Source organism: Etheostoma cragini, chromosome 17, assembly GCF_013103735.1.
Source record: "Etheostoma cragini isolate CJK2018 chromosome 17, CSU_Ecrag_1.0, whole genome shotgun sequence".
Taxonomy (NCBI): domain Eukaryota; kingdom Metazoa; phylum Chordata; class Actinopteri; order Perciformes; family Percidae; genus Etheostoma; species Etheostoma cragini.
Window position 1 is genome coordinate 12,994,869 of NC_048423.1, and position 62,461 is coordinate 13,057,329.

The 62,461-nt window shown below is 39.0% G+C and overlaps 7 protein-coding genes across 15 annotated transcripts in view; 4 read left to right on the top strand and 3 right to left on the bottom strand.

Moving 5' to 3' along the window:
- The window catches only part of elovl5 (ELOVL fatty acid elongase 5), a 9,669-nt gene extending 6,344 nt beyond the window's left edge, over positions 1–3,325 (bottom strand). Inside the window, exon 1 of one of the 2 annotated variants that reach the window (XM_034898015.1) lies at positions 619–664. The gene's annotated coding sequence lies outside the window, so the exon portion shown is untranslated. Of the gene's footprint in view, positions 1–618; positions 665–3,105 lie in introns of those variants that run through there. The other variant, XM_034898016.1, reaches the window with a different exon arrangement.
- Positions 3,326–10,619: 7,294 nt separating this feature from the next.
- Positions 10,620–19,246, bottom strand: gclc (glutamate-cysteine ligase, catalytic subunit). The gene is made up of 16 exons (XM_034897967.1): positions 18,563–19,246; positions 17,364–17,476; positions 15,168–15,350; positions 14,651–14,764; positions 14,428–14,486; positions 14,152–14,288; positions 13,970–14,044; positions 13,628–13,744; positions 13,065–13,203; positions 12,828–12,940; positions 12,643–12,735; positions 12,438–12,542; positions 12,228–12,309; positions 12,031–12,140; positions 11,472–11,592; positions 10,620–11,343 (listed from the first exon to the last, which is right to left on the bottom strand). Exons 1-16 carry the CDS (start codon positions 18,710–18,712, stop codon positions 11,162–11,164), a joined length of 1,893 nt encoding a protein of 630 aa, XP_034753858.1. The 5' UTR covers positions 18,713–19,246; the 3' UTR covers positions 10,620–11,161.
- A 1,544-nt stretch (positions 19,247–20,790) lies between these two features.
- On the bottom strand, positions 20,791–24,884 carry klhl31 (kelch-like family member 31). 2 transcript variants are annotated; one of them, XM_034897965.1, is made up of 3 exons: positions 24,781–24,884; positions 22,626–23,831; positions 20,791–22,529 (listed from the first exon to the last, which is right to left on the bottom strand). In XM_034897965.1, exons 2-3 carry the CDS (start codon positions 23,798–23,800, stop codon positions 21,797–21,799), a joined length of 1,908 nt encoding a protein of 635 aa, XP_034753856.1. In that variant the 5' UTR covers positions 23,801–23,831; positions 24,781–24,884; the 3' UTR covers positions 20,791–21,796. The 2 variants fall into 2 exon arrangements, with proteins under 2 accessions (XP_034753856.1, XP_034753857.1); XM_034897966.1 differs by having other exon boundaries at positions 22,626–23,828; positions 24,781–24,877.
- Positions 24,885–25,852: 968 nt separating this feature from the next.
- eloal (elongin A, like) lies at positions 25,853–31,446 on the top strand. Its single transcript, XM_034897960.1, has 11 exons — positions 25,853–26,017; positions 26,905–26,961; positions 27,062–27,174; positions 27,270–28,212; positions 28,285–28,393; positions 28,472–28,639; positions 28,726–28,823; positions 29,784–29,964; positions 30,160–30,271; positions 30,803–30,909; positions 31,109–31,446. Exons 1-11 carry the CDS (start codon positions 25,940–25,942, stop codon positions 31,168–31,170), a joined length of 2,028 nt encoding a protein of 675 aa, XP_034753851.1. The 5' UTR covers positions 25,853–25,939; the 3' UTR covers positions 31,171–31,446.
- A 2,374-nt stretch (positions 31,447–33,820) lies between these two features.
- lrrc1 (leucine rich repeat containing 1) lies at positions 33,821–55,964 on the top strand. Its single transcript, XM_034897968.1, has 14 exons — positions 33,821–34,436; positions 40,570–40,687; positions 41,349–41,427; positions 42,854–42,943; positions 46,882–46,938; positions 47,149–47,212; positions 48,000–48,074; positions 48,513–48,657; positions 48,862–48,980; positions 50,163–50,246; positions 51,979–52,094; positions 52,956–53,128; positions 54,196–54,335; positions 54,888–55,964. The coding sequence occupies exons 1-14, from the start codon at positions 34,278–34,280 to the stop codon at positions 55,044–55,046; spliced, it is 1,578 nt and encodes a 525-aa protein (XP_034753859.1). The 5' UTR covers positions 33,821–34,277; the 3' UTR covers positions 55,047–55,964.
- Positions 55,965–56,262: 298 nt separating this feature from the next.
- Positions 56,263–60,118, top strand: LOC117960227. Of its 3 annotated transcripts, XM_034897974.1 has the most exons (7): positions 56,263–57,427; positions 57,724–57,963; positions 58,133–58,222; positions 58,289–58,366; positions 58,864–59,139; positions 59,290–59,340; positions 59,681–60,118. In XM_034897974.1, the coding sequence occupies exons 1-7, from the start codon at positions 57,017–57,019 to the stop codon at positions 59,825–59,827; spliced, it is 1,293 nt and encodes a 430-aa protein (XP_034753865.1). In that variant the 5' UTR covers positions 56,263–57,016; the 3' UTR covers positions 59,828–60,118. The 3 variants fall into 3 exon arrangements, with proteins under 3 accessions (XP_034753865.1, XP_034753864.1, XP_034753866.1); XM_034897973.1 differs by having other exon boundaries at positions 58,133–58,366; XM_034897975.1 differs by lacking the exon at positions 58,289–58,366.
- A 1,916-nt stretch (positions 60,119–62,034) lies between these two features.
- Positions 62,035–62,461, top strand: part of mlip (muscular LMNA-interacting protein) — a 22,622-nt gene continuing 22,195 nt past the window's right edge. For all 5 annotated transcript variants that reach the window (XM_034897944.1, XM_034897945.1, XM_034897946.1 and 2 more), the window contains exon 1: positions 62,035–62,265. In XM_034897944.1, the coding sequence (XP_034753835.1) occupies positions 62,236–62,265 (30 nt within the window). In that variant the 5' untranslated portion in view covers positions 62,035–62,235. The remainder of the gene's footprint in view (positions 62,266–62,461) is intronic.

Below are 62,461 nucleotides of genomic sequence, written 5' to 3' on the forward strand. Positions count from 1 at the left end.
AAATGAAAAACAAAATTCAATTTAAAGCAGTGTGAGTTTTTTTTGGTAACACACTGGCAGGACAGTGCAGCTTTAAGTATGAAAAGCTTAATTAATCCGCCTGAAAGAAGCCTTGACGGTTTAGTGATGATAACAACAACAGTCTTTTGGTATTATCTCTAAGTTGTGTTTAAATAACAAAATGTAACTCAAAGTCAATGTTGATACATGCCTATGTATGTTTGTTGTATGTTTGTGCGCCATGTCCCAATAACTAACCCTTTACCCTTTACATCCCTGAGGTTATAAGATATTGTGGTTCTCATATGGATCATGTGGAACTTTGTCATTGGTTAAAGGTAAAAGACAGCTATACAGGTTAACAGAATACCTTTGGACTTTACAGAAAGAAATTGGATACCATCTATCAAATTTAGGTAAAGCATCTCAGTTCAATCTGAATGCAGCTCTTATTCAAAGTTATATGATACTGAAATATGACAAATAGAACTGAGTGACTTTAGAACCAGTGACTTTGTTTACATGTATTTTCATGTATTGTAATCCATATAAAGAAGTAGTCACTTTAATCCTGTAAATAGCCATCATTTAATATAATAATTTTAATAATTTCAGTTGCACAAGCTAAGAAAAACTTTCTGGTGTAGGAGCTGGAAGGGAGATCTCTCTCTCTCTCTTTTTGTGTGTTTGTGTGAAAAAGGGCATGTCCTAAAGCCCCTTTTGATGTATATGTGTGTATGTGCTTGGTAATAAGTGTATGTTCTAAAAGAATTCCTTGTAAACATGGTGCAATATATGTCTCAGATAACAAAGGAACTTATGTACAAAGTGATCTAATGTAAAATGATCTGCTGCCAAGGCAACACAGCATACCACGGATAGTTGAATTTTTCCCACATAAAAAAGGCTTATTCCGGTCAACCTTAGTACAGTAATATCAGTGCTCTTATTATCAGAGATGCATTAGGCTGCACCAAAACATGATTATCTGCAAGGCCTTAATCAGAGCCGGATGAGCCACAACAGGAGACAGGATACTAGCCAGTCAGTGAGTCTGTGCTAACTAAATGCTGGAGCCTTGCAAAATACGTCCCATCATCCAAAGGAAATATTAATGACTCTGCATTTGTACTTCAGTCCAAATGATTGGTTTAATCACTCCAGCAGATGATGGTTTATTTAAACAGACTAATATAGACGATTGTAAGAGGATGGGCAATATGATAGCATACGTATACAACAATATAAATACCATAGATTTCTTAATACTAAGGTAGATTTCCCTTTAAAGTTTTTACAGTACAAGTGCTTTTACACATAAAATCACTGAATTATGTCACACAAATTTTAAAACCTCTTGCTCAAAGAGCAAAACTAGACCCCAAATCTCTAACACCATAAGCTATTTGTCAGCCTTTCACTCAGTTTTCAATTGCATAAAACATCTTATTTCAAAACACTACACACAATTCTCTACCTAAGACACAAAAATCTAACAGGAAGTGACCTGCTTTCAACACAACCAATCAAAATGCTACACTTATTCACCAGGTCACACACACTGCTCACATGTGCTGACACTAATTGCTTACCTGATCACTAACCAATCACTAATTCAGTACAGGCCTATAAATAGGTCAAAGGTCAAGTAACCTGTTAAGGTGAAGAGACAGAAGAGGAGTAGGAGGGAGAGGCAGGGGATGACGATGAGAACAAGAAAGATTTGGAAGGGGAGGAGGAAGAGGATGAGAATAAAAAAGAGAGGGAAGGAGAGCCATCTCTGATGAGATCAGACCTACACGTATTGATCACTGGTGATCCCCCCACACCTACCCCATTCAAACATCTGGCCTATTCCACACACACGCGCACACACACACACACACACACACACACCGTGAATGAATGCTACTGTATACAACACTGTACTACTGTTACAACAGTAATGATATGCCAAATAAATATTTTCGGTTTCAACATTGCATGGTTGTTTACACTGTACTTCTTAACCCCTCTCAGAAAATTGCTTTCCCTGTAGAACATTGTATGAAAATGTAGCTAGCTTTAGATTTAGAACAACAGTGTGTACACGGTATATCCAAAAATATGGAAAAAAAGTGTTTGCCATTTGATGCAAATGTTTCATTTTGAGATGTGTTCATGGCATTTTGAAGGCAGTGTTGAGATGAGACATTCTGTGTGCGCACTTTTAAGAATCAAGGAGATAAACTTTTGAAGCGTGTAGCTATTATAAAAAAAATTGTGAAATGTACAATTGTATTAGTCCATTGTGATCAATGTTGCAAATCAATCACCATGACTTCTTCATTGACATACTGTATTTTTGCATGATTTTTGAATCAATGTGATGAAGTACCTGAATTTGTAAGTTATTGTTATTTCACTGGATTAACCAAAAACATAAATTCATTAGTTTATCAATATTTTTTACAATAGATTTTTCATATTGTATCAAGATAAATGTTGATATTGCGATATAAAATTACACATGTGTGGGATTGTGCGTATTGCTTACCCCTTGTGTATTAGACAGATAAATAACAGATTAATAGATACAGAAAAGCAACATGGAAAGTTTTCAAGTTATCAACTATTAACACAGTTCAGCCCTCGGCTGTCTGTCTGACATGGCTATATAGCACATGTGATGCAGTATCGCGAACAAATGACAAAATAAATGAAACTATTGTAGAATCTGCGTCTTATACCGCTCACTTACACCACAATATTGTACACTTGTAATTTTCCGTCGGGGTCACACGTGTAATCTAAACTACACTCACACACGCACACACAGACACACACACACACACACACTGTAGCTGCACAGCATGAAACAGCAGCCCGGTCTCCAAATATAACAAAAAGAGCGGTTGTATCATTACATCATGCTTAAAAAAAAAAAAAAACTTTAAAAATGTATCACATAATGTGGATCGCATCCTCAGATACATTAACATACAGTAGCCTAGAGGTCAACGCTTCAGCATCACCCAAACTCATCGATTATACAGTAGCTACAGACGACATGTGCCCTGCAACATTTTCCTTTTCCTTTTTAAATGATAGACTATAAAGCCTCACCATAAAGTCCCCCGGCGGTCCGGTCGCGTTAGATGTTGAATGTGGATGAAGAGATGCAGCTGTGTACCGCGGACTGCTTACAGGCGGGAGAGAGAAGCGACTGTGTAACCTTGGCTGGCTGGCTGGCCGGTCTGAGCACAATGTGCAGCCTTGTCGCTCAAATAGTGGGAGGAACACGCAGATTAGCCCTTTGCACTGCAGGAGGGTAACAGCCAGGAGGTGATCCGGTGTGTACTATGAGGGGCCGTTAAGGCCATATATCAAGAATGTATGCACATAATCCACTTTCACCTGCACACACGCACAAAGAGCATGCACATACACCAGTTACTCCTCGCACACGCACGCACACGCACGCAAACACACACAAACACACACACACACACACACACACACACACACACACACACACACACACACACACAAAAAGCATGCAAAAATTTGCTTTTTCTCACACATAAAAAGTATGCACATACTCCACTTTTTCTTACATACACAAAAACCAGGCACACACTCCACTTTTCTCACAAAAACTTGTACGAATGTAATGTAAAAAGGCTTCTGCAAGCTAAAAAGTAGTTTTTGCACGCTAATATGCCAATGCCTATTCAGTTTTAGCTGGTAGAGCAGCCATCTTCTCGGTGGCAAGGACTGATATTCCCTCAGCATGGTGCGGAAACATACATACAGTGCCTGTAAGGAATTTACACCTTCTCTATTTTACAGGCTTGTCACCTATGTAGAAAACAGACAGAAAAGCAGAAACCATTATTGCATGGTTGTTGGATTCTCTATAGAGTCTCTCTATACTCAAGCAATCGAGAGCTTTTCTCTGTATTTCCACATCACACTGTGCTATACACTAATTCTGCAATGCAGTGGAGTAGGCCTGAGGTACAATATTTGCTTCCAAAATGTAGTGGAATAGAAGTATGAAGTAGTATTAATGGAAACACTCCAAATCATGCTGAAGTACAGTATGACTACTTGAGCAATAACATACATTATCTACAAGGGATCTTCTCTGTTCAAAGAAACAAGTAGCATAGTACTGCAATACCAGATTTTCAGGATCACAATTCCAGGGGCCTAATTGGGCGAGTCAAGAAACCAAATGAGATTCATAATAACGCGACAGGAAGACATGGAAGAAGATCCCGGGAAGCCACGTGTGAGTACCATTACTGATTGTGAATAATGTTATTTGTTTAATGCTAACTGTGAAAACCGTTGGCGTCTTGAACAGTAAAGTGGCCTAATGTTAGCTGTCCAGCCGAAGTGAGAGTAAGTTAATGAACGTTAACGTTAATAGTTTTAAAGTTTGTTATAATTATGTTTGTTCATAACATGTTTGTTCACTTATGATGGCTTGCTAACTGTTAGCCTCATATTTTTTAATTAATTTGTAAGCCTTTTATTTGTTTAATGAAAAGTAATGTTTTAGCTAGCTATCTTTGGTGAGCCCAACTAGTTGTATCATATTAATATATTAATGACTATACTAATTTATTAGAGCCAGCACGTAAAACATCAAAAGATATAAAATCCTGTCCTTAGTGTTGGTCTTCACTATCTTCAGTGTAGCTAACTTATGTGAAATGGTTAATGTTCATTGTTATAACGTTACCTGGGACACTTCATCATCACAGGTATTTCACAGTTATTTTTCAACACAATGCCATGACGTCTATGTACTTACATGAATTAATGCTTCTGAGAAGTAATAAATGCATATTTTTAAGTGTTACCAATATTTTAGTTAGCCCAGCAGCACTCTATATCCTTGATGTTACACTTCCAGGATTGCTCCTCTGGCCCAGGAAATTCTGCCGGATGCATGTATTTTCAGCTTTCTTTGTGTTGGAATTTTAAATTTGGTAAATTAAGGAGAACTATTTTTGACTGCTCCTCAGATCTCTGTAGGGTAAATTTAGACAGCTAGCTAGACTATCTATCCAATCAGAGTTTTCTCATGCACAACTGTTTTGCGAGAAGAAGGAAGACCACTCAATCAAAAGGTAGTGCTGTTACCTTCTTCACAACGTGGGTTTTAATATTGATGTAATACATTTAATATCTATTGTTTTCTTGCATGTATCTCATCTGTCACTTTCTCTCCCAGGAATCATTGAGGCTGTTGAAAGTGTTCAATTATGTAAAGAACAGAAATGGCAGACAACAAAATAATTAAAACTGTTATTCTCCTGTTTTTCTGTGGGCCTGTTTGAAATGCCAAGATTAAAAACATTTTGACTAATTTGCTTGGCTTGTTGGTGGGTGGGTGGTGACATTTGTTTAATATTTTAATGTTTTCAATGAAATTAATTAAAACACATTTTGTTTACCTGGTAATGAGCAAGTATCCCAATGCACTATTGCCCAACAAGCAACTCTAAGCAACCAACTTGAAATGCAATAATGTCTTAAAACTGTAGTGTGTAGTTTCTGTTGCCACCATGAGGAATTCTAAGTAACGTTGTTGTTGTGTTAACTTTAATGCGTTTGTACCTGCTGCTCCTGTTCACTCTGCTGTGTTTGAGGAATTTATCCAGTTTTGTTAACGTTGCTTACTGAGGTAGTGCAACACATGAAACCTACCAACTGTCCTTTAGACATTGTCCCCGCCAAGATGGTGAAGGAGGTTTTTAATTGCAACATTGGGTCGAGTCTTATAACTTAAAAAAATTCTTGTCTTAGTTTAGGTTCTGCCCCAGCTGCCTTTAAACATGCTGTGGTCAGGCCCTTACTTAAGAAGCCTCATCTTGACCCCACAGTGTTGTCCAATTTCTAACTAGTCTCTCATCTGTCTTTTCTTCCTAAGTGTTTTCATAAACTTACAAGCCTTTTTGCAACAAAACTCTGTTTCACTGTTTGAAAAATTTCAATCTGGTTTCAGATCACGTCACAGCACTGTTGAGAGTACATAATGATATTGTCTTGTCTGTAGATGCCGGGAATCCTTAGTGCTCACAGCAGCGTTTGATACAGTGGACCATGCAATCCTCCTCTCTTGCCTTGATCATTGCGTAGGCATCTAAGGCTTGGCACATCAATGGTTTAGCTCTTATTTGGCAAATAAAGAGCTTCTCTGTCATGATTGGTAACCTCTCCTCGTCAGCTGCTCCTCTCTCTTGTGGGGTACCCCTGGGTTCAATTCTTGGCCCCATCCTGTTTTCCTTATATATGTTGCATTTAGGGGTTATTATAGGAAAGCACAACCTATCATTTCTTTGTTATGCAGGTGATTTGCAAACGTATTTGCCCATGAAATCAAATGAGAGTGTTGAACTGGACTCCCTGCTTAGATGTATTAATGTTAATAAGTTATGGTTTTCACAAAACATTCTTAATTTTAACAAAACTAAAACTGAGTGAATCAGCTTTAGTACTTCAGGCACGCCAAATAGTCCAGCTTTTAGTTTAGGACCTCTGGCTTATTTTACAAGCAGGTCATCAATGTTGTTAAAATTAGCTTTTTCCAACTCTGTCTCCCGGCTGAAGTTAAGCCATTTTTTTAAAAGGCACGATCTTGGTTGAGATTGGATTACTGTAATGCTCTTTATGTTGGTCTGAATTAAACCATCTCACATCTTCAACTTGTGCAAAATACGTTTTTTATACAATAGATCTAGAAGTACACACATCCCTCCCTTTAGACGGCCTGACCCCTGAGTATTTGTCTGAGATTTTAACCCTGCGTGAGCACAACCGGTCGTTGTGGTCTTCAAACCAACTTGTTTTAAAAGTCCAATGGTCAAGGTATAAATGGTGGGGTGATCCAATGTAGCCTTGAACAAAGATAAAAACTCTACTACTAAGATATGGTACTTTCCATCTCCACACCTTCCGATTTCTTTCATTTTCAAACTTGTCCTCAGCTTCCACCAACGTTGATCTGCATTTAATACAACTTTTTCCCTCTGAAGCCACAAAAGGTTTCATATAACTCTTTACAGATATGCAGTAGAACTCTCCAAAACCTGAAAACAGATTTTGATGTGTAAAATCAGTAGAGTTCCCCCTTAAGGTTTTTATAAGATACATGCTATTGACAGGTTGCTCAACATGCTACTAGACTGGCATGTATTGTACGGTTTCTAGGAAAAGTCCAGTGTACATATTGCATCAACTCCGATCAGATCACTGAGAGCCTAATTTCACAGAAGACATGTCACAGCAGAAAAGCACAATGGAAATAATAAAATGACTCATGGCTGAATTCAATTTAGTTTCTTCAGCTTCAGGGTCCTGGTATTGTGCAGGCTAATTAACTGTCCCTGGCATACACACTTGTTTCGATCAGAGCCATAAACTATTGACCTGGATCTGATCTTCCCTTTCTCTCCAAGATCCTTGAGACGGTAGACGCAAATCAGTTATGGAATTTTCTACATAGCAATAGCTTACTTGATGACTTTCAGTCAGGATTTAGAAAGCATCATAGCACAGAGACGGCGCTGGTAAAAATGACTAATGACGTTCTAACTGCTGCAGACAAAGGACTTGTCTTTGTACTTGTTTTACTAGATCTTAGTGTTGCATTTGAGACTATTGACCTTACCATCCTGTTACAGAGACTGGAACATTTAGTTTGCATTAAAGGAATTGCACTAAGTTGGTTTGAGTCATATTTATATTCGACCACTCTCAATTTGTTAATATTAACGGTAAATGCTCCAAGTACGCTAAAGTTAGCCATGGCCTTCTACAAGGCTCAGTACTTGGACCAATTCTATTCTACTTATACAGTGGGGTTAAACGTTTGGGCACCCCAGGTAAAATCTTTTATTAATATGCATAAAGAAGCCAAGAAAAGATGGAAAAATCTCCAAAAGGCAACAAATTACAGATTAGACATTCGTATAATATGTAGCAAAAAGTTATATTTTATTTACATCATTTACACTTTCAAAATAACCAAAAACAAAAAAATGGCATCTGCAAAAGTTTGGGCACCCTGCAGAGTTTATAGCATGGAAAGCTGAGACCTGACAGCGTCATGGATTGTTCTCAATCATCGTTTAGAAAGACCAGGGGATGTCAATCTTAAGGTTTTAAATGCCCAGACTCATCTGACCTCGCCCCAACAGTCAGCAACATGGGTTCTTCTAAGCAGTTGTCTAGAAAACTGGAACTGAAAATAGTTGACGCTCACAAAGCAGGAGAAAGCTATAAGAACGTAGCAAAGCGTTTTAGATGCCAACATCCTCTGTTTGGAATGTAATTAAGAAATAGCAGTCATCAGGAACAGTGGAAGTGAAAGCAAGATCTGGAAGACCAAGAAAAATATCAGACAGAACAGCTCGCAGGATTGTGAGAAAAGCAAATCAAAACCCACGTTTGACTGCCAATCCATCCAGAAAGACCTGGCAAATACTGGAGCTGTGGTACACCATTCCACTATAAAAAGATACTTGTACAAATATGGTCTTCATGGAAGACTCATAAGAAGAAAACCTCTTCTACGTCCTCACCACAAAAATCGGCTATTGAAGTTTGCAAACGAACACATAGACAAGCCTGATACATTGTGGAAACAAGTTCTGTGGACCGATGAAGTTAAAACAGAACTTTTTGGCCGGAATGACCAAAAGTACGTTTGGAGAAGAAAGGGCACAGAATTGAATGAAAATAACCTCTGTCCAACTGTTAAGCATGGGGGGGATCAATCAAGCTTCAGGGTTGTATTGTAGCCAGTGGCACAGGGAACCTTAAAGAGACTACTAATAACACATGCACTTTCTATTACAAGTCAAAATGTCTGCTGTGAAAAAAAAACTAATTCTCCTCAGGATTAGTGGGGACAGATGGCTGTAACATTCACTGACCTGCTGCATATTTATAACTTTAAAGTGTTTGCACATCAAGTGTCTCTAATACCTTGTTTTTTTATTTGACTTGGTATTTGTGAACTATTTTACGGTAATTTCGCTGTTCTCATATTACCATACTTTTGTTTAAATATCTCTGCAGAATTTTTAAACATTTATCATCAAAGCATTTTTGTGTTGAAGTACAACTATTGAACTATTTAAACACACTAATGCATACATGTCCCATTCTAATGAGGAGGCTGTAACAATCACTATCTGGTCCAAGAGGTCATATTGAGGCAATGCTCTTTCCCTTATTTGTCACTGCAGATCAGTGTTATGTATAGCTGTGGTTTAATACCACCACCTTGTGGATGAAAATGTTCAGATAGGGATTTCAATTGTGACTGTACAAGAAAAGGTCAAGAACATATTTAGCCTTCCTGTCTGCTCTCAGTCATTCTTGGCTTTCCAACCAGCTGCATTTTCTGCGTGTGCCTTGTTGTGGCATCATGACTTTCTCTGAGAGGAAGGAAGTTAAGACACATGCTTAGTGTAGAGTACCTTCCTTTTAGGTGTGGTTGAGAGGAGTATGTGTGTGTGTGTGTGTGTGTGTGTGTGTGTGTCCACTATGAGGATTAGTTGGAAATAAAAGGAGGGGTTGTGTACATAAAATGGCGCACAGGACGACAGACAGGACAACAAAGTTTGTGCCTGATATGCAAGCTATGTGTTATCTGTAATGTGTGTAAATGTCCAGTGATGTTTAGTGATGACGTTTTTGAAATTGGATGCAACTATAGGCAAGATCACAGTGCCAAAGCCATTAATAGTGAAATAGAAGTGTTACTAAGGTTGGTGATGAAAGGACTACTTGCAGTGCTACTTAGTAAACTGCTGTAGCTGGCAAGCTAATGGCTAAACACACTAGCAAGCCAGGCACATTCAATCCACATTCTGATTCTTTAGTTTCCCCTGCTGTAATAGTTTTGAGTACTAACAACAATTGTATGGAGCAAAATGGAAGACCTCACATTGGTTTTTGCCTGAGGCCAACAAATCACTAAAACCACCCCTGCTCAAAGCATTACTGCAGCTTGTGTACTGTTCTTTACTACAAAACCTGTTAAAAAAAAGATGCTGTGATGGATTTAATAGAATAACTTATGTGTTTAGTGATAGAAGCTGTATTTAAGATAATGGAAAGGTGACATAGTGGTAAGATTGTGGAGAGACACACTTCAACCAATTTTAGCTGTATTGCTTTGTCAGACCCTGACCTTCAACCTCTCTTCAGGGAGGTCAGGACTGGCAGAGGCATGCCATACACACCTACGTATCTCAACAAATGTTCGACATTTGTGCCGAAAACAGGAAACATTTGGTTTATTTAACAGGTCCTTTATTCAGGACACAAGTAAATTCTTACGGAGAACAGACACTGTGTCGGCTCCTGGTTGCTGTCCACCATTCAAGTAACGTGAATTTTCACATTGCAGAAGTATCATTCAAAATGTTAATGTAGCTAGTTGGACAGATTTCAAGACTTTTTTTTTTTTAAGGCTGATCAAGTTTGATGTGGATGATTTTGTGGTGGCTAAATTAAATCCACTTCCTATAGGTCAATTAAATAAAAAGCATTACATAAAACACAATTAATACAAACATATAATATACACTGGAATTGTAAGAAGACTGACACCTGTTGTGCAGATTTATTTTGAAGCAGCATCACATTGCAAAAAATGGTTCACCTTTTCCAACTGAATGCAACACTACCTCTAAGGTCCCACTACCATGTCGGCAGAGCAAAGCAAACATTTCTTTTAAAATGCAAAAGAGAAAATAAAAATAAAAAATCACTACAAAAAGTTAAGGAAGCTCAAACCAAGAACATAAAAATGCCCATGATGTTTTAAAGAGCAGAAGTACAGTATTTATAGAACACAAGATTAAAAGTACAATAAGACTACTGTACAACTCTTTGCTACATTTCTCACACAGACACCTTTTATTTCCAGAGAAAAATAAATACACATCTGATTTCTATTACACAACCATTTGCATGTCTTAACCCTATTAAAAAAATTCTGTAATCATAAAAATCTGATACAGTATATATACACACACATACATGCTGTTTTGTATTCTCTTAAAATTGGACCGTTTTAGGTACTGAGCCACACATTTGGTCTTTCTTTACATGCGAGTTTGTATAACCTGGTGCATTTCTGCAGCGCTTCTCATTTAAACCGGTTAACTGGGTTTCCAATGAGCTCCGGGCATTGCTCTTCACCTTTCGCAATCTTGTCACACTTCCTGAACAGGTCGTAGTTGATCTTGTCAGTTAACACACTGTCCTGCTTATACTGCGGGTGCTTGGCAACAAATTCCCTCATCCACTTGGCCATGGTCATCAGTTCGCCTGTTTCAGATCAGAAAAATTAGTAATTGCACTCAGAGTTGAAGCTGCATAAAAAAAAAGAATAAAAAAAATAAAGAATCTGCTTTTGGCTTATAAAAACAAAGTTTTGCCCTTTAATGCAAATTTACCTGAGGCACGTTTCTTGATGAGCTTCAGATAATTCAAAATGGTGCACCTGGTGTCCACATCCACTTCCATGTTTTCAAGATAGCAGTTAAGGATTGGTATAAGCCCTTGAAATACTCCTTCCTGGTGATAAAAAAACACAAGAATACAGCAGTAATTGTTAGAGGGCTTAAAACAAGACTGGGAGTCGTCAGCCATGCTAGAGGCTCGGTGAGACTTTACTAATGCCGAGCCGTGATTTGAAATAAATACAATCACGCAATGTAGACAAAAAGGGAGGAACAGGAAAACCTCCCGTTATTCCTCCTTAAGTTTAGTGTGTTACAATTGTTAATTAGCACTAAACATAAAGTACAGCTGAGGCTACTTGAAAGTTGTTAGAATTATTCCTGAGGGGAACCTGAATGTTTGTAGCCCAACCACCAACCTAAGACCTATCACGTGTCAACGTCATGGTGGAGCTGGAGCAAAGGTCAATACGATTCATCCTCTGGGTACCATGGATGTGTATTTATAAAATAGTTGTTGAGATATTGTCATCAAGTGTAAGCCAATAATTACCTTTCCGTTGATGATTGTGTCGATACTCATAAGCGTGTATTCCTCGTTAGCACCATCAGTCTCCAAGCCGTTCTCAGCGGAGGCTGTGCCATCAAGGACAGGGTTGCAGCCTATTGGTGCAACACACAAATGGATCAGCTACTCCAATCTGAGGGTTTTAGCACTGAACCTAAGTTGTACTTTTTGTTCTAACCCACCTTTAAAGATGTCCTTTCGGAAGTAAAACATGCCCTCCTGGACAGAGTTTCTCTTCTGAGCAACCTTCATGTTTTCGTCAACCTAAAGAAAGACAAGGGCCTACTGTATCGGAGAACTGTGTGCAAAGTATATTATTATGTGCTACTTCCGGAATCTACTTCCTCTTTACATTTTATAAAAACACTGTAGAAATGTTGAGTTGTTTTTACCTTCGACAATGGGATCAGAAAGTCCAGTTTGTAAGACAAGATCACTCTGGTGAGCAGGACGACAAAGACCACATACGCAGCGTTTTCAAAGTCAGTTAGCTGCACCTGAAAGATAAAACCATCATGTGTCTGTCTGTATTTGAAAGGTCATGCCATTGAATATAATACACACATTCCAACCAACAGCCTGGTCGGTTGTATTTACCTCCATGGGGCGGAACTCAACTCTCCAGCCGATATCGGAGTTGGGAGGTGGAGGTTTGAACCTCATCGTCTGCCAGTTGGTCGACTGAAGATTCTGCAGGGAGACAAGTTTGAATAAATACTCTGTTACACTGGCGGTAAGCCTGTATTGTGTTTTGACACATGGTTGGCTTTCTTCTAAATCACCTCGAAGTGATCCGACTCGTTTTCATCATCCAAGTGGATTTTCTCCTCAAAGACGGAGAGTGGATCTCTTATGAAGAGGTGTGCTATGTGCTGGGCCAGCAGCTTGTCAATTCCTGCACACACCAAGCTGATTTTTCACTTCTTTACAGCACAAGCATCTATTAGAGGAATCTGACTGTGAAGTTGAATATTTCCATTGATGACAGTATGTTAGACACATTGCTTCCTCCACAGTACCTGCATCGAGCAGCTGCTTGTAGATCTCCTCGTCTATCGTCAAATCAATGTCATTGTACTTCTCACCACAGCTAGACAGGTAGCTGTCGATTGAATCGTATCTTGACTTGAAGATCCGGTATTTGTTGTTTTTCAAAGGCTTTGAAGGGAAAAGTAATTTTCATACATTATACTCAAAATAAATACCTAAAAAAAAATGTAATAATTTTACTGTGACATCTATATGATATGCTTTTGTCTTTTGCTTGAGAAAAGGTTTAAAGATGCAGCAAGTAGAAATAGATTGCATGGCTCTGGTCTCTGTTGGTATTCATCTAAGTAAACCCATACCAAGCTCCAGTAATACAGAGGCAACAGTAGCATTTCCTACATTGGACAAAATAACAAAAACCTAATCAAATGTAAAAAAGGTTGACCCACACATGTATACTATAGTGTCAACAATGAAAAGTGACAGACAGAAATAATGAGGTTGAACTGAACAAAAACACATTCACAAAATACTGACTTGACTGAAGCGTGTCTTTTTGCACGCTAATTAATTATCGGATCTGCTTGCTCACCTTGAGCCCACGTTCCTCCTGCGTCCTGTCGTCCACCGAGGCAGATATAACTTCCCAGCGACAATCATTATCGGACACAAAGCCTCTGTAGAAGGGTGAGGCCGCACTCAACGCCATCTGGAAAGAGAGTTTCAGTTGTGTTTTATGAAGTTATGGGGACAAGAAACAAAGACACACAATATTGCATTTCTGATTTATTTAGATTGTAGAAAAACAAGGTGACTGAGTAGATATTTTTATTTGATTGAGTTAATTAATTATTAGTTACATAAGATTCCTGATGAAGAAGAGGCCAGGTAAATAGTCTAAATATTTGACAGGAAGCTTCATATATCGACTCACCACTATGGGGCAGAATGTTGCCAGTTGGTCGTAAAGGTATCTTGCCTCATTAATGCTACACGCTTGGAATGTCACCTGCAAAGGCAGGAAGAAAAGGGGCTGAAGTACATTTATAAGTCACTTATTGGGATTGTAAAGTTTCACCATAGGCAACAAAGACTCGGACTCCGTTCATTCAGTACCTGCAGGCAGCAGTTGCCCATGCCAAAGCCCATGGCGTCCATGTAGATGTGATCAGGCAGAGCCGCCCTCGCTGCTTCACCATCATCCTCGGGAAACTCCTCCACAAACGGAGATGGGGTGCACTTGTCTTTGAAGACTGAAACACAAGAAGGAATAGTCATATAGAGTACATAAATATTGTTTACATGTATATTGTTGGTGATGTTTTGATGATAAAAACTACCATAACCACTTTATATAGTACTGTTCCTACCTGTTGTGTCATTCGCACTTACTTGGCACATTAATCACGACTTTCTCTCCTCTTCTGTGACGTATGTTTCTGGTAAGGGTGCTGACGCACACACAGACAGACACAATTCTAGTCAATCTTTCATAGCTGTACACTATAGCATAACTGATTCTGGATTTTATATATATATATATAAATAAATAAATAAATAAATATTTACTGACTACAGTCCACAGACTGTAAAAAACTAGAATAATGAAGCCTACCTGAATCTTGGGTGTCTGTTGATGGCTTCGTCTGGGAAAAACAGTGACTTCGACACTCCCTTTTCAACAGGGGTCGGCCGGTGCTCTGGTTTGGTGAAACCTGGGCAACCTAACCTAAATATAAGAATCCAAACATACACGCCTATTAAAAGGGCTGCAACTAACAATTATTGTTCTTATTAGCGAATCATTAAAAACCTCACAGTGGAGAAGCTTAAATCAGCATTTTTGCTAGAAAATGTATTCATGATCAGATTTGTTGCCAATTTCTGAAGATTGCTCAACTCATTAACTAATCGTTGCAGCTCTGAAATATAATTAAAAATTTACATTCTTGTTGTGCATTGTTTTAAGCACAAGCAAACACTGTTTTAAAGTTAAAAAGCACCTCATGATCAATATTGTAAACTTATAGAATCCATCTTTTTTTGATGAATAAAATATTTTGCACACAATTGCAAAAGACTGCATATCAAACTATGGACACGGTCCTGGGTTCAAATGCAAAGCAAAGCACCTTGGAAACGAGGTGATGGTGCAGAGGGTTTCATTGTGGTTCAGGACCGATGAGGCCTCTCGTCGTCTCTTCCCCATGTTGCCCTCCACGGTGTTGAACTCTGACATGGTGCCGCCGTACGGCTGCCCTGGGGTTCCTTCAATCATGTAGCTGCCATACTCTGGTCTCCAAAGTGTGGGGTGGCTGCACAAATATGAAAAGTGTTGTCATAACTTTCTACTCAAATAGGTCAGCGACAAAGGGTGCCATTGAGAAAACGCCCCTGATCTCGGTGTCCCGATGACCTTTCTGATTGGATAAACTGAGCGCTCTCCCTTTATCGTATGTCAGCCGTAATCTTGGCACGGCAAACAAACGCGACGTATTTGTGCTCCGGAGCGTGCTCTTTGGTGTGTGCGACAGAGGGGCAGTAATGAGGAATGCACGGGCTCTACTATTCCCACTGCCACTGGTATTTCCCCTGGTTGAAGTTGGCTCCACGGATTCAGACCGACGTCATGGGCAGCTAGCAAACATAACACACAGCGAGCTTGTACAAACACATTTACGTCGCCTGCAGAGAATTCTGTTTTTAAAGAAGAAATGTTACAACTGTTTGGACATGCAAATGGTATTTCCACAAGGAGGAGCTCAGGTTGTTATGTGCTTAGGCCAAATATCCTCACATCCCCTATACAGTACATTTCGTAGCATTTATCTGGAGCACTTTTATAAAAGGATCCACTTGATGTTTTTTTTACCATCTCAACATTGATGCGGAAAAAAGAGACACCCAGACACTGCTGAGAAAATAGGTTCACTTTGTCTTGATTTCATTAAAAAGACTATTTCCCTTAAATCCACAAAAAATACATCTAAGCTCAAAAGGGACATCTTATTTTTTTGAAATCCTTCAAAATAAACTCAAATCCTTTTATCTCTGAGATATTTCCAGATCAGAGAGGATGTTAACATGCACACAATATAAAATTCCTGCTGTTCACAATGAGGAAAAGCAAATCCAATTCCATTAGGTTTCAAGAACGTTATGCGGGCTACATGCTGTGTACAAGATAGAAACGTATGTAGGGGTAAAAATCTAAATGACGGCTATACCAAACTGATGAACCACTTATCCTTCTCTGGGACACAGAGTGCACCAACACTATCAAAAGCAAAAAGGACTTTCTGTTCTATTAGGATAAATATGTAACCTTTTAAAATAGAGGAAAATAACAAATGATCTTTTGTTTAAAGGTTCCATTTTTGTCTTAATAGACCAGAGACTCATTTCTACAAAATAAGAGACTTGTTGGTTCCAAACATCTTCCATTTTTGGACTAAACACTAACACGAGGAAAAACACTGCTCATCACATAAAAAACAGGTTGCTGACATTTCAAGGTGTCCTAGCTAGCTGATCAGAGTTCTGTTTACTTTGATTTTGGGTTGAGCTATGAAAATGACATGCCAGAGGGATTTGTCGTATTGTGGATGTTGCAGTGGGAGTGAGCCACTAAAATAAAATGCAGAAAGCAACACAACCAGACAACATCCACAGAAATAAAGAAAAATCCCTGAAAAACAATATAGATTATGCAGCAACGGAAATACTTTAGCCAAACAACCCTTAACTGAACAGCTGCAGTGTGTGAGGTTCATAAAAAAAAAAATCATACTAGTGTATATTTGTCCGTCATCAACTGTCCCTGTGGTTTTGCAATCAAAGAGGATCAAAACAATCCAGAGAAGAGGTTGCAAAGAAAAAACCTTTGAAAGTGTGACTGATGACACCTGATGATTAAACCTCTATATCGAGTGCAGGCTTGCCTCTACATTTTGTGAAGATTTATCATATCAGGCCAAGGTTTTACTATCGCCCGTCAATAGCCCTCTGTGAGCCAAAACAAACCATTAATGTAACAACAGCACTGCCACTTGACATTTGAGGTGTGGCATTTACTTAAATGTCATTCAGATTAAGAATGTAAGTGTTGCTATAACTGAGTTTGATGATCTTCCAGACAGAAAACTTTCACTTGAACCATGCACGTCTTCAAAATACCATGCGTATTTGGTGGAAGGAAACACAGTTGAAGCCATAAACCAAACAAAAACAAAATTATCTAAGTAATTTATGGTCTTCCTCGTTTTAAAACTAAACAGTATGGAGACATCTACATGTTTTAATATGTTGTCTGTGGCGGGCCTACTTACTTGGGGTTTATCTTTTCACCCTGGTCTTGGAGAGTTTCCAGAACATCTCCGCCGTTCAGGACGAGCCTGACCTTTTCATCCTTGTCATCCAACTCCACCAACATGTACTCAACCTTAAATAAGAAAAACAGGACACATCAGTCAAACACTCAAACACTGCTTTACAACCACGGCTTTATTCATTGAACATATTCTTTTAACCTCTACACCAAGTTTTTAATTCAACAGCACAAAATGGACGTGTTAAAGATCAGAGTGGGACGCCCTCACATCCATTCCAATTCATCAGTTATGTTTCCTTGACTTTGACTCTGCTGCCCTGTAAGCCCCTGTCTGAAAGAGGGATTAATCTAGAACAACAGCATTCCACATTGTTCGAAATCAAAACACTTTGTTCAAGCTATGACACATTGAAGTTTTGTGGACTGGTGGCAGGCAAATACTTGTGTTACGTTCTGATTCAAAGACAAAAGCCTCTGGTTGCAGCAAAAGAGCCCACAAGCTGTATGTTAACAAATAGGACAGTACAACAGGCTTTGTGTTAATGTTTACTTAACAGGGAGTGTCTTCTTGGATTAGCAGTAGTACTATATGGATTGTTATTATTATTATTAGACAGTCACTAGGAGACTGAATAATTGGTAATACTAAAAATTAACTTTTATATGCAGCTGTTATTTTTATTTGATAGGACTGCTAGGCGGGAAGGGGGAAAGAGAAGGGGAAAGACATGGAGGAAATCGTCACAGGTCGGATTCGAACCCTGGACCTTTGCATCGAGGAATAAGTATGTGGGCACCTGCTCTACCCACTGAACCACCACGAAAGCGGTTTGCTTTTAACTAGTTAATAACTATTAACAACTGTGCTGACACTAACACTCGGAAATGCAACCATTAACAACTATTACCTTTTCAAACAACTTACATGGAGATAATAAAGTTAACTGTTATAGTGGAAAATGTCATGGCAGCACCTTCTGTAAACGCAAATAACGCAATAATTTCTTACAAAGTTACACAACATTGGAAGTTGCAGATTCATTCGAATTCTTCTGCATTTACTGTAAAAACACAAAAGGTTTTCTTTCAATAAAAGGCCATTATTGCATCATGCACAATCCTCATGACAGACAAATCTAAGGCATTAGCAGACAGCAGAAGCATTTTCCACATGTTGGATCATTTTCGGTTTCTTACCTCATCGCCCCATTTCAACACGTCTCTCTGACGTTCCTTCACCTTGTTGTAGATGTTGAGAAACTGAATGATGCCGTGCTTTCGGATGTGGTCGGCATACTTTCTGGTTTCTTCCCAGTTCAGTGGAGACCCCTGTGACAGTAAACCCATCGCACAGACAGGCTGGAAGTGTGATCTGACGGCTGGTGTCTTATATGAACTTGCAGGCCGAGCGTTAGCTAGCTAGCTAGTTTTCCCAACTCGCACGGAGCTAGCATGAAGTCTTGGTCCAAACAAACGGCAGAGCCTGGATCCTTAAAGTGCTTTCCGAGAGGTCCGAAAGGCTGAACCAGAGTCTCTTGGTGCTGTTACGCGGCGTGCCCTGTCGGTAACCTTAGCAGGGCATCTAGAAGAAACAGGCCCCTGTTCATCACTTGATAATGTCTTGTTAGCTCGGTGAAGCACACCTGAGGGCTGATATAGCTGTTCTCCCGGAAAAAAACCCGACGAGTTGACGTTCCTTAGCTAGTTTTGGTTGGCCTGGGCTAGGTTAATGTGCAGCTCTGTGATGGGATGACAGCGAGTTGAACTCGGCTAGTTAGGTCGTTGTCTGCTTCTCTCTCAGTGGGATGTTGTACATATGTACGCCCTCCTGGTTTCACACACGTGATGTCGTCAGGCGGAGCGGACTGACGCAACAATGACTCAGCATTCTTCCCACTGACCTGTAGCAGACGGTTGCCTGTAGCAATGCTACGTTTGTGTACGATCGGGAATAGCGATTTACAGACAAGTGAGGCAGAAATCACCAGAAAATGTGGTCAGCAGTGGTTGTACCGTCTGTTTTTGGGAACATGTATGTAAAATAAGGCTAAGTCCTCATAGACACATTTGAAAATTGGATAATAATAAACAATAATGGACACTAAATTCTGTAAATTCCTAATCAGTGTTGGGGGAGGGGGGGGACTCACAGTTTCTAAAAGAACATTAAAAAATTAATTAATTAATTAATGTGTCCTAAATTAAGATGTTCATAGTCCATAGTTTTTTTTACACCTGAGCATTTCGTTCGTGCTTTTTGTTCCTTTTTGATTTGTTTTCTTTTGCAAGCCCTTTTCTGAAAGACAAAAGGAAACACAGGACAAAGCGTTATTTTTACTACAACAACCACCACAAAGCTATTTGGGTCCCCTGTATTATCATTTCCAAACCACAGTAATAAAATGAATGAGTCATGATTACTAGGCTACTGAAGAATGGGAAGTATCAGCTAATCCGGAGTACCTGGATGCAACATAAAAGCGCAATAGTAATAATGACACAGCACTCGAATGTATTGAGAGGGTGTGTACTGCACATTCATGGCTTAAACAAGTTATTCAGTAGTTAATGCAAGTTCATTAACCTCTGCCTCGAATGAGGATGTGGTTTAACTATCAAAAATCTTTCTGGTTTCCATTAGACTGAGTAAGAAAGTGCTATATGTTACCTTACTAATCTTTCTAAAGGTGTAGCCCACAGAAAGAACAAAAACACAAATAAACAAATCTCTCATCAGGTAAGGGTGCATTACAGATCTGCTTTATGAAAATTCCCTACATTTTACAAAAGGCTTAAAAAATAACGTTTACAGTTAGAATTGGCATGAAACCGGTGGTGAATTTGAAAGGCTTCATTTTTTGGGGATTAATGAACTTGAAGAGACACCACAAAAATGTATTGTGCATAATGTTATGGTAATTAATGTATTCATCTGGCTCATATAACATTCTAAAAGCCCTATTTCCTCGCTCCCATAGTGTAAAGTATTTTTACTAGGGTAAATGAGCAGAAGCTCAAATCTTTGTGGTTTTACAGTTATAATGCTTAACTACAAAGAAGAGGCAGACCTAAAAGCTACAATTAGCTGTAGGAATGTATTTTTGTAAATACTTAAATATGCGTGAAGCCATATAATACACACATCTCTTGGCTAGACATAAACAGATTTCATACTCTTTGACACCACTGAGGATTAAAGACAAAAAAGTACATACCTCATGATTTAATTGGGAAATGTAGCCCTCCAATATTAGTCTTGTGTTCCTACTGGTCCTCAATCCTGCAGTAGACGATAATTTATGGTGCTTAGAAAAAATATGAATAAGTGTCACATAAGTAGGCTTTACTACGTTTAGAAATTTTAGCTATGAACAACAACAAAAAAGGAAAAAGATTTTGAATAAATGACGATGGCTCAGGGTAGCTTACACTTCATCTTTTTAATTTAAAAACAAACAAACAAAAAATTAAAAATACATGAGCAGTCAGGGAATTCGTGACTTCCAGGAAAGCTCAGGCTGACATCGTTCCCAACTTACATTTTTCTTTTTACAAAATAGTTTATTGCTGTCACATCTTAACCCATTCAACCCTCATCATCCCAACATTTTCCCAACAGAATCCATTTCTTTGCACTGCTAGTGTTTATGACAATCACACATCATACAACACAAACCACTGAGTACTGTATGTGAGACAGAGAAACTGCAGCCCTTCTAGGTAATGTGTTTAAATTCCAGTACCTACACCGGTAGGTAGCTGATGCTGACACTAATTCCAGCTCATTGTCTTGTTCAAGTATCTGAAAATCACAGTAGCTATACTTTTCATAATTAAATGTCACAAAATCCTTTAATCCTTTAACAATAAGGACTGGGTTGCAAACAAACAACACATTATTGTTAATTTATTTTGCACTAGGTAAAAAAGACAATACTGTTACAGATTAATCCTAATAACAGCAGTGATTTTGCATTTTTAAACCTTTTATTTGAGTTTTAAATATTAAAAATGTATAACATTAAGCCTAAATTTGCTATAGAAATATAACTAATGAAATAATTCCAACTAAATTGGCCCCAAAGGTACGTTTCTGTCTAAAACTAATACAATCGGTTATTCCTATGTCCAGTTTGTCTCTATCATAAGCATTATCTGACCTTAATGATGCCAATTATACTGATGATTAAACTATAAATAGCTAAAGGCTTCCATTTCCTTCTGATGAATGCTAAAGAAATCCAACAAAAATGTGTTTCTATGTAAATTTGTAATCCTTGCATTTTATACTTTTTTTTCATCTGGAGAAAGTTGGGGACCATTCAAACATCATCTTAGCCCCCCAAAAAGGACTAACGGTAGAGTTTAGAAGTATGATTTATGCAATAGAAAGCTTTAGACATGTAAACTACGTTATTGTTGTCTAAACTTTTATATACTGACTGGTGCAGAAGACACTGAACTAGCTCTGGACTCTCGTGTTTTCCGCGTGGGTATGGTGACAACACAGCATGAAATGCCGACTGTAGCTTCTGGCAGTTCATCATCCTCAGTCCATTCATTGAGATCAGGGTTGAAAACCTGAATGCATTTCTTGTACTTCTTCTCGCCTTCGTTCCAGCCTCCGAGGAGATAGATCTTGTTGTTCAAAATGGAAATACCAGCCGTGCTCACCCCTGTGCGGAGAGGCGTGCAGTAGCTCCACTGCCCACTGTGAGGGTTGTAAGACTCTACGGCGAGGACGTCCACCCTCTCCCCACGACCTCCCAACTGACTGCCACCGATGACGTACGCTCTCTCTCCCACGGTGGCCGCGCAGTGCCATCCTCGAGGTGTGCTCAGGCTGCTTTTATCCTGCCAGGTGTCAGTGGAGGGGTCATAGGCACACACAGCCCTGGAATAGGTGTTGTTGATGTAACCTCCGGATACAAGGATCTTGCCATCGATGAGGGAGCTGCCGTGACAGCAGCGAGGCACCTCCATGGGAGCTTTCATCTGCCACTGGTTGGAGGAGGGCACATAGCACTCCACAGAGGCCTGAACACCATCGCCGTTTCGCCCTCCGATGGCAAACAGGAGGCCATTGAAAATGTTGAGGCTGAAGTGTGTGCGCCTCTGGATCATGTTGCTCATGTGAATCCAACTGTTGAAGCGTGGGTCGTATCTAAAGAGTGTGTGAGAGGGATTTACAGTTATGTTCCAACTCTTTACAAACTTAACTGACAAATTAAAAAGATCAAACGGGACAATTAGTCCTTACCTGCAGAAGTTGCTAACGGCATGTTTAGCCTGGTTTCTTGCATCATTCTGATCCTCACCCCCTGCCACATACAGGAAGCCATCCAAGACTGCCACACACTGATTGAAGCTCTTTGCTGGCATTTCAGTCAACTTATTCCACACATTATCTTCATCCCTGTAAAGAACGTCTTTGCTGAGAGATTTCTCTGTCAAAGCAGGTCGACCACCAACTGTTAATATCACCTTGAGGCCACCGCGCACCTTGGTTCTGCGTGACTGGAGGATGTTTTGTTGGTATGGCAGCAGATGGTAATTCATGGCATCAACAAGGAGACGGTGGCACTCAGGGTCTTGCATCATTCTGGGCGCAGTCTGGACATGATTCACCAGGTCTTGGGCGGAGATAGTGCCGAAGCGGATGAGAGTTAGGAGATCTGCCGCATACTTCAACCTCTTCTCGTCAAAGTCCAACCACTTCATGGCAATCTGGAAGGCTGTGACCTCGGAAGGAAGATGCAGGGAATCATCTGACAGGAAATCACTGATCTGCTCATAGGTGAGCTTCAGGAACTGCTCCATCTCAGAAAACTCTATGAAGTTCTCCCGCATGAACTTCTGAGCCGCCTCCTTGGTTTCTTTGAGGTCATAGGCATCAGCGATGTTGGCCACATACATGCAGTTCTCCACGCTGAGCTCCTGCATGAGGAAATCACTGCACATCTTCACTAAGGTACCAATCTGCAGCAGTATGGCTGCAGCAATAGTGCTCCCGATGCTGTACAGCGACAGGGTCAGCTTTCCTGAGTATGCGTATGTAATGGCTGTTGCAAGGCCGACGGGTGAGAGATCGTTCAGGTCGATCTTCTGTAAGCACAAATCCTTCTTTAAGATGTTTCGAATGTACTCGCTGCAGGAGGCCATGACAACCTTGTGGACATCAAATGACTTTGACTTGGTGGAGACTGTTAGATCGCAGAGGAAACTGTCCTGCCTCATGGTGCTCAAACCCTCCAAGAGATTTGGGGCATAAGCAGAATCATTAACTTCGGTTGAAATGCAGCTGAAGCCGTTTCCTCCTTCCAACAGAGAGTTAAGTCCATTGATCTTGTTGATTGGACTGTCCTCGACCATTATGGTCATTTCATTGATGTCTGTTTTATTCTTTTTCATCGCCTTATTCTTTTTGGGTGCCATGACTGTAGCAGAAGAACACAGCCCAGAACTTCTGAAAATGTACAAAAAAACATGTCAGAAAAGGGCAAGATGATGCACAGAAATGAAAAAATAGATACATTGTGACAAGAGCAACTTGTGACAGGTATGCTTGTAAAGAACTGTTCTAGATTCAATCTGGTCCATCAAAGTTTTAGTGATTTAGCTGGAAATAGAAGGGAGTTAGGGGAGTGCACATTCACAAGATTGGTCCCTAAAATAGCCTACAATGTTTAAACTTAATTTTGAAATGATATCATGTGCATGCTGTCTTCAGTCAGTTGCCCTTGTATCATGTCTATGTACTGTTCCTTTGCCCTGAACTAAGCAATAATGTTACTGTACACTGAACGTATTGTATCCAAAGGAAAAGGTTTCTTATTTTGTGGAGTAAGTGTAATTTATTCAGACTAGACACCTTTGAAAACATGCTTGCTACAAGCTGATGCTGGAGCGAGTGAGTGTGTCAACATGCCCCTCTTTGCATCTGTCACAATTTATCAGCATGTCCAGGAATAGCAACGCTGGACGGCTCACCCATTACGTTCCTTTTATAGACTTTGAGACATGAGCACCAGGCCTCATGTCCTCTGTCAGTTTAAGTTCAAATTAGGACAGATTCATTTTTTGTCTTTCTCTATTTTCTTTAATTGTTGTAAGCTTGTCCTAAATAAGTCTGCAATGAACACAATACACAAGACAATAAAAGTTTCATTAAAAGCAACTCCTCACACTATTTACCCAGAACCCAAGAAAACCTGAAGCTAACTGTCACCATGGCTATGTGTAAAAACTAATTTTACAAAAAGGTCGAGAGCTTTTGGCAACTTATCTGCCTTTTAAATCCCAAGGAAGTGAGAACAAAAACATTTTCTGAAATGACGCTGAAGCATTAACTGCACCAAATTACCTTTTCATTAATAAAATGGCAAATCAATCAAGCACGAGAAAGCTCGACTTACCTGAGAATTGAAGCTGATGCTGGTGAAGGAGGAACTTGTGCCTCCAGTTACTGGAGCAGGAGAGAGCGAGCAGCAGTCACCCAGGCTGAAAGAGACATGGAGTTAACTCCTCCTCTAGGGGAGTGTCAATCAAAAAATTGTGCAATGCATGTGGCAGAGGAGAGGGACTATTACACCCCCTCCCCAACATATGTGTCCCACAATAGCCTCCAATCAACTGATGTCAACAAACTGTGGGGCCTCAACCTATACCCTCAATGGGATATCATATGAAGAGTTTCATTTGCATTTTGTTTAGAAAAAAATGGAGATTATATTTTAGTAAAGGAAGACACAACTTCTTAACTAAACTATGTTTAGATTTTAGTTTTACATTAGTCAAGTAAAACAAATGGAAGCAAAAATGAAAATGGTTAATTAATTCATTGCTAAATCTTATAGGCAATCTGAATGGAAATCAGCCAGCATCAATTTAGTAAAATAATGAAATAGAAAATGTAAAGAAGACACTTGAAGTCCACTTTATTGTGTGATGTCCTGGGTTTACCAGAATGAGTCCTCCAGCTGTGTGCAGAGGATATACAAAAGTCAAAGGGGGCAAACTGAAAAAAGGTCAATTCCGCAGATTGACAAAGCGTAAGAGTGACCCCACCAGCTACTGTATGTCATACTGGATGGTTAGTTTCTTGGCTGATGTGTTTCTTGATGAAACCTAAAAGGTGTTTAATTGTTAAAATTGTCTCAAAATTTGTTATCAACAGTGTACTAAGAGTCATGATCATATGCATTTCTTTAGAGAAATTCTTGGAAGAGAGCAGGTTTTTATTTATTTATTTCTGCTTTGAAAGATGATAGGCTACATCTCTCTTTTGGTTTAATATGCACATCCAAAGAGCCACTAGTTGCCCTAGAGGGACATGCAGATTTTAAGACACTTTAAGAAAGTTTTCTTTAATAGGCTATTTTAACTTTCTTCTCTATAGCAACAATGTGTTCATAAATAATAATGTCTTTTTTTTTGGTCATGTATACAGCTACACACAAGCTTAATTGTTTTATCATTTGTAAACCATTTCTGTCACCGGCTCCGCCCATTATATTAGTGCCATCAACGTCCGCGCGCTGCCGGTGTGTAAACGCTTGCACGTGAATCACCGTGATGGCCAGCAGCTCTGATGTGGTGAAGAAAGTCAAGCGGTTCAAATTTCAGCTGACGGACACAGCAGAGTCTGCTACGGTAGATACAGAGATTATTATTTCATTGCACAATAACCAGACCAGAGCTAAAAGAGAAGCGTTTTTGCTTTTAGGGAGAAAATCGTTTGCAATAGTCTATGTGCCAATACTCCTAATATTCAATACAATTGCTCCAGAAACATTAGTAGTGGTTCTTAAGTTTTTTTTTGTTTGTTTTTTTTTTTTTTTTTTTAAAAGCCCTACTTTATTTGTTGGCTAAACAAATTAAATTATAGCAAATCCACAGTGTCATCTCCGTCAAAATGTTTGAGCAATAAAACATACTCTCTACTTGATTTTGCCCGTCTTGATCCTTCCAAGCTTCAGACCGGATGACTGAGAGCTGTTTCAGTCAGTGGCATGGTTGCTGCTGCCACACAGCATTTTAAGTACTCCACTGTGGGGGTCAGGCTGTTTTAAATGGGGAGGTTCCTTGCTGCTAAAATTGGCAACTCCTCCAGTTGTTCAACGTATGGCTGCTGTCCATCATCAAAGTAGGCCGGGGCGCTCTGCAGGCCTGTTTTGAGTTGGTTTCACTCATAGATGCACTTATAAATTGACAAATGTTTAAATTGGGCTAAAGTTAAATGTGAATAAATAGCCTACCTAAAATCCAACCTTAAAACAGTGTGATAGGTCTAGTGAGTCTTTACAACAACCAGCAGCTTCATATATTTATAGTTGAGAGTAAAAGGAGCAGCCTAGTTGGGTGTGTGAGGTTCCATACATAGATTCAGCTCTAAATGCACAATCAGCAACTGTGGTGATCCAAAACCAGGACTACCATATTTGGCATGTCAGGTTTTGCTTGATTTGTGTTATCCTAAACATGCATGCAAACCACGTTCAAGCACACTAACCTGAATGTGTTAATTAATCCTTTTCTAGGTTGTGAAGATTTTGCAGAAACTCAAGGATCTAGATATCACATTAGACGTTCTTTCTGTGAGTCTCTGTAGTAAAGAATGTATTTTGTGTTGATACATTTGCTTTTGAATTTCTGATGATAAATTCAATTTTCTTGACTCGTCTGCATATAAATTAGGAAACTGGAATTGGCAAAACGGTTAACTCCTTGCGCAGACATGAACAGGCTGGAGAATTGGCCAAGTCACTAGTTAGGGGTTGGAAGAGATTGGTCCCTAAGGAATCCACAAGGTGATGTATATTTTTACATTTATTTTGTTTTACATAACGGTGTACTGTTATATTTGTGTTTTAAGATCTTAATCTTGAGTGTTTCCTTGATGCAGCTACAATCAGGATGCATCAGAGAGTGTGTCTGTTAAAGACAAACAGGATAAACAAAACTTGCCAAATAATGGAAGTTCGACCATGGACGATTCAAACAACAACGGCTCAGCGTCTCACGGAAAGAGCAATTCTACAGACGAGTTCCTCTTCAAAACCGGGAGTGGCAGAGCCTATTCAGAGAAACGATTTGAAGAACAGAAAAAACACAAGTACCAGAACGACAAACAAGAAAAAAGTCAACAAGAAAACCAGGATATCTGTAAGAATGTCTCGAAAAAGAACATTGAAATGGACCAAGAGGATCAAAGGAACAGCTCATTTATCTCCATGAAGAAGAAAGGTGACGAGAGTAACAGAAAATTAGGAGACACAGATACTTTTCTTGGAAACAAAAACTCAGGGGACTCTCATCAGAAATCCTGCTCTTTTTCTATGAAACAATTGAAAAACAGCTCTGATAATGGAAGAATTGGGTCGGTAAGAGAGTCAAATAGGAAACTAAAAGAATCATTAAAAGAAGGCAAAGAATCTCCTTTGTATAAATCTGGTGACAAACACTCAAAAATGTTGAAGCGGGCCAATGTCAAAGATAACCAATCTTCAGAAATATCGAGGAGCCCAGAGCCCCAAAACAAAAAAAGTAAAAGAACAACTAAAGAGAAGCATGTCACTATAAAATCCAAACAAGAGTCTGAAAAAAATAAAAAGGCCAAATTAAAGCACAAAGACAAGCGAGGTGGATCCCAGGGGAGCCCAGAGGAGCCCTCCTTGTCTTTTGAATCGTGCTTGAACTACGACTTTAACGTTTTTAAGAGAAAAGAAAAATCAGGAGCGAAGAAACCTCCCAAAACAATCAAGACTGTAAAAGAAGAAGTAACAAAGTATCCTGACATTAAACCTTTCAGGTCTCCTGTGATGTCTACAAACGTTACCTCTCCAACAAGGGTATGTTCGACAATGCTTTAAACATGCAGGCCACAGTCGCTTAAATTTGACCAATAATCCTTCATATTTCAGAAGTTTAAGGAGGCGGTATTGGAACTGATTCCGTTTACTATTCCTTTACCTGCTGTTCTGCCTGAATGTGAAAAGCCATTCAGTGTTGAGTACTTTGAGAGGAAAGGTACTGTATTCATAACAAATACAGATTTATTTATAGATTGCTGATTTTGTTCTTGACAATCCTTCTTTTGTCTTAAAGTTGAGAAGGAGCCCGATTTCTGTGACGTCTCTGAGGAGTCGGCAGTGTTCACTGGTCAACGACTTAACAAAAAGATGCAAGTGTACTCCGGTGCCAAGACCGTCTTCCTCCCAACCATGATGAGCCTTCACCAGCAGTGTATCCGCACACTCCAGAATAATATTAACTGTGAGTTAAAGTCCAACAAAAACTTTTTTGCTGATCAGTCTGTCAGTTTGTTGGATTCATATTTACATGCAGAGATTTCTTCTCAGTGCTTTATGAAACTGGCGGAGTCCCTTTTGAAATCCTCGAGCCGGTGCTGGAGAGATGTACACCGGAGCAGCTGCTACGCATTGAAGAATACAACCCAGTAAGAATGTGAACATGACTAAATTTAAAGGAAGCACATGCTTAGGGGCCACTTTATTAGCTACATCTGCCTAGCATTGCACTGGGTCCCCCTTTTTTTTGTCTAACTATATTTTCATAAAGGAAAATAACCGGGGTCTTTAAAACCCAAGGGATTTAGTCCTTTGGGAGTAAAGTATGAATGTAATTAATGCATCTTCCTATTAGACGTCTTGTGTACAAAGTTGACATTTTAATGAACGTTGATGGCAAGTCTTATGTAGAATGTTGAGTGGAACAGTAACTTAAAGCGACAATTTAATAAATATATTTTCTCTTACCTGTAGTGCTATTTATCAATCTTTTTTTTTTTTTTTGGGGGTTGAATTGCCCAGTGTTGGAGATTTCATGGCCATAAATATGTTCATCTTCTCTTGCCTTTATTTAATGGATTTAGGTGGCACTCGACTTGGTGCTCAAAGTGCCCAAAAAGTACAATAAAAAACTGAATGTCTCTTTCCAGAAATCATTACCTAGTTACTTAAGATAATTCCCACACCTGGTTGTGAGCGGTTTCATGTAGGAACTATTTTCTTTCAATTTTTTTGCACTTTGTACACTGCGAGCAAAGTGTCATCTTTTTCCATTATATTTAAAATAACGGAAACTTTACTAAATCTCAGCTACTCACACCAAAAAAAAGTGGATTGATAAATAGCAATACTAGTAAGAGGACAAATTTGTATTTTTAATTTTGAGGTTATTGGTCTCTTCAACCTCTGACTCTGTAGTCACACTTTATGTGGTGAGATATGAAGGCTGAAGGCTGTTAATGTGGCCGCTGAGTGTATGTCAATTTTATTATAAATTCTTTATAGGTTTAGTAAAACTAAACCTTGTAGACCTTGGGTAGATCAGAATTTAGTTTGAGCGCACAGGTGTGTGTTTTTTTTGTTACCCTTGTTATTGTTTGTTTCCAAAGATTTACATTGGAGAGACGGACCACCTATGGGGAAAACATTGTCAGAGGGACTTCAAAGACTCCAAACTTCAGGAGTATGAATCCTGGAAAGAGATGTACGTCAGGCTGTCTGAGGAGAGGGAAAGGAAACTCAAAAGACTGACAAAAACCATCGTCTCGGCACATTCAAGCAAACCCAAAGGTGTGTGTGCTGTCCACTGAAACTTGAAGAATAATCTTTACTCTTTTTGTGTTGACCACTGTCGAAAACCCACTGTCAAAAAAAACTCATCAGAACAGTTGAACATGACAAATGCAGTATTTTACTGTACTTTAGAAAAGTACAGCTTAGTCCTAATGTTCTTTACACTGTGACACCATTATTTTATTTTTTTAGGTCGGCAGGTGAAGATGGCCTTTATCCACACTGTTGCCAAGCCACCGAGGGATGTGCGAATTCAGCAGGAAATTCATGGAACTGCTGTACAGCAGCCTCCACTCAGGTGCAGGTGGGTTTCATCATCTAAATATACCGAAATATCTACACAGTTTTTTGTGTTTGTGATTTTGTACATTTTTCTAAATTGTTCATGAATAATCATTTTCACTATATTGTATCCTTAATTAAAAGGTTACACATCCATATATTATAAGAGCCAAACTGGGGCATTGTTGCACATTTTCCTTAAAACATGAACACCTAGTAAGCCTTATGCATGCTCCTCTTAAGCATTAAAGCCCTTAACTACAAAGGGATCACTCAACAACAGCAGCTTAGCCGGGTCATAACCTGCCGAAGACCTTGTAATAATGCTTGTTGGGGGAGGTTGGCCAAACAGGAAATGGATAACTTGTTTTTCTCTGGTTAGAGACGGCCTTAGGTCCCTTTTGTTGGCAACTGTCATAACATAGGATGTTATTCTCTCTAACTGTCGTGTAGGTGGAGACTCATTTTGGAATTTATGTGTTATTATAATTGTTTTGTTAATAATTCTGTTGATTTGAATTATGCACTGTACTGTTATTTCTTTATATATCAGCGTCAAGGTTCAGGACAACAGACCAAGACAGAGTTGCAATGAGCCCAGCAGATCCAGCAGCACCAGTTCAGGGACAACCAATACACAAGACCCTCGCAAAAAAACAAGTGAGCTGACCAGAGTATTGTAGAAGCAATGTTATGTTTGCTACAACTTTACAAACCGGTCCAACTGTGTTTTTGGTCTAGTAATGTTTATCACAGGTCATAGCTATACATATAGATTTAACTTGTGTAAACCTCATGGTTGACCTTTTTATTTTCCTTTATCCCCCATTCCACCCCTCCACCCCCGTTGTTCACACAGGAGTTGCTCCAATGATGGCAAAGTCCTTAAAGGCATTTAAGAAACAGCTGGGACGCAGATAGATGCTCTTATATGATCTTGATATTTGCAGTGTGTGGATGTGGGGAAAGTGCACTCTATCATTCATTAACTTTGGACTGTTCACCTTAGATTACTCTGTTGTTTGTCTAAATATGCAGACATTTGCCATGATCTTTTCTCTATAACTGTGAATTGTCTTTACTATTAAAGAGAAAATGAAAAAAAGAAAATTTGATGTGAGTTGACATTTTGTCTTTAAGTGTGTTTGCTCTAAACAAGTTCATTCTGTTGAGCATTTGACGGGGTGTGGCTCCCTCTAGAGGATATAGAGAAGGGTATTTATATAAAAAAATTGTCTCGATAAATGTCAATGATTTAAAACTAGTGTATTTTGACAATATTCTCTTACTTCTTAAAACACTAAACTCAACAAATAAAAAGTGAACCAATGACAATATTGTAAATAATAAAGGATAATTGTATTTTGAGTTTTTCATATCAAATGGTTTATGTACATTTTGTTCTCATCAATCTGGTTTTAAGCCCAAAAAACTCTAAGGTGTTGTCAAATTATTCCACAAAATGAAGAGAATGCAAGTCCTCTTACTGTGATTCCCATGAGGTTGTCTTTTAAGGGACAAGGCATCTGCTGTCTGTCCTTTCTCAAGGACCAACTATCCCGAGGCGTTCCCTGGTCAGGTTGGAGATATAACCCCTCCACCTAGTAATGGGTCTTCTCCAAGGCCTCCTACCAGCTGGATGTGCCTGGAACACCTCTCGAGGGAGGCGCCCAGGGGGGCATTCTTACCAGATGCCCAAACCCCCTCAACTGGCTCCTTTTGACACGAAGGAGCAGCAGCTCTACTCCGAGCTCCTCTCGGGTGACTGAGCTTCTCACCCTCTCTCTAAGGAAGACGCCAGCCACCCTCCTGAGGAAGCCCATTTTGGCTGCTTGTACCCTCAAGGACCCTTCCTGTCTATATATATATATATTTTTTTTTTTTATTCAACAACAATTTGAGACATGCTGCAGCCTTCAGCCTTGAGACTGCATCATCAATCCATCTTCATGTTTTATTTATTTGTATGCCGTGAGCTGCTATTTCTCATGGGGCTTGTTAATGTGTCTTACTGCTGAAGGTTTGTAATGTTGACTTTAAAGAGGCTTATTTCTTGTGATGTACAGTAACTGAAGTTTAGAAAAGGATTGATGGTTGCGAGTGAGCAAGTGTGTTTTCTCATGGATCTGTTTATATCTGTTTACAGGGCAACAGAGACATACTTATTGATCTTTTAAAAAGTGATTATATTAATTGCTAATACTCCAAATGTCTAATAGAAGTAGAGAGCTATTGGCTAAGGTCCAAGCTAAAGCCCTACTAACCTTGGAAAAAGTGCCAAAATTACAGCATGACAGCCTTCCAGGAAAACGCGCACTGGAAGTGTTGCCATCTCTGCCCATACAGCCGACAAATTCATATGATGCTAGAGAGGAAAGGATGTCTCATCCCTCATTCCTCTCCCCTTCCAGGATTTCCTTGTGTCTCTCTTCTGCTTCCTCGGTAGGATGCGAGGAAGGGAGGCAATTAAAGAGAAATGAGAAGGTCCTGGGGAGTCACAATAACAAGGATGGATTACCAACTTGGCAACGCTATAGCAATAACCCAGGGGCCCCACAAGCCCTTTGGTCAACATGTAGCAATTGGTTTGTGGTATTGCTGTTTGGTGGTAACTTTGTTCGGATATATATAATAGCATTACTTAAGCGCAATAATAACAGACATGGCAAGGGATTTAATGTGGGTCCTGCTTCATGTGATCTTGAGAACATGACTTAATAAAGGGGTCAGTTCTAATCTAGGTATAAGACCATTTCAGCAGATTTTAATGTTGTAGCTAGCTGATGTGGAGCTGAAATTAAAAACGTTATACTGTTCGATAGTTATTTTCTAATCATATTAAGTAGGCTATAGCCTATCTATCATGTAAAATCTATTATTGTAATTCCAATAAAACATTTTGCTGTGAAATGAAGTGGCCTGGAATAAAGGATAAAACGGAAATACTCAAGTATAGTACAATTACCTCAAAATGTATGTAAGTACGCTACAGTAGCTACTTGAGTAAATCAATGTTGGTAGGCTAATCACTGGGTGTTTTTGCTTTTACCTAAAGCCAGAAAATGTAACTTGCTGAACAATGGCCACTGTGACAAAAGTGACAATCAAGGGATAGTGGTTAAGAGAAGAGTCATTAAGTAGACTAGACTCGGTGAACTAACTCAGTAATGTCAGCTACTGCGCCTAAAGTTAGCTAACATTAGCCACTGTCTACTTCATACGTACATTTTAACTAACTAACCCCTGACCAATGGGCTGTCCTGAGGTCAAACCTCAACCATCAATGCACATGCAGAAAAGATTGGGCAACCACAGCCACAATATGATAGGCTTGGTCAGTCTCAGTTCCAAATATGCTGCTAGAACATATTTTAAATCAAGTTTATAAGTAGGCCTTGTTTTAAACATCTTTTAATACACACTTGACGTTCAGAGTTTTTATTGTGGGTGTCCTCCCCCTCAGCCAGACCCCCTCGGGTCTGTCGTCGGTCCTATGTGCCCCATCATGGCGGCCCTGTGCGGGATGGGACTATCCAGAGGAGGGACCGGAGGGAGGAGCAGACAGGAACGGTGACGTAGGATTGGAATGAGGGAGTGAATGTTCCGGGTCAGAAATTGGACGGGAGAGGAAATTAACTCCGGGACGAGACGAAAAAAACAAGAATGCTAACGTTACCCCCCTTCCACACGGAGATGTAGTCTGTGTTTTATACGCTAAAAAGAGGGGCTTCGGCGGAGGTCGATGTGAGACGAGGAACCAAGCGGAGAAAAAAACAGGTGCCTGCAAACTCACCAAAGTGAGACAACGACGGAGAATAATTCCCGTGTTCGTCGCCGAACGTTAGCTCGGCAACACGATTTACTTGCACTTGGAGTTTTGGTTTCTACTTGCCTGTGAGTTTCGCGTCACTTGTGTTTGACGGTATATTAGTGCAGGGCTGTCCCGCCGTAGCAATCTGTTGCATCCCCTGTCAACCCCGCTGTTTGTTTATCGCACGGGTACAAGATTTATTCCCACCTCCCCCGTGATGTTTCACTGTATACCCCTGTGGCGGTGCAACCGTCATGTTGAGATGATCGATAAACGCCACTGCTCCCTGTTGTATGTGCCCGATGAGATTTATCGCTACGCACGGAGTTTGGAGGAGCTGTTGCTGGATGCCAACCAACTCCGAGACTTGCCCAAGGTAAGCAGAAAACCACTTCCGCTCACTCATTTTAATGGCAGGTTCGGAGACGGGGTAGCTTATTTTTGGTAACGTCCCTCCAGTTAAAGTGGTTCTGAGACAGAGCTGCTTACTGAGCTGATCAGGCGTCCCGTGAGAGTCTGGTGGGAGTCGGGGCAAAAAATTTCACAAGATCAGCAAGGCACGCACCATGTGTCAGTGGACATTTCCTTTGAACTACACCTCCCACCGCAGGTTAACTCAACGCATACATGCCACAGTCTGAGTTTTGGTCATAAAACATTTTGTTTGAGTCCCAGACGTCTTAAGCATTCAGAGCTTACTGCAAAGCCATGACATGGTGTCGGATATATCAAACCTGTTTGGGCATGTGATCCCAGGCTGAGGTCAGAGATGCTTTCTACATGACAGAAAGCCATAGCTGTGTGCAGAGAGCATAACATGTCTGACTCTTTCAGGGAGTTCAACAATGACAAAATCCAAAGTCACAATCTTTATGACTCTGTACCCTGATACATCTTAAAGAGGTATGAGTAATGGCGCTCTTGTCTTGAGTATTTGTTCAATGGTAGAGGTGAGCTAAATGATACAAATTAAGAGAAATATCATTAGCATAGAGGACATCGCTGTTTAAAATAAGACAATTGTTTCACTCATTAATGTAAATGTTGAAGGTTCATTATTGATCTTGATCTTACAACAAAAAAAAGCAAATGCCATCAGCTAAAGAAGGGGAAATTGTAATTAATTCAGATGAAAGTTGCAAAATCCTTACATTCAAAAAGCTGTAACTGATTGGTATTTTTGCTTGATTAGTAACTGAAACGATTAACAAAGATCTTATTTGGTGAAATAATTGATTCAACACCATCTATCAACTGAAGAGCCATATTTATAGTACATTAGGTAATCTTTAATGTCAGTCAGTCACAAACAGAGAAATGACTGTAGGCTAACACTTTACAATACAATTTAGAAAATACAGTGATTTTGACACAGGACCCATAAAGGAAAGAAAAGAGAACTGAAAGAATATTTTTGGGCCTGGCATGTCTATAGAAATGTGATGAAACTCCGATAATGTGAGCATCCCCCCATGGCACACTGCTTACATTGTCCATTGGAGAAAAGCGCAAGAACAGGTATTCTTACTGAAAACAAAGACAGCATTATGTGTTTTGTTGTTGCCTCACTTGTGCATTTGTATGTACTAATGTGCTCTAATGAAATCATTATGAATCATTGACCTGAATTGTTAAGTACAGTCCAAAAAAACCATGAACCGACACACACGGGAGACAGGACACCTGACAAACTAGGCACTGGCAGGGAAAACCATCTAGTTGTTGTCTGTCCCCGCAAGGGTGGGATTAGCAGGTGTACTCTCATGTTGACAACACACAACTGCGTGACAGTTTAGGGGTCTCTCCACTCAGTTCAGAACAATTCTAAGTATGTTTAGAGGGTAGGGGGCTGGCGGCATGAGAAATAGTTTATTGTGCCCTTTGGCATGTAACTAATGTCATCAATGCTTGTTGAGTGAACCCAAGACACGTCCAACTGGATAAACCTTTATATCAGTCTAGTCCAGTCCAGTTCAGTGCTTGCTGTGTGGCCCCATTACATTTGCCTCAGAGGTAGCTGAATGAATGCTGACCACTTATTTTTGTCATGACAGTGATGTAACGAAGACATAGTAACATATTTAAAGTCAGTCATTTCAACCAGCAGTCAGATAAAAAAACGTGTTAACAGTGGATAAAAACAGCAAGGGTGTGCTTTGTCTTTTACAAAATGAGGCAAGTTAAACTTAAACTAATTTGAGTAGTTTTACATAAAGCTATCTGACCAAGTCATGGGGACAGGTTTGTTTGGGCATGTTTAATGCATAGGCCCTATTTGTTCTAGACACCTTTTTTTTCCTTCAACTTTTTTATGTATTGTTTGTGCTGAGGCAGTGAACCAAATTAGCAAACAGTAATTTCTGTCTCTTTATTTATCCAAAGTTTCCCCTTCAGCAACTGGCCCTCAAGATGCATACCATCCTTCTGGTTTGTAAACGGTCGTTAGCTTACTAAACAGCCACCAAACTAAGAAACTAACTGGAGAAGAAGAAGAAAAGGAATGCGAGACTTGCAGGAAATGCTCTTGCCTGTTTGTCCAGTTTAAAAATGAATGCCAGTTTCACTGTTACCAGCTCCAATGAAAATGTAAGACAGAGGTGTTGGTGGCTATGTCAAAGAAAATAGCTTCCTCTCTTTTACACCTGCATGGATATAACGCATAATAGAGTTATTTAGAAATGACACAACTAGTCAATGAATCGATAATCAATTGAGAGAAAGTCACTTCTCAAGCAAACATTCCAAACATTCTCTGGTTGCAGCTTCCTCAGTGTGACGATGTGATGCTTTGGTAAACTAAATATATTTAGGGTTTGGACTGTTGGTCAGATAAAATAAGCAATTTGAATACATCGCCTAGGGCTGTGCGAAATTGTAATGGGAATCTTTAATTGTTTTAAGACATTTGTTAAGATAAATCAATGGATTGGGCAGATTATAAATACAAATAATCGTTGGTTTACAGTCTGAAATTAGCCTGAAAAGCAATAAAAATGACGAGATATAACTTTTTTTTTCCAACATCAAAAATGTGTTCGGGCTATAGTAATAGTGAAACAGTAGTCAATTAATCAGTTAGTCAACCCACAGACAATTACTTGGCGTCAGTTTTGCTAAATCACTGTCTTTTTTTTTTTAAAGCAAAAAATGCAAAATAATCTTAAATTTGTTGGACAAAACAATAACCTTGTTCAGGCATGAGCTGCTTTTTGGGGACCATTGAGACCTTTCAAAAAGGACACACACAGAGATAGGGAGAAGAAGCCACTTTGAGCCAGGAAGCTGCAGGTCCTTTAACATATGTGAAGTGCTAAATCGAGGCCTTTCAAAAATGACACACAGAGATAAAGAGAAGAAGCCACTTTGAGCCAGAAAGCTGCAGGGTCTTTAACATATGCAAAAGTGCTAAATCAAGTGGTATTATGAATGATTTACTAACTCTCCTGAGATCCGCAATACAAGAAGATGTTCTTGCAAAGAAAGAACTGTCAGAAAGGTAGCACAGTTGTTGAGTTTCCACACATGGCTGTGGTTTAGACAGTTTTAACTCTGGCCTATGCTGTGGTACGTAATACTGTATGCATATCACCATGTAACCTTAGACTCCAATAAGCATACCATGTCTTTTACTTTAGTCTAAATGGCTGTAGGGTTGTGGCCTGGCAAAAAACTGTTGCTTTTTAACGCTGTGTTTTCCAACATTTTGTTTAGGTTATGTAAGAATTTTGTTACTAAACTTGTTGTTTAGTATGAATATATTAAGGGCTTTTGTTGATATCTTGAAGTGCATTAATTCATGTACTCACTTCCCACAGAGCACCTTCAGTGCTGAAGGTGAAACTGAAGCTTCAAACATTGACTCGGGTTAATGTATGCTTGACTCAGCCTGTTTTGGTTTTTGTCTGTCACACATGGGTGATTGTTTGGGGCGTGGCGCTGATAGACACCAGGAAGAACAGGTTTTATGTCAGTATGCTAATGCAAGAATCACAAAGCAAATATGCGACTAGACTAATACTGAATAAATGTTCTGCTCTTTTAGTTACTCATCTGATTGTCTTTATTGTTATCAAGAAAATAAGAGTTGGACAAAAGCAAGTTTTGAATTCGGAGGATTCGGAGTACCTTTGCTTCCGGCTCTGATTGTTAAGTCAAAAAGGAGTGGCGTCGTTTTAGAAGGAAGTCTGAGAGTAGTAAACACAAGGATATGATAAACCTTGATACTGCATTTTCATGCCACAATTCAGGTTAGTTTTCTGGAAATGAACAAGTTTGTACAAGTCAAGATTCCCTTGACTGTACCACCAAGAGACACATTTTTGAGCTGTGAGATTGGAAGTCCAACTGCACCCTGTATGTTTTGTGAGTGAGTGAGATGTAAAAGTGAAATTTGGTGGTTAGGATGCAAAGCTCAGACAAGCAGTCATTACTTGTAAGAGCTCAGGTTTGTTGATGATGGATTAGAGACTGTCTGAACTGTCTTAAGAACATAAGACGTGCATTTTGTAATAGGGTGGAGTTTGACTTTTGGACTCTTGAGCTCTCGAGCTCTATTTATTGTGCACCCATTATTAAAATGGGATCTGTATCTGGACATGTCTACAGATAATGACCAGCCTAATCATGAAGTCTTATTCTCAAAACATGCAAACACATTTTACACATTGCATTCACACCGAGTTGCAGGTGATTATAGCTTTTATCATTTATTTGTCCTTACCTACAATCAACATCCAGAAAACGAACACTGGGTTGTGTAGTTTGAGGGCGGTAGTGTTAAATATTATCGGAAGAGGCACACTCATTAGGATTTAATCAGATGTTGTTACGGCAAGTAGAAAAGTGAGGCTTGTTTTTTTTTTAATTGAACCTTTTTAGAAGAGCTTCAGTAAAGTAAAGTTTTACAAAACACATTACGTGAACCGGAGCATACACCTCCATAACACTAAGCTAACATAACGGGGAATCAAAGGGGAACACTGGTCTCTTAATGTTTTTAAAATAAGCCTAATAAGTGTTCCCCTACCAGTATTGCAGCCATACGCCACCTAACACACTTGAAGTGTTTGTAAAAAGCTGTTGCCGCTTGAATTCATGTTGGTTAAAATAGATTCCAACAGTGACACATTTTTACATCATAAAAGAGTCTATCAAAGTTATAGAAAGGTAGAAACATTCAACTTAATCAACCGGTCTGCTTGGAGTACACAGCTATTGTGTTACGCTTCTGCATTCTTTGTGCAATAGGCTTGTGCACTAGAATGGAGAACAAAGTTGTTTAATTAGTCAGATTTAGGCAAAAATATGTGTTTGCTACATACTGGATAAGGCTGAATGATGAATTTTTTTTCAAATCGAAATCACGGTTTGAAAGTATTCGATTAGCCACTCCTGAAGACATTGCATTATTTTATTTTTTAAACATTTTTTAAACATTTTTTATTTTTCTTGTCAGTATTATATTTACTGTTTTTTCATAAGACAAGTCCTAGAACAATGTTACATATCACACATTGTTTACAGAAACGTCCTATTTTCAGTGGATCTTTAATTTTTGTATCACTTTATTTAACATGGTAGTAGAAGTTGTAGTATTTAGCTAAAAATAAATTGCAAATCGAATCATAATCACAAGATCAGATTAAAAAAAAAAGATTAATGATGAATATAAGTATTTAGTAACTGCATTTATGGATGAACTCTCATGGCCAGGTTCTAGCTATAACTAGCTATAGCAGGGAAAATACAAAGGCCAGAGGGCAAATTCATGAGTCTGGTTTTCTGTTCCTGCCAAAACATTCAGGTAACCTGAAGCAGTAATGTCAGCTACCTGCTTTACCACCACACAGGCACGGTTCTGCCGGCTCTTGTACTGGGCGTCAAGTACATGCTTGTGATAATTGCTTTTTCCTATCAATAAGTGTGCCAACTTATCTTTCCTATAAGTTGACAAAAGAGACCGATCTCTGTACTTCTAAGTTGCAGCCTGTGACCTGTGACCATGACCTCTCCAAACTATTTCATGGATTGTATCTGACGCCTGGCATTCAGTCTGATAGTGTCAGAAAAGCAGAGTAGAGAGGAGAGGGGTCTGTAGGAGACACAGACTTTTAACTGGGAGATAAAAAGTAAAAACCTGCTGTAAGACATCCATGATAAAGCCTGTTGAATATCTATATGTCTCCAGTGAGGACACTTGTCCTGCTAATTCAGATTCTTTAAAAATGGCTTATCATTAAAAGTGGAGGTGTTTTGTCAATAGACCACTTGACATTTTTGCTATTTAACCCCCTCTCTTCCTGTCACAAATATCCATTCATGTCAAAATATTATTTATGAAAAATCATACAGTTATGCCGTTAAGAGCAGCCATTCAGTTATCATAAAGAAAAGAGGCAATAATGGTATGCATGCATTCTATTTCAATATTTCAACTCTCAAAGAGCATTCTTAAAATGTAATAACTTTTTAAACTTTTCCTAAATATGCCTTTCTTTTTACCTTTTTAGCCATTTTTCCAGCTGGTGAAACTAAGAAAACTTGGCCTGAGTGACAATGAGATCCAGAGACTTCCACCAGAAATAGCCAACTTCATGCAGTTGGTAGAACTGGATGTCTCTCGAAATGGTAAGAAAGGCAAACACTGAAATGCCAAAGCAGCACAAAAGTTAACGAGAATATTATAGCACATGTTACATTTCATAACTCTGTTTCTGTGTATTGTTCTGCAAGAATATGTTCACAATTAAGCAAGACAGCGCTAATTTCAGCAAATGAATCACAGACAGATTTACTCCTCGTAAGTGAAGCTGATGCAAGCAGCTAACATGAATAAAAAAAAAGCATGGCTTGCATTAAGCCCAAATCTCCTAAGTCATTTGTATAGACCCAAAAATATTCCTTTAGATACGCTGCTGAGGTTTCTCTTACAACAGAGCAGGCTGCTCACAGTTGTGGCTGTAAAGCAAAACCATCAGAAGTTAAAAGAAAGCACAAACAGACATTTAACACACAGAGCTGTCTGTGTTAGGCTCTAATTAAGTGGAAGTGGGTTTTTGTTTTTTGTGTGGTCAGAATTAAACGCATTTTATTTAAGAGTTAGACACTGGGAACATAACTATTGAATAATAAAACAGGTTTATTCTACATTTCGCCTCTGAATACCATTTTTGTTGTTTATTGCTTGCACTTAAATTATTATCTTGACATTTATTATTTAACGACTGCTGTATCTTATGTTTATTTTTTAATAAGGAGTATTGTAACCAGTGCATTTTCTCTTATTCAGACATTATGGAAATTCCAGACAGCATTTCATACTGCAAAGCCCTCCAAGTTGCAGATTTTAGTGGAAATCCATTAACAAGGTAATCCTCCTGATTATGACTACACATCAGTCCTATTTAATACTAACTTAATGTTGGTCTCTTCTAACATTTTCAGCTGTCTGGGTTTGTAAAATTGCTAAAACCTTACATTTCATTGGTGTAAATACTCAATCTTCCCCTCAATGAACAGGCCCATTTATCTAGATAAAGACATTTGGGATAGCAAAAGCAGAGAGTACATCTTTAACAAATAATAAAAAGATGCATTCTTGTGGAGAGGACATTTTATTCTACTGTCTGCACTGTGTGTGCTTTAAGATCCACTGCTGTTATGGGCATTCACACACTCTCCTTGACAGATTGCAGATAATGCATTATATTGTGTGGGTGAGACTAAATCTAATTTGCACCTCAGCAGGTACAAAACCGCATTGTGTTGCAGTATATAGTTTAGGGGGGTACAATGAATAATATTACCAAGGCTTTATGTTCAATTATTTTAAAGTGTACACACGCACACGCACACACACACGCACACACACACACACCACTCTTTTTCCACAGTAGTAACTGACTTTTCTGCTATTCATCAGTCCTATTTTAACAGTATGATAGTTAAGGTCTAGTTGCAACACTAGCTTAGCAGGAATGCGATGTCACATAGTTGTCAATCATGAATTAAAGGGATTATTTAAGGCTTTAATTTGTATTTTTTTTCTACAAAAATTACAAGTATATTCACATAATACATTAAAATTAAAAATAAGCATTTTGTGTATTTAACTTATCATAATTAAAAATATAGTCATGATGTTGTTTTGACAGCATCAGAAAATATGAATAAAAATGATTTAATTGTCTGTATTGGCTTTGTTATTAAAGGACCTTTCTTCTGAGGATTGATGGCAGGGTCTAGTTAAAAAAAAAATGTGTGCAAAAGCTGACGATAGCTTGCTTAAGAAAATGTGCAATAACTGTCTGATTTCAAGGCTTTGTATATTAATGTTATTCAAAAGGATTTCTAGCTTCCATTATTTCAAGTAATGATTTTGAAGAGTAATACCAGAGCAGAAGTTGCGGAGACCAGAGCACGGTGACTTTTATTGCCTTGTTCTATACACTGCTATTCTATAGATTTTATGTAAAGCATAGAAAATGGCAGGGCAGATGGCAAAGATGAATAGCAACAAGTGTAGATAACCATTATCAACTTAAAGAGTTTATGATGCCATTGTGGTGAACTCTTGCTTCATTACTTACAGTACAGTCTCAGTGGAAACAAAGCAACATGGGCATCCAATTAGAATCCTCTTCTCTTGCTAGTCGTAAAATGCTAGTCCAATTTTTATCCACAAGTTAATGTCAAAAATACTTGTAAGTAATGTTAAGCATTTTTATTAAATAATTCTCTGTGCACTCCTTTTCCACCGGGATCTTACCTTGTGGCCTTTAATTTTCTTTTCAGGTTACCAGAAAGCTTTCCAGAGCTACGGAATCTCACATGCCTTTCCATCAATGATATTTCATTGCAAGTTCTTCCAGATAACATTGGAAAGTAAGTAAATGCACCGTTTCATCATATTTGCTTTCGCATAAGCGCATCTTGCCTTTGTTGGTAAAGCACTTCCACACAGTTTCATAACAGCCTGAGCCGCATATAATGATGTATGTAATGATGATGTCAAAACTTCTTTGTCATGTAACTTTCCACCTATCTCTTTCTGCACTTCGCTAAATCAGACTTAGCTTTAGCATTTCTGGTCTTTCTATGATCACCATTCATTTCACCTCTACATTATTAACTTCAATAAACCATTCCAGTTGTTTTAAAAGTCCATATTTACGGTCGCCAACAGGGGCAAACACAGTGCAACTTAATGACACACATACAAATAGACAAAAAGCACAAAAAACTAGCAAGTTGAGAATACATCTTCATTAATATGACGAGAGCGAGAGCTATGCTTTGAGATCATGATTTGAGATATGTTTTCTCTCGTTTGGTGGGTGTGTCTCTAGTTTATTGGCTCAGGTCACAGGTGATACCCAATCATCAGAGACGTGTCTGTAAAACCGTAGTAATAAACAGACAGTGCTCACTCCTTCTGGGATAGAAAATCAAGCTGTTCCACTAAAGGCCAGGAGATTTTGTGTAAACTGGATGCAGAGTTTTTGTTGCATTCGTTTTTGGTTTTGCTTTTCCTATAGCATTGTTTCTGTGTTTGCAGCGCGTTTGCTACATGTTGCGCATGTGTTGTCAAATTAAGGAAGATGTTTTCTTAATTTACTTGTGTTTTGTCTATTTGTACGTGGTTCATAAAGCTGCAGTTAGTGTTCCACTGTTGGCCACCATAAATATTTGCTCAACCAAATAACTAAGCATGAGCAACAACATTTTCAAAGTGCTTGCACTGTCTGCCTCTTCCCCTTTTGAAATAATTTATTCTAAAGGATGGCTGTGTGGAAGAAAAACATACCAACCACATTACTCGTCACAGACACATCAGTCAGTGTCCACTCCTTAGCTGCATTGTTTTTGTTCATGAAAGGCAAAAGGCTTGCTGTGAGATGGCATATAATCTGCTGCAGTGAAAAAGTATTTCCGGCCAACATTCTTATTCTTATGAAATCTTCCTTGTTGTTTGAGTTCAGCTGTAATTGGATTTAATAACAGAACTATGTGCTTTTAGCTCAAATTGCCACAAGGGACATTTTTAGTCGAAGTTTTGAGATCAAGGAAAGCTGAATTAAATTCAGTTACATTTGGTTAGAAATGTTAATGATATTCTGGCAATTGACTGATTTAAAAGGTACTAGGATGTAACTTTTGAGAAAGTCAGACACTTTCCTTCCTTAAACACATAACACCATGTTAATTGAATGTATTTTATTTAAGACAGAATAACACAAATAAATTCCTTTTTTTAAGGCACTTTTTCTGACATTGATAAAACACTAAAGCGTGTGCTGATGTTACCCGTAGTGCTTTTTAAATAATTATTGGCAGTGCTCTGGATGGCATATTTTAACCATTAGATAACTGCTGAAACAGTTGGAGCTAAACTAAACAGAGATTTGTCTTGGCTTGCCATGGTGTCATAAATTAAGGATCACTGCTTAACCTCTAAGGGATGATGCATGGCAGGCGGAGGAGAGTCAGACTCGGATTCAGGAAAGGAATCTTTTTGCTCCTTATCAGGGACAGGGACTGGGCTAACAAACAGCCCTGGACTTTCTCCCAAATAGGCCCATCATCCGGCCATTGGCCCCTAGCCGTGCGCAACAGACACTAGCCAGGATGTCCTGATACTGAGCAACAACCACGGTCTTGCTAATTCCACAGTAGTAAACGCAAACATGAAAGACAAGGAGAAATTGCACTCTGATGAAAGACAGACAGAAAGTGCAAGCTAGGATTTTGGTTACATTTGGTTACATTTGGTGAATTATTTACCCCCTTTCCCTGTTTTAGCACGTTTAAAGTGGTACCAATGCCTGCCTGATGTTTTCCCGCTTGATTCAATACCATAGTCTTCATCCTAGCAGCAAAGAACTTTTCATATACAACAAAGTGAAAATGCGGTAAACCCATGATTAATTTCTAAAGCGTTCATTGTTTCGAATTAACCTAACAGAAATTATTAAGTTATTAAGTTTGACAGCACTAAATGGCACAATCATTTTCATAATCCGGATACACACCCATGTTGATAGCTGACTATGCATTTTGCTAAGATAGAGATGGCAGCCTATTATAATGCCCTTCCGCCTTTCTCCTTACGTTTTCTACTAGCCATTGGCTATCACCAGACCATTAACAGAACGTTACAGGGCAAAATCAAATCGCCGGCAGATCAGGCTGGGTTTACACCATTAGAGGTGACAATGCCTGTTTTTTTTTTTTTTCACAGGTAGCATATAAGTGATCGTATTAGCGTTCCCTGCTGTTGGCTGTTAATATTTCTTTATTACACTTTTTTGTGCTGACAGTCATCGGTTGGACTGTCTGATTGTCAGTCCGTCCCTGTCCTTTAGTGATCACAAGTCAGGATTGTAGTCTTGTAGTCTGAAATAAGACTACGCTACTTATAGATGGGCTTTTTAGCCTCAATGTTTTTAAACGTTCTGTTTATAGCTTAATGATAGACCTAAATTAGATTTCATGCAACACACAAAACGCCAGATAGATTTTGTGATAAAGATCTTTGCTGTAATGAATTATAGTATACATGGGCTAAAAGTGTGCTAAAACAATTGTGTTGTGTTGTGTGTTCTTCAAGTTCCAAATTTTTGGTGCATGTAACAAATTCTGCAAAAATGTTAAACCAAACCTAAAAACCAAACTAAAGTCAGCGGTGATTAAATTGTGTGCTTGCTTTAAACTGAAATGTTGGAAATGTCCTAAAATCTACTTCTGATTTGTGGTCTTCTTGCAAACCATGTGCAACCTATCAACAGTGTTTTTGATTATCACGATGCATTTAAATGCTTTTCCGTCCTTCTATTTATCTTATCCTTTAAGAAATTACATTTTTTTTTTACCATGGCAAAAACAACAAACTGAACAGGGATATGAATCTGTTTATATGTCTTATTTTGCTTCTTGTTAGTTCTGTTAGGATTACCTTTATGACATATACAGTTTTCCTATCAGCAGTTCAAGAGATCTCCTAACACCTGGTACGGCATGTGCCCAACATAGTATGTCCCATATCTATCTTACGTAATGCAGTGACCTAAGGCCTGCTCTCTGTCAAGGGAAGAGGTAATGAAGACCATAGTGTGGGTTTTTAGAAGTGGATATGATTAATGTTCAAGGGGTTAAATGACACCAGGGGTTTCTCTCCTGCGATGGGAATGTTTTCTGACAGTTAGCGGCCCAGCGGTCTGCTGTGGTGAATGAAAAACACAAGATGAAGGAGAAGTAGCCATTGTATTTCACATACCTACTAGATTATGTTAATCCCTTTAACTCAGTCAAACATTTATGTTCCGTCATTATGAACGGAAAGGCTTCTTGTTGACTCCTCTGTCCGTCTCTAATACCACACAAGGCTGAATAATTTTAGTCCGATCAACCGGATGGACTTTGAACTTCACTAGTTGCCTGTTGTCATTAAATCCTTCAGTTTTTGGGTACATGTACAGTACTGAGGCGTACAAGAGCAGCAATGCCATTAACCCTGTACTTTGCTTTATGACAGCCATGGAGACATTTTACTCTTCATTTAAAGTATGCAGTAGTTGTTTATGCTGCTGCAATTTTATAGCCCTGATAAGAGTGACACGCCTCCAAAAATACTTCCTGTTCTCAGCTATCTGATTGTGAGGACAGATTTTACAACCATTTGTACCTCTATGTTTTAGAAATACTCAGAGCATGATGTATAATAATTATCTTTGTTGTGGAGATACAAGTAGAAGTCACATAGAAACTACAGTTTGTGGCATTTTCAGAAACTTATAATCATCTGTTTGCCATTGTCATTGCAGCCTTTCCAATTTGATATCACTAGAACTCAGGGAAAATCTGCTTACATTCCTACCAGAGTGAGTATTCAACCAACTGCATTGTCTTATGTAGATAAATATTGTTGTAAGAGAGGCTGTGTTTTCTTCAATGGTACATTGAAGAAAGCACAAGGAGCAATACTCTTTTACCTTGTTAACAAAGGTTAAAAAATGATATTACATAAAGAAAGTCTGCATTTTAATTTTGACTATTTTCATTGGAACTTCCCTTCCATGTGTCAACCACAGGTCACTATCTATGCTTCATAGACTTGAAGAGCTCGACCTAGGAAATAATGAGCTATACAGTTTGGTAAGTGTTTTATCTGTATGCTAGTGGGAAATGTGTAATTGGAAGAATGCTACATGGCTCACAAAATGAGAAGAAGGAAACTTTTTTTTCTCCTATTTTCTTCTTCTTGTCACACCCAAGTAGATTAGCATCCCTCGAGAACAGCTTTCACCTCTTATCACCCTGAAAAGGAGGATGGCCATCTGTTTTGAGCTTAGGTTTTAAGTTGTAATCTTATGTGAGCAGTCGGACTCGGATGGTTCTTTATGTGTTTTATTTTAAATATCATGTGTGCCTTTAACTCAATTTTTTACATTGTTGAATGTTATCTGATATTTATTTGCTCTCAGTTTTGATAATTGATATTTGGTACAGTTCTAAAACTTTACTGTTTTATTGTTGACAATTTAAATAAATATAGTTGAGAAATGCCTGCTACATTGTGTATTTACCATTTCAGAAATTTAAATTGTAATCTTTAAAGTGACTTTGACACATTTATAGTAGCCATGATAAAAGGCTCTCTTGAAGAAAGCAGTGCAGCCTCTAAGTCTTGGGGGTTAAGAAGAAAATATAGAAGTATATGGGAGCATTGTGGAACCTTATTTTCATTAAATGATTTAATTTTAGTGCTTATGCTTCCAGTGGTCTGCAAATTGCTGTGTGGCACTATGTTTGTAATTTGAATGAAAAGGAAAACTATCATATCATCAGAATCAGGTCACTAACATTGTGTTTTTCTGCTTTTTTGTCTCTTTCTCCTCTGGCTCTTACTCTTTCCATCCCTACATGTTTTCCTCCCACATAGCCAGAGTCAATAGGCTGTCTTGTCAGCTTAAAGGACTTGTGGCTTGATGGAAACCAGTTGGTCGAAATCCCCTCAGTAAGCTAATCAATCTGTTTCTTGTATTCTAGAACATGTTATTGTCTCTGTATTAAATGGAGTACCACCATTTCATATAGTAATTTTAATTGCTTTGTGCAACAAGACATATAGGTACATATAAGTCTTCAAATATAATCAGAAAATCCAATTTTGAGCAAGAACAATCCTCTTATTTAATCCAAGATAAATCTTGTTGGCCAAAACCTGAAATGCAAAAATGTGTCCTGAACATAAATGTGGTGCAGTAATTCATTTCAATTGCACTGTAAAAAGACATGTTTACATTATCAGAGTGGTCACAAATGTCCTATGTCGTGGAGCAAGTTCTGAGTTTAAATGCATAAACAACACTTATTCTTCTCTGCTTTCCTAGCTTGTATTTGCTGCACTGTTATTGTAACTTTACTCAGAACAAGTCTCTGCGCTGAACTTTAGGAGGTGGGCAGTATGAAAAGCCTGTTGTGTCTGGATGTATCGGAAAATAAGATGGAACGACTTCCAGAGGAGTTAGGTGGCCTGGTGTCACTCAGTGACCTGCTGGTGTCTCAGAACCTCATTGATGCTCTACCAGAAAGCATTGGTAAGCATGTAAATCCTCCAAGCTCTTTATTAGCATGATTATGACTCTTGGGAGCTTGTCTCTGGTATGTTTTCACATACTTTTACAAGATGGCAGCGTTCATTTTCCACATGATCACAGTAACTGCTTCATCTGTCTGCTAACTAATGTCTGAACAAGGTTTATGTTTATTGATATATACATATATATTGTGTTTCTTTCCAGGAAAACTAAGGAAACTTTCTATATTGAAAGCTGATCAGAATAGGCTAACTTATCTTCCAGAGAGCATTGGTAACTGTGAAAGCCTCACTGAACTTGTGCTGACAGAGAACCAACTACAGGTGTGTTTGCAACTGTATTACTGTCAAGTCTTTTAAAATTGAAAGAAATCAATGGGATTAGTTCCTATATAGTTCATTATCGTTAGCTGTTTCTATGTAGATAGATATGTAGATATTGCATACCAAAGTCAATGACTGCAGAAGCACATCACATAATGGTTTTGGTAAAGGATAAAGGTTCCTTCCTCTTTACAGATGACGTCAACTTGTTATAAATTGTGTAGGTTAAGCCTGCACGATTAATCGTTGTAAAATCGGGATTTCGATTCACCCTGTCTCACCCCTGATTTAATTTTAAAATAACTTTTATTTATTTTGTAATTGTTTATTTTTTTTTAATGAGTTTGATTCTCATTTTTATTTTTTTTATTTTTTTTTATTTATTTTACGAGCTGATTGCATCACAAACGCTACTACTTTCTTCTGTGACTTTTAAACGTAGACTGTATAAAACTCCCAAGCGCTGCACTGCTCTCCCTTCTCTTCATTGGAGCCTCTATGTTTACAGGCTTGTGGTGATGCACAATGTGCTATAGGTGCCAAAAAAACTGTTTGGTACCGCCAGTTTGTTTTGTTTTTACACGATTCATGTGTGCAATAAACATTACACTTGTGTCGTGACAGAGAATCGTGATATCAATTCTAAGCTTAAAAAAAACCGTGATTCATATTTTTCCCCGAATCGTGCAGGCCTAGTGTAGAAAAATTTAGTTAGCCCTAACATGCAATAGCCCAAAAAGCATACCATAATCTGCTTTTTATGCTGTGCTTTGTTTTTGAACTTTTAAGAAACATTAGCAAAGCCTCATATTTAAACACTGACATCTGGAACACATTGAGTTGTTCTCACAGAGTGGAACAGAGATTAAAAGCCACATTCAGGGATGCATACATAGCCGCTCTCAACAATCTGTCTGTTTTTCTGTGTGATAAATGAATGGACTGTGTGAGCAGAATATTTCTCTATTTGAAACTGTGTTGGTGACACATAATTTTGTTGTCTATGTTGTTCTTTTGATAAATTGACAAATTGATCAAACAACAATTTAATAATTTGTTGTAAAAAATGCATGGAAAGAGAGACAAATGAGATAAGGAAATCAGTTGTTTGGTAATTAAGCTTCCAGTTTATTTAAAATATTCCTTATGTTCTGTCTAATTGTTTTGGTTAATTTATTACAGAGTTTGCCTAGGAGTGTTGGGAAATTAAAGCGACTTTCCAACTTCAACTGTGACAGAAACCAGCTAACGTCCCTACCTAAGGAGGTAAGCTTTTCACATATCAACCAACGTAATTTATTTTAAATCTAGTTTGAGGATAAACCCCTTGAGACCATAGTTGTAAAATAAAAACTGAATACAATGTCTGAGGCGGAGCCCCGTTCATTCCTATGAAAGTTGCTCAGTGGTGCCTGAAGCCTTCATGGAGCCAAAAATGACCCGTCTGATCAGCACTGCTTTCCCACTGTGCGGCCCACTAGAGACCCGTCAACTGAGCCGGCTACTTTCGGTTTGGCGCTCCACTAACTTGAACGGTGATGGAATTATATAATCATGCAGCTCTTCTAGACTTTCCAAATGTTATAGGACCAGATGGATCAAATTCTGATAGTGAGGGTTGTGACGCTCAAAAAATGTAGCCACTGATTTGACGGATCTTTCGCCAAGTAAGTCTATTGGTAAAAGTCTTTTGGAGTTGCAATGCCACTATTTGGCCACTATGTTCAGTTTGCTTTAAAGCTGCTGCACTTCCTGGGAGCCTGATTGAGATGCACCATCTTGTTATATATACAGTAAATATCCATATATTAAACAGAATTACTTAAAAAGTAAAAGTTATAAACTCTGACTGCAGGTGGTGCATAGTGTCAACATTACAGACGATAGAGAGATGTAGATGGTACACATGGACAAGCTCTACATCTCCAGGTCTCAGGTGGCACAGTTTACATTTGAACTGTACATCTGAATGAATGGTTTGAAATTGCTGTGACTTGCAATTGGTTCAAACTGGTTCAAAGTTCATTCACGCGTGGATCAACAATGCTCTTGCTTGTTGAGCTCTCTCATTTCACGTTTACTGCTCAGTACTCTGGTTAGTTCAGCTCTGTCTGAGTGTCTCCATTGTGTTTGTTTGTGACATTCTTTTCTAACCCCTTGTCTGTTTAAGTGAAGTTCTGCCTGGCTTAAAGCTTCATCTGAAAGGCTTCCTCTTCAGACATTGTACAATGCCCCTGTGTCTTAATGAGGCAAAGACTTCACTGTTTGGAGAAAAAATAACAGTTGGCCTAGATAATGAATTGATGGCGTCATTGTTTTCTCAAACCACCATTGCATGACGACTGTTAACAACCACAGTGTAACCATGGCCCAAGTATTGATTTGGCTTTTCTGATCTACTTGACAATTGGCCCAGTTTTATGGATTCTAATGATTGGGGATTAGTTGCTCTCAACACTTTTTCCTGGTTGAATTTTGTCCGTGCGTACATGGAAGCAGACCTAATGTGTTTGATTTGTTTTTAGAGATTTGTTTGTTCCTTGCGCTGATGACTATGAATGCAATAAGCACCTATCATATTATGCCGTGCAGATGATAAGATTAAACCTGCTGCTTTTAAAATGCTGAATCTCTGTAACAATACTTGTATCCGGCTCATGTCTGTGTCTGAGCAGATTAATGGATTACAACTGCAGTCTAGCTGCTGGCCCATCAAGTCTCTGCTTTGCCTGACTGCAGGCCCTAATTGTTCCTAATTTTAGGTCCCATGGCCACATCCCATTGACATTTAACTGCTCTGCCATTTAGTGCTCATGTGCTGGCAGATGTACTCCGGTTTCTTTTGTCCTGGCTTTGTTAAAGATATTTATACACACATGCATTTACATAGCTTTTTTTGAAACATTTATGTGTCTGCCTATACTATGTTTTTGCTTCCCAGGACATGTTTACACTGACTGACGTGCAGCCTTATTGTGTTGTCTCTTCTGTTGCTTAGATCGGCGGCTGCAGTGGACTGAATGTCTTCTGTGTACGAGAAAACAGACTGACCAGGATACCGTCAGAGCTGTCGCAAGCCACAGAACTGCACGTGCTAGACGTCTCTGGAAATAGGTACGTTCAACAACACATACTGTACAAATCGTATTCATCGAGTCTATTGTTTATTAAGAATCCCCATTAGCCATCAGTGTAGTGAAGAAGGGGTGGCAGTAGCTCTGTCAGTGGGGTGTTGGGTTGGGAACCGGAGGGTTGCTGGTTCAAGTACCCATATGGACCAAAGCAAAGTGGTGGACTGGTAGCGGGAGAGGTACCAGTTCACCTCCTCTGTACTGCCAAGGTGCTCTTAAGCAAGGTTTAGGGCGCTTTTCCATTTAGGGCATGTATAGGTACTAAGCATGTGTGCGTAGTTCAGGCTTGTGTGTAATGTGTGTAATAACAACAGAGTGAAAAACATTGTTATTTTCCCTTGTGGGATTAATGTAGTATATATTATTATTGTTATTATTATTATTAATATTAAGACTATTGTTCCTAGGGTCCAACACAAGACAAACATAAACAAAGTGATCAAGTGATTTGAAGACTTTGTGATTGAATAGTAAACTAAATACTGAAACAGGATTTTTTAATTTATCAAACTTGATTAATACTTGATGAAATACACATTTTCGACTTTCTGATGCCTAAAGATTATCTTGATGTTTTTGACAATATTACTCACCGTCAGTCAGAGGTTGTTTTGGCTTCTCTTCTCTGCCACTGCCTGTTTTGGTCCATGCTTTGTCTTCAGATAAAGCTGCAGCGATGTCTGCTGCTTTAGTCACACACAAACATGTTCACCTCTGTGACTGGGGAGTGGTTTGTTGCCTCCTGCACATTGTCTCAACAGCTGAAAACCTACAGGTACCTTGTTGTTTCTTTTATCCTACGTGATATGAGCCAGTCAGTGATTTACATCGTGTTTGTTTTCAGGCTCACCCACTTACCGATGTCACTGATCACGCTACGACTGAAGGCCTTATGGTTGTCAGAAAACCAGTCGCAGCCTCTCCTCACCTTTCAGACCGACGAGGATCCGGACTCAGGCGAGAAAGTGCTCACTTGCGTACTGCTGCCTCAACAGCCATGTGAACCAGACAATAAAGGTAATTTTTTTAATCAAGCAGAAGCATAAAATAATCTTAAAATGTTTGAATAATCTTCATGAATTATTGACTTATCACAAGCGTAGACTGCATCCAGACTTTTACTCTCATACCGGACTAAAATTACAATATACTATGCGGTCATGACCAGTTTTTCTTTGCATGTGTACTATCTGTTTATAGATCAGTGCTACTTAAGTGTCAGGCTTCTTCTAGAGTAGGGTGACTTGGTGCCAACACTGTGACATTTGAGCAATATTCCTCATCAGTTCTTGCATCGTCTCTGAGTATTTAGTGCCCCACAATTTTGACATTATCACATGATCTGCTCAGGGAAGCACAGTGAGTTTTGTGGCCACTGATCCTCCCCTGCAGTATCTGTTGATTAAGTGGTCCTGTAAGGAATCACAGCCTATAACACATCAGGGCCGCTCCTGTCCCTTGAGGCCCTCCTTGCTTATGTTTTTCAGAAATGTGGTGGATTGGACCACTAAAGAGGCTTAGCAGCAGCTGGCCTGTTGCCATTAAAAGCTCGCCCTCTGGGTATAGAGACGCGGCTGAGGGCTGGCTCCATCTCTGCCTGATACAACAGTTTATTGTATTTTCTTTCCTTCGCTATAATCCACAGCCTTGCGCCTAAATCTGTCGGGAATTAACCGCAAAGTGTTTGTTGATTGCTTGTCACTGTATTTTGTTGTTAAAATACGATGTTTGTTTCTCCCTGCAAAATGTATTCATTCATGCAGATGTAAGTCTGGCGGAGGTCAGGCGGGTGAGGCTGAAGCTAAGGTTGGGGGTAGGGAAGATTGTGTTGCTGTAAGCCTGTGACTAAGCTGGGATTTGAAACTATGATCTGGCAGTTTCATGCTTTCTCTTATGAATGCTGGATTATGTGACCACTTTCATTTCTTGAGTTGGCAGATAGAGGAGAAGCAATCATAACAGCCATATTGATTCTAATCTGCTGAAGTATTCACTTCAGCGCGCACTGTAATTCTATCTGAGCATTTTGACGTGAGCATGGATTCCAGTAACACAAATTGTGTCTCTCTTTTAAAACACCACAGGCTCTGATAATCTTGCCCGCTGTGGAGCACTGGAGAGCCTGGTGAATGACATGGCAGATGACACATGGGACAACAAAGCCATGAACAGGATCAGTGTCATTCACTTTCTGGATGAGGAGGAGGAGGAGGATGACGACAAGGTGAGACAAGCAAGCGCGAGGGCAAATTTTACAGCCATCCATCCAGAAGTTGGTGGTATCTGTGATATTTCACTCTGATTTTAAGCCGCTGGTGGTGGTAGAGGAAATGTCACGACGATCACCAAGAGTCAGGGGCCTAATCTTCTGGGGACCATAAATTTCTTCACAAAATTGAATCTAAATAGTTTTTGAGATAAATAAGTCTGGACAACAGTGGTGGATCGTCAAAGAACCCTGCCACCAGCATGGCTAAAACATTAGTTTTTCTCCACAATGTAACTGTAATTAGATCAACATCCAAATTTTGTCAACTTGTTGTAAACATGCTTATTTGTATTAACATCTCTGTTACATGTCTCTACTTGCAAGAAAAATGCTAGACATTTGCATTTAGCAATGGTGCTCAGTTAGGAGGTAGCCTGCAACCATCCTGTCCTTTTAACTCATCGGTTCTAGGCTCACCACTTACAACAGATGTGCTGTAAACATTACTCTTTTTCCTACAGATCTATAAAATGCCCCAATAACTTTAACCTCTTTTCCTTCGCACAGGGAACACTACTTCGACGGGCCACGCCTCATCCCGGCGAGCTAAAGACGATGAAGAAAGCAGCCGAGAACATTCGCAACGACCTGAACACTGCCAAAGGCCTGGACTCCAACAAAAATGAGGTCAATAACGCTGCAGACAGAGTGACCACGTCTGTGTGACTTTACCTCTGAAATGTTTTTTTTTACCTCTTGTGTCTCGCTGTGTCATCCTGCTCAACCCTGCAGACCCCCTTTTTTCTTTTACCTACGAACCCTGGTGTGGCCGTCCCCTACTGATTAAACCCCTTGGAAGCCTGTAACCTTATTCCATCTCCAGTCCTGTGTAAAATGCGTATGACTCAGTCTACAAGGGCCTTTGTGCCTTTCACTTTTTAATTAATGTCCACCGCAATAATCTGCACAGAGATTCTCCTTTTTAAAAAGATATTTAAAGATTTGTTACTTTTTTAAATGCCTCTTTTTAAAAACACACAGTACATTAGGTAGTTGCACTATTATCAGTCTTTTATAATATGGTCAAATCTTCGTAAATGTATATTTGTTCTATATCTAGAATAAAACACTGGGTGGATACTTTTTACATTTAGGGCAAACATAAAAGCAGAGTTTTTGGACCTACTGTTTAAGGATTATTGTACAGTCTCTTGTGAATATTGATACTTTTATACTTTTTGGCAGCTCAGATGTAAATAAAAATGTATAGCACATTTCTTAATCAGTAACAGATTTTTTTTAAACATCTTTTCTTCTTTTACAAACTTGGTACATTTTTCTTTTTTAAATCGAAGAAATCAACAAAACAGTCTCCGACGTCTTATTCAGAATATATACTCGTCATTGGGTGAGTGGAAGGCCTTGAATCCTTTTATCTGTAAACATCTAGACCTATTTTTATTATTACTATTGTTATTTTTGAATAAAATAGATTTGATAAATTAAGTTTGGATTTATGTACTGCACATCAATCTTTAATTACTCATCTGCAACGTAATTATGCAGAAGTAACAATCCTGTCTTATTTATATGTGCTGTGCTTCACTGCTTTGCAATGTTTTTCAAGTAGATGCCAAAAACAGTTGTATATTTAATTAAAAAAAAGTGTCTTTCCTTTTAACAAAGAGTACTGTATAGAATAATCATCAGTGGTTTGGGGAGAGGTTTGTACCACAAGGATGGCATCCTTTAAAAATGCTGTTGTAAGAAGTCCACTTTAATGCGCTTCTCTGCGTTTCTCAAATTCGTTTTGATGATACATTTTAATTTGTATTAATTTGTTTTTAAATATATTGCAAAAAGTGGACAAGAGAAATTGGTTCAAATGTTGGTTTTTATGTGTTTAATTATTTTCTGATCAAACTGCACAAAACGAGTCTGAAATGGGCACTGTGCCTTGAGATTTGGATGAATTTTTAACCACTGATCAATAAAACGAGTGCAACACTAAACAACATGTTTCTTATTCCTTTAAATCCTAATGATTTCAGAGAGAATAACGGACTCAATAAATAAAGACTTAATCATCAGATTTAAAAACAAGATTCATCTGGTGGTGTTTTTCTTATTATCCATATCAAAGAGTAATATATTCACAAAATAAAGCTTTGACTTAAACTGGCTTTCTTTGAGGCAACAAAACAAATCTTCCATTTCCTGACCCCTCCATGGCTTGTTTTGTCTGTCCAGGAGTGCATGATGTTAGCGTGATGCTCTGCCAGCATGTGCCATGTTTGGCTTGTCCACCCTGCACGTCCTGCGTGTTGTACTGTCGCTGGCATGCTTTAAGTATATCAGAGAATGGATGCATATTTTTTTTATTGTTCAAGTGCACTTTTATTTGAATCCCACTGTACATGTTTGATTAACCGTTTGCAGATGGGCATACTTATCTTTGGTATTGAAATTAAACTAAATACTAAACAAATGCTTTTCAGTGAATTATCAATTAAGTCAAAACACATTTTAAAAACTGATAATTCACTAGAAAGTAAAATTAACTGGTATTACTGATGTTCAGTTTCAGATGTCAAACTGAACTAAAAAAAATGTAATGGTGCTTTAGATGGCCTCTGACTATTCTTCAGTAAGACTCCATTGCATCTTGAGCATGGCATCATCCCTGCCTCCTCAAGATGCATTGGAAGACACATTTAGGCAAAAGAAATTGTGCTGATCCTACTTTATCTAGTAGTATCCTATATGCATTGATACATCACAATTTACGTTTTAAAAGGAGGGGCGTGGTTTTATCAACGTATTCACCATCCATATCTATCATTAATCATTTCCTTCAATATATTACATTGAAATTATGTTTTCAGCAACAGCTGGCGTCTTCTGACTATCTCCAGGAATGTAGAAAGCCTCATATTAACCCATCCCTCAGGACCAATGGCCAAAACTGGGCCATGATCCCAGGTTTCAGCTGGGTGGCAAACAAAGAGTCTCAGCAGCAAAGACCTCAACCGTTCCCAGCCAGCAACCGCCTGCGTGGTTGCTGCCCCGATGCAGTGAAGGACGCAGAGGAACTTGGACCTAAGGAGGTCTGTTTTCCAGTTTAGGTATCTTAGCACAGCTCATGTTGTTTATCTTGATTTGTCTTGATATGGAGTTACACATTTTTATCAACCACTGCAGACATTCATCAACTGTTGTTCTGCAGGTTTCCACTAATTCTAGTTTTGTTATCATCACAGTACATGCCAGTGTCTCATCCTTTTACAATCTCTCATTTACAAATGTATTGTGAATTAATTTGAAGTGAGATATCAGGCTCCACAGATGTACGTCATGCACAAGCAGTACTATATAAAAGCATTGGACTATTTCTTAACACCAGGATGGTACAGGCCAGCTGCCAGAGAGTGATGCTGTACCACGATGGCTTCGCCATCACAGAGGTGAAACCCGAGAGGGGAGGAAGTCTCAGCATCACAGAGCTCTTAATGCGGGGTCTGGTCTCCAAGAAGACCCCATCCCCAACACAAAGACCTCCTCCATCACAGGGCATCTGAAGTCTTCTTTGGTGACAGAGAAGACCCTTCCTAAGGAATCATTTGTCTCCCAAGTGCCTTTAAGAGTAACTGCACGCAGTATCTTTCTTAAATGTCTAAATAAATCTGTGCGGTTGTGGTAGGAACTGTTGGAAATCTCACTGATTGTGGCAAATTGTTGCTATTGTAACTTTTGTTTGTATTTTCTCCACTCAGGCCTAACTTTATATTTGTAATAAAACAATTTCTTTTTAGTTACAGATCAAAGTGTCAAGCCAGAGCGGTAGTTTGGGAATCAGCATTGCTGGTGGGAAGGGTTCTCTGCCTTACAAGGACCATGATGAGGTGAGTTCTCGTAAAGAAGAGCTAGCAGTGCTCTTTTTCCAGGCTAACATGTCTATTTCCTTTCAGGGAATTTTTATTTCCAGAGTAAATAAAGAGGGAGCATCAGGAAAGGCAGGGGTCCATGTTGGAGACAGATTGCTGGAGGTAGGTAGGGAATAATTTTTCCCATGTTTGTAATCTTTGTTTTTTAATTTCCTTTCCACTGACCAGTGTATGAAATATTGTAGACTGAATAGGAAATCACATACTTGTTCTCTATACTGGCTTACGAATAACATTACAAAACCTACTTCCTGCTGGTGTTCCTCTTGTGACCAATGGAGGGCATTGTACATCCATGCATTAGACCAGCAGGGGCCACACAGCTGGGACTTCCCCTAAGAAGATAAAGCCAGTATGAGGCTGACAAATAGAAAGCAAACAAATAAAACGGCCTCTAATCAAGCCTAAACCAACCTGCTTCACACCTTTGTAAAGTAAAGCTGATTAGAAATCCTCATCAGTGTCTGATGTTGGAATAGACATGCCATTTTTAGAAAACCTATGATGTGTGTGTGAGTGTGTGACTTAATCCCTCACCTCTGACTCCTGCTCCCACTTTCACCGAGATTGAAAGTGTAATGTGACCATGGTCCTTCCAGGTCAATGGCCTCAACATGCAGGCGGCGACCCACCACGAGGCGGTCAACGCCCTCAGGAATGCCGGCAGCTGCATCAAGATTAAAGTACTAAGAGAAAAGCTGCCACCTCGAGGGGTATGTGACCCGGATGAACATCAGGATCCTCGGGAAGTGACAGGGCGACAGTCGTGGACCCAGGTTGGCGGAGACCAAAGAAGCAAACAACCCAACACGGAGAGCGTGGAAGATAGTTTGTCCAAGAAGATTGAGGCGGTTGTTTGCAACGGCAGCAGCATTGTGGGTGGTTTACTCCAATCACAGCACAGAGTACACTTTTTAAATTTCACCATTGTTTAATGATGTGCCTCAAGCCATAAGTGGTTCACCTCTTAAAAATAAGTCTTTCTTATGGACTTCTTTTCTTTGTCTTGTCTTTTTTTGTTTCAGTCTGATTTGATAAAAAATGAGTCACTTCAAGGGGGAAAACACACAATAACAGTAAGCAGATTTCTCATCCCTCATAAGGATATAGCAGTGTTATATAGAATAAAATAGAATGTCTTTATTGTCATTATACATTATACAAGTGCAGTACCTGTGCAACCAGATTGAAGCAACCCCTTTACAGTGTCGAAACAAAATATAAAACGGCTGGAAGGGAAGTCAGTTCATGTGTGAGTTCCGATTATTAATATTATTGCAATAAGGGTGCGTGTGTATCCCTAAGGGTACTTTGGTGTAAAGCTCGTTAGAACCTTTCCTGAATTTAACAAAACCCTGCAAAAAACAGTGTTTAAATATGACATGCGTTTTCTGACATGGCAATTTGCTCTGACAGATCCCGCGGATCATCCTCACTCATCCCTCTATCTCAGATGAAGACGTGGAGCTATGGACACAGACCCCCAGCAGAGAGCCATTACATGACTTTGACATCCCTGACAGACAGGTACAGTGTTCCGACAGTGCTTTCTACCCACCTTGACCGCAGCGTCAGGGCACATACATGAAGGACACAGACTGTTATTACCCAGCTCTTTGTGGTGGATTAGTGTAAAACAAACTGTTTGAATGTGTTTTTTAAGCTTTTTGTCTGTCAGAGATTGCTGCTAATAATAGGTAATTTGGTGATGTTAAAGTCATTTGCAACTTTAAGACTTTATTTTTATTACTTAAACCAAAGTTTTGCCTGTGCAACTTTAAAGATACAGACTGCTCTCTCATGTCCACATGAATTATATGTCATCATTTTAAATACAGTCAATTAAACAATGAATGCTGTTGGCTACCTCTACTTCACACCGCCCTTCTGTAAATCTTGGATGTTGCTGGTAAATAGTGTCTCCGCCCATGGCGATGTGAAGCCCTTAAACCTTTTATCGTCTGTACCAAGATAAAATGCCACACCGCTATGCATGACAGGGAGTCTGAGTCCTGCAGAGACTTAAATTTGACGGAAAATCTACTAAATTCGGAATCGTGAGCGTTCTGCTTTCTGAAAAGAAAAAGAGAACCACCATCTTGCTTGTCAATACTTGTTTTATGTTATTTCACAGCTTTTACATTCTCACAGTAACAACAGTTCATTGTTCAGTGTTTACTTTCTTAATAAAGCATAACTGCATTGGTCTAAGAGGTCTTTCTTTTCTTTGAGTTGAGACAAATCCATGCTGACGTGGATGTATGAACACCTGCACACTGCACAGTATACTGCAATTCCGTAAAAGAGCCCTGCAAAGCCCTTTACTTACATTGAAGGGAAAAAAGTATTTGATTCCCTTTGATCCCCATTTGCTCACTGACAAAGAAAAGATCAGTCTATAATTTTAATGGTAGATTTATTTGAACAGTGGGAGACAGAAAAACAACAAAAAAATCCCGAAAAAACGCATGTCAAAAATGTTATGAATTGATTTGCATTTTAATAAGGGAAATATTTATTTGACCACTCTGCAAAACATGACCTAGTGCTTGGTGGTAAAACCCTTGTTGGCAAACACAGAGGCGATTTTGTCCCACTCCTCTTTGCAGATCTTCTCCAAGTCATTAAGGTTTCGAGGTTGACGTTTGGCAACTCGACCCTTCAGATCCCTCCACAGATTTTCTATGGGATTAAGGTCTGGAGACTGTCTAGACTGGCTCATATTGCATAAGTGTTTGTGTCATTGTGTCCACCCCATGAACCTTTGTTTATGATCACAAACATGACATGACTACTTGTTTTGACAGTGAAGCTCTGCAGTGAGGACTGTTTGCTGAGTGATGATAATCTGGGGACAAAACTTGTTAAAAAGCACATCCAGTGTGTGAGATTAAATCCAGTACCACCACGTTACACGGCAGAAATCATAGAAAATGTGACTTTCTGCCTTACGGCCATAATTTTAGATTTGCTGCTTTCCACAAAATTATTGCAATTCATTGAGGGGGGGCTGCAGGGTTGAAATAGACAACAACAGCTGTGACAGGAATGAAGATGAAGAATGTAGTGTTCTTAAAGGATTAGCATCCACTCCAGCGGTCTGCTCTCACTCACTGATAAGGGAACAGTCAATGCAGCCTCAAACAAGCAAGTAAATGAATTTGTTTCAAGCCCCTTGATAAGTCATTATTGGAAAAATACTGAGAGTTATTCGTCATAGCAGTCTGCTGGCCGGCAGGGATTTAAATTATCTGGAGACTGAATGAACATGTTATATGGTTTATTTGAATTTAGAATGATCAAATATATATTAAAATCCTCATTTTGTCAAAACAAAATGAGGATTTTAATATATATTTGACATTTTCAGACAGTTCAGACAGTGATGCCTTTATTCAGTTTTCTGTTCAAACAGCTTCACCACACAATGCAAGCTCTTCAAAGACAGACCTGTACAAAAAACAAATATTTTATGAAAAAAATAAAACTCTTCGACTTTTTAATTGTCCAATCAATTACGAGCTTTTATCAGCCAAGATATTTGTCATTTTTTCAGCATGAGGTCTGTCAATGTGGCAGTATATAGTATACCAGAGACCCATGCTGAGGAGAAATAGGCCTACACAACTTTGGAGACAAATTAAGTTTATTTATAAAAAAGAAAAGTTCTAAAATTGAACAAGAAAACTTGCCCGAGACAACAGCGTTGTGATGTTCATAGCTCTAAGTGTGAACACTGTTACTGGTGCCCAGCGGGCTGTCTGCTGTCTGTAAGCTATTTGTGGCTATTATGTGTCTTTAAAAGGAAATCTACAGGGCAATGCAACACACCAAAAGTACACTTTGAACTTTGCGAGGCGGGCTGAAAGGCGTGTATGCTTTCGTACATGCTTTGATCAACATTTGACAGAAGTTTTCCTGAATGTTGGACCCAAGCAACACTTCTGGATGGAGAGGGATTTAAAGCAGACATGGACCGTGTGAGTAAGAGTCTGGGAGAGGTAAGAGGTTTTGGAAATAGATATTTTACTTTCACCAGATGAAAAACATATTATTAAGGATTGGAAATGTTGTTGTCAATCTGAAATAATAACACTTACCTGTTTTTATTTTCTGTTGATCTTTGGTATTACAATGGTTCTGGCTTTAAATTGTTTTGAGATAAAGATTTTACTTCAAAGCTAAATCCTACTGGAA

Excerpts from the sequence above, each read along its gene's own strand:
- gclc (XM_034897967.1), bottom strand. The coding sequence starts at position 18,712 with ATGGGTTTACTGTCACAGGGGTCTCCACTGAACTGGGAAGAAACCAGA. Across the intron at positions 14,487-14,650 it reads AACAGACACCCAAGATTCAG|CACCCTTACCAGAAACATAC; the intron begins GTAGGCTTCATT and ends TGTGTGCGTCAG. Across the intron at positions 13,204-13,627 it reads AGGAGGAACGTGGGCTCAAG|CCTTTGAAAAACAACAAATA; the intron begins GTGAGCAAGCAG and ends TTCCCTTCAAAG.
- klhl31 (XM_034897965.1), bottom strand. The coding sequence starts at position 23,800 with ATGGCACCCAAAAAGAATAAGGCGATGAAAAAGAATAAAACAGACATC. Across the intron at positions 22,530-22,625 it reads GCCGTTAGCAACTTCTGCAG|ATACGACCCACGCTTCAACA; the intron begins GTAAGGACTAAT and ends CACACTCTTTAG.
- eloal (XM_034897960.1), top strand. The coding sequence starts at position 25,940 with ATGGCCAGCAGCTCTGATGTGGTGAAGAAAGTCAAGCGGTTCAAATTT. Across the intron at positions 26,962-27,061 it reads TCACATTAGACGTTCTTTCT|GAAACTGGAATTGGCAAAAC; the intron begins GTGAGTCTCTGT and ends CATATAAATTAG. Across the intron at positions 28,394-28,471 it reads TGAGTACTTTGAGAGGAAAG|TTGAGAAGGAGCCCGATTTC; the intron begins GTACTGTATTCA and ends TTTGTCTTAAAG.
- lrrc1 (XM_034897968.1), top strand. The coding sequence starts at position 34,278 with ATGTTTCACTGTATACCCCTGTGGCGGTGCAACCGTCATGTTGAGATG. Across the intron at positions 47,213-47,999 it reads ATAATGAGCTATACAGTTTG|CCAGAGTCAATAGGCTGTCT; the intron begins GTAAGTGTTTTA and ends CCTCCCACATAG. Across the intron at positions 48,075-48,512 it reads AGTTGGTCGAAATCCCCTCA|GAGGTGGGCAGTATGAAAAG; the intron begins GTAAGCTAATCA and ends GCTGAACTTTAG.
- LOC117960227 (XM_034897973.1), top strand. The coding sequence starts at position 57,017 with ATGCATTGGAAGACACATTTAGGCAAAAGAAATTGTGCTGATCCTACT. Across the intron at positions 58,367-58,863 it reads TTGGAGACAGATTGCTGGAG|GTCAATGGCCTCAACATGCA; the intron begins GTAGGTAGGGAA and ends TGGTCCTTCCAG. Across the intron at positions 59,341-59,680 it reads GGGGAAAACACACAATAACA|ATCCCGCGGATCATCCTCAC; the intron begins GTAAGCAGATTT and ends TTGCTCTGACAG.